The 72089-nt window shown below is 39.0% G+C and overlaps 2 protein-coding genes and 1 long non-coding RNA gene across 3 annotated transcripts; 2 read left to right on the top strand and 1 right to left on the bottom strand.

Annotated features, from left to right (window-relative positions):
* Positions 1-556: 556 nt before the first annotated feature.
* Positions 557-1597, bottom strand: LOC124276504 (galactose-3-O-sulfotransferase 2-like). The gene has a single exon (XM_046712134.1). It carries the CDS (start codon positions 1595-1597, stop codon positions 557-559), a length of 1041 nt encoding a protein of 346 aa, XP_046568090.1.
* Positions 1598-41174: 39577 nt separating this feature from the next.
* On the top strand, positions 41175-59279 carry LOC124276561. The gene is made up of 3 exons (XR_006898569.1): positions 41175-41185; positions 50615-50616; positions 58211-59279. It is a non-coding gene; the product is annotated as an uncharacterized LOC124276561 (long non-coding RNA).
* On the top strand, positions 43142-52793 carry LOC124276560 (carbohydrate sulfotransferase 11-like). Its single transcript, XM_046712203.1, has 3 exons — positions 43142-43455; positions 45770-45837; positions 49687-52793. The coding sequence occupies exons 1-3, from the start codon at positions 43335-43337 to the stop codon at positions 50539-50541; spliced, it is 1044 nt and encodes a 347-aa protein (XP_046568159.1). The 5' UTR covers positions 43142-43334; the 3' UTR covers positions 50542-52793.
* Positions 59280-72089: the final 12810 nt, after the last annotated feature.

The raw sequence follows: 72089 nt of genomic DNA, 5'->3' as shown, positions 1-72089 counted from the left end.
TAAGAGAGCGTCCTAAGAAATAATACACAACAAACTTAATAATACAGTCATAAGATTATTTATGGGGTTTACTTATACCTATTACTTGAAAAATTGGATATGGATTAGTGACTGGTGTGTCACTTGTGTGTCATGGTTGTTTAGAAAGTCTGAATCAGGGATCGGGTGGTGAGAATCTGTGACTTGTCAGATTGTGTGTAATCACAGACGATCCTCTGGACTCCCAAAACAAAATTAGTTATTTATGTCAACCATGATCTTGTGGGACTTACTCTCGCACCAATATATCACTCATTCACTCACTCGGCAAAGCTTTAAAACATGATTACGCACGTAAGTTTATTTTTCCTTTTCCAAACCACTCCACTGGAGTAGCTGGTCGATTTTGGTATCTTAATTTAGTTTTTTCCCAAAAGGAATATCACACCAACCAGAGATCACATGCATCAGATTAAAATAGTACTGCTCGAAGCCTTTCTTGTTTTGCAAATTACAAAGGGTACTGCTGAAGAAATACACCATATTTTATGCACAATAATACATAGAGGGAAAAAACTTATTGGAAGTAACTTATATTAGCTCCATATGTCTTTACGCGTTCAGTTTGTTTATCCCTCACTAAATTCAAAAACGTGATCTCCTTTTTGCTGAGCAGGTCACAGTCCTGTAACGTGATAGTGAAGTCGTCATGCCATTCATTTGCCCTGAATGACAGCAGTTTGTTGGTAGTGTTATTTGCACTACAAAGATCTGAGGCTTTGGAGTTAACATCTTTGAAGTATTGAAGCTCCTTGTGAAAATCAGGCCCTTGTGCATCAATCTGTTCCTTTAGTCTTGTCAGATAGTGGTCATACAGGATACGATCAAGAGCTAGGAAAGGTTCGATGTTCTCCGAGCTAGTATCCGTTGTGAGATTTTTATGTTCATGCACATTTATTGTCAGAAATATCACATCTTCTATTGACCATTTCAACAACCTTCGCAAGAGCACCAGTGATTCGAGGAACATCTCCGAGACCATAACCAAGTGAAAATGTTTGTCGAGCGTTCCGAGGTACGTTTTGAACTTTGAAATGTTTTTGTATTCCTCAGTAGGAAAACCAAAATCCCTTGCCATCTTGTTATTAGTAAATGAATGATCTCCCCACAGGGTTTCCAATGATGTGATATTATTGAGGTAGGTTTTGAACGGGTCCACGCCTCTAACATTTCTCAAGATGGGATAGTGTAGTACGTTCCGGTAGTAGTGAAAAGCTGAATACATTCTTTTGAATGGTTCTCGAACTATGGCAATATATTTGGTGTCAGGTGGTAGGTAACGAGAGAATAGTTGTTTGTTGAATTTAGTCACATGATTGCAGAGGATGTCATACCCGGACATTGCGGGTGGGGGCACAACTGATATCACTCCTTTTTTATGAATCATATCTAAATAGTTACTTTTGATGGGAAGAACAAAGTTAAGTCCCCTTTTATAACCGAACCTATAGAAGATATTCAGCATTGTGGAACTGGCACATTTGTGGACCTTCAAGAATGCAATATGGCGAACTTCTGACGAATATCGACGATCCTTTTGAAGAGCAGCTGATGCCATCGTCTTCGGTTCGACCTGACTGGCGGATGCCTTGTGCGTGATAGTGTTTGTTCCTCTGTCACATATACATCCGTTGTTGTCGAACTTTGATATTAGTATATTCCGTTTAAAAGCTTCTCCAAAATTGCTGTAGCTTATACTGAAGACTAGGATGATGGCAACGACTGAAACCTGGAGGAACAGCCTGAAACATTGACAATGTTGTATCAGGTTTACGTTATGTTATATCATGTCCTTATAATGGGTGAGTGAGATGAAGTTTTACGTGGCATCGGCATTGTTTCAGCCATACAGCGACGAGACAATGTTTCAGTTACAATTACAAAGTAGTTTGTTAAAAAACATATTTCAAACACAGCAAGTGTTTCATAGATATACAACTTACAACTTATGATTGAGTTCACGTGGGAAAACAGATCTTCCAGATTCATAATGGGAATCCCTTGCATATGAAATGTCCACACAGTCAAGCAGAATGTTTGATGTGAACACCTCATCGCAAGAGATACACATAGGAGGTCCATCTCCATCTGTTTTGAGCAGATAGTAAACCGACGTGAGCCAATGGGACATCACGTCTTCACTGACAACGCAAGTAGGTAAAACTGATTTTTGGTTTCAGTTCGTGACATTTATTCCTTCCCACCTGGGTGTTCCACCATTTTGCTCGTTCAGTGTTGTCACAACTCCCAGTGTACAGTACACAACCCAGTGCACGTAAAAGAACCCACGAATCCGTTGTCAAAACACCAGATGGTGGCTACATGATTGCGTGAAAAGACCTAGTTGCGGGTACAGCAACATGCAGTAAAACTTGGACAAAGTACTGTGAATATGTGTCCAAGTTCATCCTCTGAATGAGTACCTCGTAAAGATGGGAAAGCCACATTAAATCGGTGTGCCTTGTGGCTGCTAGAGTTGTATGATCCCCAAGGAGTTGAGATTGATAATACGATGTGCCGTTTGAGTTTGACATCCAACGATCGAGGGAAAATCAAAGCGCCTTTGAGCAGCTGAGCTGGATGGCGCTATACACATATATAAATATATGACCAGTAGTGGTGGTCCGACTAATGGAAATAATCGAAGATTGGTCGCAGTGACTAAACGAGCAAGCGATCGATCATGTTTTCTCATAATCGAACACAAACAATTGTGAAAAACTTTTTGCATTAACAATTTTGGTTGGTTTTGTTACATTGTTACATTTCATATGCACTACAAGCTCGTTCCAAGTCATGATTGAATTTATCTCAAAGACTCCAAGAAATTAATGTTCCTAACATACTAGGCACCCTTTAATGATGTGCAATATGCCCCCCAAAAATATCAAAGAACTACGTTGTTTTTCCTTTTTGTTTTTGCGCAAACAAAAATAACCAGGAAAATTTCATAAATGACGCGAACCAATTATTTTCGATGATTGATCGGTTGTAATGAGCCAATCATCAATTATGGGATTTTAACCAATTCCAAACACTAATGACCGGATATCACGAAGTTCCCGTGGCAACCCATTATCTTCTGTTTTTGACTCAACTATGCCACTGCTTTTCTAATTACTAATTGTACAAATCCTTCTCACTACATCTAAATGTACTCCTTGTAGTATAGTTCGCGTTCTTTCCATACATACATCATTCTTTACTGTACCTATTCTTGTAAGGTTGGTGTACTGCAAACTAGCATAAGTTCTGTTAATCAGACGGCCAATTTTAATTAGGCGACGCTGAAGATAAGTTGTTTTCTCCGAAGTCCGCTCGAGCCTCATTATAAGACCACGGGGTAGGGGTGAACGCATCCCATGGCTGCTAGGCCATGCGTGGTCCACCCGCTACTTTTTTGTCTCCTGATGATCGCCACGATATTTTTCTTTGTAAAGTGGGCTAATTTAGTCGTACTTCCATTTATTTACCACAAATTAATTTCAAAATAAGTTACAATATGTTTTAATATTACATTATTTATTCTCTGAACTAGTGATATTCAGTGTCCCATAATTCTGTAAGTAATTATCAGATTATAAGAGTATTGGTCGTTCTAAATTCCCCTGACTGATTTGCAATACGGCCCTGACAACTAATTGGCAAGGTTTTCAAGGTTCAAGGTTTTTATATTTAAAAACAACCCCACACCAACGGTGGTACGAGAGCATAAATATTCAAACAGCAGTATTACAGGTAACACGATTGACATGACAGTTAACGTCAATTTGGTCTAAGTGTACAATGTATTATTGCAACAAATTTCTTAATACTGACACATTTTTGAAGGCTGGACATTGTCAGGGATAATGACGTTCGTCACCAATAGTAGACGTTGCTTTGTTTGTTTGTTATTTAACGCTGCACGCTGCAATATTCTAGCTATATTCCCGGTGCCACTTTGCTTGTTAACTCCGCCATTTTCCAGCTATACGGTGGCGACCTGTAAATAATCGAGTCTGGACCAGACAATCCAGTGATCAACAACATAAACATCGATCTACGCCAGTGGGATACGATGACATGTGTCAACCAAGTCAGCGAGCCTGACCACCCGATCCCGTTGGTTCCCTCTCACGACAAGCATGGGTTGCTGAAGACCAATTCTAACCCGCAACTTCAAAGAGGCCATGTCCTCTGATCATGTGGTACATTGTACCAACGACCGGTCTGTACAGGAAAATAATGATTTGAGGTTCTAAATGTCAGTAAAGTGTATGCTAGTGAAGATGTACGAAACAGATAAATACAGAAAGATGGCATAGTTTTGAAGACACTATAGTCGTATAGTTTTCAATTTCATTACGCCAGGATTGAATAAATTAATCTTTAAGCATTCTTTCAATCGTAGGAACCAGACAATGTCTATCGTACATTTGGGCTTTGGTTGATCCACTGTTATCTAAACAATTCTATAATAAAAGTGTTTTGAGACAGGTTTCGATCATAATGTAATTCCACGTTGTGTTTGCTCATTTTACACAGCTTAATTAGGTAATCGTTACGTTGTAGTTTATGCAAGTAGCTTATCATTTTCCTGAATATCGTTATCTTGTAGGGGGGGATCGTCCAAGTTCTCCATAACTCATGAACTTTGGCGTTGATGTTCGTATGGCTGATGCGATTCTGAATTGTAATTTTCTTTTCATGAAATCAAAATTTTATATCCCTAAACTTCACAGCCATACAGAAGGATAGGTGTTCGGGAGAGTTCACTCAAACGCATCTCGTTCAGTTAGTGTTTATGGAATTTAAAAGGATTCATGGAAACGCATAGACACTGACTGCACGAGATTTGCCTGCGAGTGAACTAGACACGCTCCCAGATTTCATATGTTAGAATTTGAATTCAATTTCGGTTTTCAACTTCGCTGACACCAGACATTCATTTAGAATTAGGTTGGAAAGTCAGTCAGTTGTTAGATATTCATAAATTAGATTAGACAATCAGTGGGGTTTAGTTAGTAAAGAAAGTTAGAGGTTAGATATTCAGGGTTAGATTAGTTTAGTATTAGTCGGGTTTTGAACATTAATAGAGTTAGAATTTAGATATTAGGGGTTAGTGAAATTAGTTAAATTGTTAGCAATTCTTCAACGCAAAAGTTTGCACATTCAGTTAGTTCTTCACACATTCGTTTTTTTACCCATAAGTGTTATCATATTTAGTTCTTCAGTTCCTCATTAGAAATAATTGTTATCACGTTTAGTTCCTCAGTTTTACATTGTAGACAATAAGTGTTATCACGTTTAGTTCATTAGATTAAATTAGCAAATTTACGTTTCCACAAAAAGCGTCAGAACAATAGGTAATACCTTCACATCAAAAGCTTTCAAAGCAAATCTGAATGGAGATTGTTAATCCGAGCGTACCTGTCTTTTGTAGAGCTGTTTGCTCATGTCTTGATATAAGTTAGCAGTCTTCTATTTCAGTGAAAACTTTGCCGAGATATGTATATGTATCAACGGTTACCAGTTGCCCCCTCAAAATAAAGAAGTTGACATCCATGAATGCTTGCCTTCATGTGTATCACTTTGCTCTAAATCCGACTTGTGCTGGATTAAGTATTTGATTTATTCCATCACGTTGAGAACACCAGTAAAACGTTTACCAAAACAGCTAAGTTATAGGTCTGCAATTGCTTTCTGCACGTTTCGTTCCAGTGATTTATTTTTAAAGTGTTTTAAAAACATCCCTTATACTTTGCATTTCTATTATTTTCCAGTAGTTTCCTGATATAGGTAGTTGTCACCTTGGCACCTGATCAATAGTGGGTCATTCCCGTGCGATTAGGCGAAGTTTCCACATGTTGTGAATTCTTGCCAATTTAGGGTATGGGGACTAAAATGGTGACGGATTCGGGACTGGTCGGAGTAGGTCTCGGATGGAATGGTTTATCGTGGCACAAAGCCACTCCGATAACTAAATTTTCTTTTTGCTTTAGAGGATACCTTTCATAGTTAACAATAACTTCCATGTTATATTTTCTACTTTATTAAGGGGCGGTGGGGTAGCCAAATGGTTAATGGACCGCTCATCACGCTGAAGACCCGGGTTCGATTCCCCATATGTGTGAAGTCGATTTCTGGTGTCCTCCACCGTGATGTTGTTATAATATTGCTAAAAGCGGCGTAAAACTAAACTCACTCAATCACTAAACTGAATGAACAAGCAACATCTGTTTGCCTAGGCGACTAACGGGATTGGGTGGTCAGGATCGCTGACTTGTCATCGTATCCCAATTGCGTAGGTAGATACTCATGCTGTTGATCACTGGATTGTTTGGTCCACAGCGGATTATTTACAGATTGCTGCCATGCAGCTGGAATACTGCTGAGTGCGGCGTTAAACAACAAATACACCCCCACCCCCCACAACAACCCAGGTTAAACTCAACTGGGGGACAGTGATCACGTTGTCTTCTTGTCTTTGTTGACTGATTCAAGGGAGTTCCTCGACCACGGTTTGAGGGGATTGCTAAAACTTAACTCTGCCGTGGATTAGACGTTGTAAAATACTTCCCTTTGCAAAATGCGTTATGAATATTCATGTATGCAATTCTGTGATCGGTCTGGTGAAAGTTGATCTGCGATGACCCGCAATCAGAGAGTGAATGAGTATGGTTTTACGCCGCTTTTAAGCATGAGATTTATGTGGTCATCTGTCAGCGTCAAATATAAACCATGTATTTTTCAATGCTTAGATTATCTGTCTGTCTGTTTAGTGATAAATTTCACGATACGGCAAAATAAATTAACGTAATAATATGAACCTTGTATTGTTTGAAAACTACATCCTTTATGCAAAAAAAATGAATAAGACAGTCCAATTAGACTCCTACCTTAAAAAAGTCATTTTCCGTTTGGCGCAGAACATGCTGTGGTTGGAAGGGTTTACCACACGATCTGAAACTAACAAAAATACATATATCGAGTGAATATGGTTTTACACCGCTTTTAGCAATATTCCAGCAATATCACGAAGGGGAACACCAGAAATGGGCTTCACACGTTGTACCCATGTGGCGAATCGAACCGCGAACGCTTTAACCACTTGACTGACCCAAATAAATAATTATATTGATTGTAGATTAGGACATATATGTTATCTTCCAGTTGCATTTAAATACCTAGCATAAGCGAAGTCAATATGAACTTGAAATAATCCAAGAGGTGGAAGTGGCTCAGTATCATGGTGTAAACATGTCAGTGTGGCGACAGGTATATTGTGAATACATCAACATGTGTAGGCATGTTCGGATATGCTTCAACATAGTATTCGTGATTAGTTACCTTACCACAGCCCAACCATCCCGTAAAGATCCGGGTTAGAATTGATCTTCAGCAACCTGTGCTTGTCGTAAGAGGCGACTAACGGGATCGGGTGGTCAGGCACGCTGACTTGGTTGAAACATATCATCGTATCCAAACTGCGTAGATTGATACTCATGACGTCAATCACTGGATTGTCTGGTTTAGACTCGATTATTTACAGACCGCCGTCATATAGCTGGAATATTGCTGAGTGCAGCGTTAAACAACAACGTCGCTGTGGAGGTGCATTAATCGTCACTCCCATTTCAATAACCTCACTAATCGTGACACACTGGTACGTACGTACGTATGTTCTTTATGCAAAACTGTAGTGTTCCCGTGTTCTCAAACAGAACAGTATTGAGGTGTTTTCTCACAGTCGTACAAAAGGATGGATATGTCTCCGGTATAGTGAGAACTGGTCTTAGGTCTTCGATCTCACGAACAAGATGTATTGCTACTACGTCATCGCCTTTACGTTGAACGAAATGAATAAAAACTCATATAACATATGTAACCAACCTACCTTCCAGCCTGGACCGTGTCTGATTGTCTTGCATCACAATCGTTTCCAGTATAAATACAAAGACAAAGTGTGCTGCTGCAGCGTGACAACCCAGGTGGGGAGTAACTGTGTTTCTTACACACCTGTGGGTGAGAAACCCATGTGAGAAAACTGGTATCACACATATGTGTAAGATCGATTTCTAATCCCGTGATTGGCTACTCCATGGTGATGACCTAGGGTCAGGTTATGACGGACTACTTTCCTGATTAATATTCATTGATAAGTTACTTGGGCTTCGATCGAACAGAAACCTGTGACTCGTGCAAAAAATTACCCCTTTACGCCTACCTGTTATTTTCACGATTGTAACATAAACAGGTATGTATACAATGAAACACAATTAGAATAAATATAACACGAATCTATTTATTTTCTAATTCCTCTTATTAACACTTTAGATTTCCAGTCATGAATTCAAAATGGCTCGAACAATCAGTGATACCTGTGTAAACAATTATGTGAAAATCGCTGTTAGAAATTAAGACAGGGATTCCCTTCGAATATTCAAAATGTACAACATTGGTACTTTTACTGGAGAGATGCGACAAGTGTCATGTATCATCTTGCAGAAATACCTGACACGATAACGTCAGTGCCTGTCCATTGTGAGATCGATTTGCCTCGTTGTTTCTTTGATGCATTGATGAAGATGACATTTTTCACTGATACAGTATGATGAAGACCAACTTCCAACTTCGAGCTACTATGTGATTCAAATTCACTCCTTACAATCAGAACAAAAACACAATGTATCAACATGGAACGTTTTGCTAGGCTTCATGGCGGTGCAAACATGTACAGCAACGGTTGATCTACACATAAGTCATAGCTCAAGATTCCCCCGACGCATGATAATGCAAAGTTTATGTCTTGATAACATACAGGGTGTAATCAACTCACATTTAATACTGACAACTCCGTAAATGTCGTTACATTCCAAGTGGCAGTTTCTGGCTCGGGAAAACGAGAAGGATGTGGCGAAGAAGAGTAGTCCCCCATTGACAGTGAATGTAACCTCAGCAATGTCACATTCAAGCACATTCAAGCACATTGGGTGCACCTAATTACACACACTCCGGTCGATGGGAGAACATTGAACGTAAACTGGTACACAAGTACAGATCCCCAATGTGCAGAGATATCCAAAACAATCTTCCGATGACGACAACCACCAAGCGATAACGATGACGTCACATGCTCAAAGTTGCACATTTGCATGGTAACATCATCGTTTTAGAGGGTTTAATTAACTTTCTGTGATGTTATCTAGTTTTCATTATCACTATTGCCTTGATGATGCGAAGAGGTGGCAGAAACTTTTTTGTGGAGGGTCACCATGGGGATGAGTAGTGATTAGGAAGCCAGGTGACGTCACTCGTTCATAAACGTTGTGTTGTTTATTATTGCGCAGCTACGATGAGAAAATATGAAATTTGAATGTATTCGACCATAAAATGGTGCGATTTTATGGTGTGTAAGAAACAGATTACTGTACTCGTGTCTGTCAGATACCATTTATCTTACAACTCGTTGTAAGATAAATGGTATCTGACAGACACTCGTTTAGTAATCTCTATCTATTTATCCGGGGAAAGTTGTCAGTGGAAGACATATGGTTAACAGGTCTTATGTTCATTGGACTAATCTTCATTCCTCAGCATCTCTGAGCATCATCTCCTTTCCTGTCACACTTTGTTTCTCCAAGAACTACAGCAATCTAACCCACTCAGCCATCGGGGTTTCTACAAACAGGAAGATCTGGTAATCGAGATCTCCCCCCTGGAGCAAATAACCTATGTTATTATAAGGGTAATGCTATTTTTGAGGGCATTATCATTTGCAGAAGCCCCCGAGGTCTTCCATTAACTGCCCGACGAAGGAGGGCAGTTGATAAAGACCGAGGGCTTCTGCAAATGATAATGCCCTTAAAAATAGCATTACCGTTATTATTGCTAAACTACATGGAATTTGTGTTGAAAAGAAAAAGGAAACAATGAAGGAATTTGACTGTAAGTTTACCCAAATCAACTTCTGACGGGGTTGACTGCCCGAATGCAATTACGTCATCGAACAATTCAAGTGACGTCACAACAGAAAGTGACGATATTCGACCTTGGCCTTTGACAAGACCATAGCCTGCAACATGTCAAGCTATGACAGTGTTCGGTTTTGGTCCATCAACAGTCTTAATAGTGCAATTGTTAAGGTTAGCACCAGCAAGAAAGCCAATATTACCGCTATTTAAAGCGGGAATTTGGGTTGCTTTGACTTGTTTGACCCAGAATATCTGCCAGTCGAAAGCTACTAATGTTGAACTATGACGTCACTTGACAACAGAACTGATAGTGGCCCGTCGTTAAGGTTGAGCAGTCCAATATAATTTGCAGCGGACCGCAAATTTCTGATAACGAGAGGGCCGTTTCATGATAATTCCATGTATTTTAGCTATAAGAGATGTTTACGTCTATGCACAATTCTTCACTTTCAATTATCAGAGATCTTTTAAATATCTGTTGGAGTTCTGGTACCATTCAAAGGGCCTGGAAGCATGCCATCATTGTTCCAATGCCAAAACCAGGGAAGGATCCACATATGCCTGCTTCCATAGAGACCAATTGCACTGACTTCCAGGCTATGTAATATTATGGAAATATTAGCCACAAATCGATTGAAATCCCTTTTTTATATAAGAACAGGTTTATGTCAAGATTATATTCAGGCTTCAGAAAGGGTCGTTCATGTACTTAACATCATGTACGTCTCCAGCTTTATGCAGTCAAGAGTGTGTCTTCCTCGCGATCGATATTGAGAAAGCTTAGGATATGATCTAAAGAAAAGGACTGCTTTTCAAATTACATAATCTGGGGATAAATGGCAACATGTTCAGACGGATTTTCTCGTTTCTTCCCAAAAGGACTATTCAAGTTCGCATTGGTCAATACATTTCTGGTTTGGATACGACTGAAAATGGACGCCACAAGGTAATGTTATTAACACCGTGCTTTTATGATAAATGTATTTTTTTACAGATTTACCAGTGCAGCGCAGTTTGCAGATGATGGTTCATTTTGGAGAGATTTTGGAAATTTTTAGTTTGTTATTGAATCGATTTAGAAATGCTTAGACATCATTACAGCATAGTGACACTTTGGCTGACCGTGTACCTTCTAACAGTACTAGGGGCAGAGCACAGGTGGAGCGATCAAAAGCCTGGCCTCCAGTAACACGCGTCAGTACGAATAACGATTAGGCCGGGCTCGAAAAGTGATACTTCTGTTTTGGAACATTGAAGGACTCAATTCGAAGCTTGATGACAGAGACTTCATAGACTACATCTCTAACAATGATTTAGTTGGATTTGTAGAAACATGGGTTGAGGAATTAAACTGTTCATGTTTTCCCCGCCTTCGACACTTATCAAGTTCAAGCGTCGAGATTTAGTAATAGTGGACGTTGTACGGGTGGGGTGACAGTGTTAGGAAAACATTAAGCCATCTTATTACCCAACTGTATACATGCGTTGTAGGTGTACTTGTAAACATTGATAAATCATTGGCTTGTTTATTTTGTTTTGTCATGTCGCATGTTCGACGGATTTCTGTAATGTTCTGAGTGGATAATGATACAGCCTAGCTTTGCTAGAATGCTCGAAAACTGTGTAAGAGCTATATAAAGGCTGGTTGTTGTGTTGTCCGCGGGACTTTATCACATGACTGGAGTTTTACACATCTGTCTGCCGTCATCTGCCTACCGTCGTCAAGTCTGCCTGCCTACATTTCAAGACTGACCCTGCGTGCCTGACTGCTCATCTATATTCAACATATGTCATTGTAAACAACCTTCAATCAGTATATCTGCTCGCACTATAAATGTCAAGACTGTGGTGAGTTAATATTTTAGATCTGTGGCCCAATATTATAGATTTGTGACTCAATTGCTTTGTACTAGATATCTGTATTGTCATTCATTGTACCTTGCTCATTGTTTGCTCAATAATATTATTGAATATTTTAGACTTGTCTGTACTATTTTGCTGGTTCAAAGGGGATTCTCAAACCTTTTGTCACGGGTGTGTCTTGACTGTATATTGTACGCCTGTGTATATATACCTCCTCGGTTTTCGACATTTTGTGACAAACAACCAGACAGAAATGGCATAAATCTTTTGGGAACTTTTATCTAGATTTATTGCCAAACTGTAGGAACAATCATTTATTGTATAAGGGGGGAGACTTGCGCAAACCGGTAATGTTTCTGATTACTCGAGTGATAATATTGCTGGTGAAAATGAAGAAACTTTAGATCTTCCACGTAAATCAAAATATAACGTTGGAAACAGATTTGGCCAAACCCTCATTGACTTATGTATTTCATTAGATACCATATTAGGAATGGCCATTGTGGTGATGACAGTAACATTGGTGAATATACGTTATTTTGTCACAATGGCGCAAGCTTGATAGATTACTGTTTGATATTAATACCCTTTTTCTGTTATACATCATTTCAAATTCACAGCAGAGCCGAATCACACCATCTGCCTCTGTCCATGTCATTACCAGCACAAATCCATGCTACCTGAACAATCAGTTTCCATATGTTATAAACGTTATGTATGGGACGAGTGCTACTACAGTAAGCTAGAAGCCCGGCAATAAAATGTAAGCGGCCAGCTTCTGTTATTTAAGTAGCTTCGTGATAGATATAAGTCAATCTCTAGATGTAAGTTTACTTCTTTTAAAGAAGAACAGTTAATTATCTTAGAGGGGGTCCCTTCATGACAGTTAATTGTTTTGGAAGCCAGTTAAATGAATAATTTGCAATAAACTTTGGCAAATAGATATTAATACAGATGTTTGGTACGACTATTTCAAGAATCTGTTTCAAGTTCCATCTTTGAACAAAGATGAGTTTTACTCACAATTGGTGTTTATTATGCTGGCGATCAAACGAACTTCGTCAAGAGCTAGAGTCAACGATTACAGAACAAGTTATACTGAATGGTATAAAATTAATTAAGGATGGTCCATCCTCGGGTTTAGATATGTTATTACCGGAAATGTTCAAATCATCACGTGAGCTAACTATGCCTTACATGCACGACTTATTTAATCGAATATATTCCACAAGCGAATTTCCATGTACTTGGAGCAAAGGTATAATAGTACCTACCTAAAATAATAGCCCTCGAGATGATCCTAATACCCCATTGTAATACAAACCAATAATAGCGAATTGAAACTATGACCGTTTGTTAAACAACTTTTATCCTAAGTTGAATATAATTCTGAGGTTTTAATGTTCAATTGGCAAGGTAAAGTTATGAGAATTCGCAATCTTAATTTCACTTTATTTGATTAACTCTTTTGTTTCAAGTGAAATTCATCGGTACGTTTTTACTGCAAACAGACTATAACTACGGATTTAAAACATGAGCAGAAAATAATAACAAGGTAACTTGTTCACACGAACGGCTTGTATACAAAAATATTGAAGTAAACGTAGAGGCAGATCGATAATATCTTGCCTTTGTAGACTTAAAAAAACAACGTTTGATTCTATAGATAGAAAAAAACTTATGTATGTTCTCTAAAAATGTGGTTTAACTGTTGAAATGTTGAATATGATTCAGTCTATGTATTCGTCTGTAACAGCATGCGTACGGTGTAACGCTGGTTTTGCTGAGTGTTTCGATTGTCCTTTGGACTAAAACAGGGTTGTGTATTAGGGCCAATTTTGTTTACTCTGTTTATCAATGGGTTGGCTGCCGACATTCTTGCTATCTGTCGAAGGGGAGTACAATCATTCCCTGATTAACATGAACTGTCTTCACTGATGTTTGCTGATGATGTCACTCCCGTCCTGATGTCTCTTCATCGGTTGCCTATTGAAGCTCGCATTGACTATAAGATCCTTACACTTGCTTAACAGTTCATTCATGGTATTGCACCTGTGTATCTTCAAGAATTCTTCTCTCCTTACATGCCAAAAAGAACTCTGCGTTCATCCTCGTCTAATCTGCTCTGTGTACCAAAGTGGAACCTCAAAGCATTTGGATACAAGTTTTATTAATTATATTAGAAATTATTGAGAATTTAAAGATTGTAATTTAAAAAAAAGAATCACTCATTACTCACGTATTAAATGTGAATATTAGCAGAACATAACTCCAGATTCAAAGACAGGTGAACAGTTAGTATTTTGTCAAGTCACCATGGGCAGCAATGCAGGCTTCAATGCGGCGGGGCATACTATTGATCAAAGAAGTTAGAAAGTCGTGGTCCATGCTGTCCCAATATCGGACCACCTCTTCTTTCATTTCAGCAATATTTGTCAGATTTTTCTTATTGACACTTTCCTTCATCAGTCCCCAAACATTTTCTATTGGATTTAGGTCAGGGCTATAGCTTGGCCAATCTAATAATGTCATATTTTGGGTCCGACACCAGGCCTGTGAATGCTTTGAACGATGTTTTGGGTCGTTGTCCTGCTGGAAAATCCAAACATTTCCATAGAACACGTGAGCAGATGGAAGTAAATGCCCCTCGAGAATATCTGTGTATCGCTCACTGTTCATATTCCCTTCAAATACACAGAGGGGAGTTGCCCCTAACACAGATATACCACCCCACACGTTATTCAATTTCGGACTGTACTTTGGGCGCTGATATAGAGGTTTTTCAGCTTGTTTGGTCCAGAATTTCAGTGTATTAGGAAACAGCCACATAGAACTTTCATCTGAGAAAATCACATTGTCCCAGTTAAAATTTCTATGCTGTAAGCACCAGTTCAACCTTTGCTCCTTTTGTTCAGGTTTCATGATCGGTGATGGAATTCCTCCACTTTTCTGCCAACCCATTGCATGCAGCTCAGGTCTAATTGTCTCCTTACAGACAGCCACAGTTCCTCTATCAAAATCATATCCAGCCTTAAGTTTTCTAAACTCCTTCGTTTGTTTTTAGAAACAAGAATACCAAGCCGCCTCCTGTCACCGACAGTCAATTTTCTGGGCCTACCTGCGCCTCCCTGGTGCTCAATGCCATATCCATTTACAATATTTTTCAAAACACGATAAACAGTGGACAAAAAGGTGCCTGTTTTACTTGAAATCACTTTAGCTGATCTCATGTCCTTGTTATAATACTCTAAAATCAACTTCCTCTTCTCCAAATCATCGATACTGAGGATCACTGAAAATGTCGTCTGCTAGCAAGTAAACAAAGGGGGATAACTCTTCACAAACTAATGAAAAAGGATTAACAGAGTTGTCTCTCTTGAATGAAACCAAGCACTTGATAGCTGGTCATGGTTGTTTATACTAGAAATCCAATTTAACATATTCCTAAAATTCTCAATAATTTCTGGTGATACTATAAATGGACACATTATTTTCATGTATGATTGAGTAAGTAGGCTACAAGAACAACTGGATATTCGAGGTGACTTCTGTTCCATGTAGCAAATACATTAGCACCTAGCACTAGATATGAATGCAAAACATGTATGCAAGTTTTAACATAAGCCTTGAAGCAATAGATAAATATGTAATAGATTCGACCTTGTCTACATTTGCAACCGACTTTGTCCGTGCTCAAGTTGGATGTGCAAGGCTATAGTTTGGCATGAAATGCATGTGGACCCGGTTTTTTTTTGTAAATATCTCTTCATCCAATGACCCAATCGGTCTCAAACTGTGCAAGTGGGTGTTTTGTCAGACAACCTAATCACATTGTAAATCACCGATTTTATGCATTTGTATTAAAGAATCTGTCTATGTAACTGTCAACAAAATAAACAGCAGAACGCAGACGGCTTGCAGAGGGAGGGAGCCAATGACCTGTAACAGCGGCAGTGTTGGGTCATAAAGGTCAACGTTCGTCCATGTAGGTCAGCTATGCTGATGACCCTGATGTCAAAAGAATCTAACTTTGGATGCCTGCCATTTTGTACAAGGTTTTGTTTATTGGTTGTTGGTTTATTTTTCACAATTTTTAGCACGATGTTCTTTTTCATGCCAAGAGCAAAAGTTGTACGTTTCATGTAATCCGACACCTTATAAATCGGTTTGCTACGTTTGCTCTCTTTTTTAAAAAAATTCAACACATTTCTAATTAAACGTTTAGCATCATCTGAATAAGCTTTCATGATGACAGCTAGAAGTAGTCAATGTGAATGATCCAAACGGTCTATCACTGTGCAGTGCACAGGTAACTATCATGAACTGCACGTGCATTTACCTTTATGACCCAACACTGCCGCTGTTACAGGTCATTGGCTCCCTCCCTCTGCAACTTGTCTGCGTTCTGCTGTTTATTTTGTTGACAGTTACATAGACAGATTCTTTAATACAAATGCATAAAATCGGTGATTTACAATGTGATTAGGTTGTCTGACAAAACATCCACTTGCACAGTTTGAGATCGATTGGGTCATTGGATGAAGAGATATTTACAAAAAAACGGGTCCACATGCATTTCATGCCAAACTATAAATATTGATATCGGGAGACATCATAAAATTGCAAAATCTGAAAGAGTATGCACATATTCTAACTTAAACAATATCGGAGATCTGTACCATTTCGCCCTTATATGTCCATCCAATCGTATGCAAATTATACCTGTCAAATATATATACTGAGGGAAACAAATATAGGAACATCACTTCATGGCAGTGTTCCTTTATTTATCCTCAGATTTCTTCCCACAGTGCTATTCAAAGCTGGTGATGTAAACTGGAAAATATTAAAGGATCACTTTCCTGTGTTTCTTTATATGTTTCTCTCATTATATATTTAATTCGACCTTCAGTACAATAATTTATTCGCCTTATGCCGAAAAATGTCGTCGCTCCATTTTTATTCTCATTCAGTCAAAGACTTTGCGAATATTCACGGGTGCCTTTGTTAGTACCACAGTTTCAGCTCTCCAGGTTGAATGTTTAGAAATACCTCTAGGTCATCGTCGTGAATGTATGTCTCTCAAATATTATCTCGAACTGAAATCAAACAACCAACTATAATTCAGCTAATGATAAGGTAAGTAACTGTTTTGAGTATGTGACACGGTCGCATGGTAAGGTCCTGTAGTTTTATTTGGGCAACACAGGACTCAAGCGGACTTCATCGTTTATTTCCAGCCTACCAATACTGTCATCCAGTTGATTCCTCTGCACCTCCAGATACTGCACCTCGGCTTCTTCTAAGAAACCCAGATCTTCGTTATGATGCAAAAACAATTAGTCCAAATTTTATTGAAGCTGTGTCTCAGGATTTTATGCATGAACATTAATATACCAACTTCCCACATATATTTACTGATGCCTCAGAGGATTTGGTCTTGTTTCTAACTACTGGGGCATGTTGGATTCCAGATAGTACATCTCAGATGTGATGAGACTAAATGACCATCTCGCAGTATTTGCTGCTGAAGGTATTCTTCAAGCCCAATAGTGGTTAAATGAATATGATCACAAGGCAGTTACATCAGATGACTCCATGGCAGCTATTAAGGCAATCCAATCTGGTATCAATAGTTCAAGAAGTGACGTGTTTATGAACTCAGTATGTTATTTGTGATATTGACCCGTGAAGGTCCGGGTTAGAATTGATCTTCAGTAACCCATGCTTGTCGTGAGAGGCGACTAACGGGATCGGGTGGTCAGGCTCGCTGACTTGGTTGACACATCTCATCGGTTCCCATTTGCGCAGATCGATGCTCATGCTGTTGATCACTGCATTGTCTCGTCCTGACTCGATTATTTACAGACCGCCGCCATATAGTAGCTGGAATATTGCTGAGTGCGGCGTAAAACTAAACTCACTCACAACTACTTGTGATATTGTATAGATTCCAGCTTATGTTGGTCTGAACGGAAATCACATAGCAGACCAACTTGCGAAATCTAGCTTTCGAAATTCCGAAGTAACGATATCCCAACCAAGATCCCAACCAAGCAATTTTGACTGCATATTATTAAAATGTTTCACATGAAGCTGGCAACAGCTGTGGGCTGCTGGGACTACTGGTGGGCACGTGTACTCAGTTTGTTCCTATGGAAAATTAAATTCGGCACGTTCGACTTAATTACGATACTTTGGACACTGTGGATTAAATGCTTACCGCAGCGTCGCTGATAAAGGTGTTTTACCCGTATGTGAGTGAGTGAGTTTTGTTTTACGCCGCACTCAGCAATGTTCCAGCTATATGGCGGTGGTCTGTAAATAAACGAGTCTGGACCAGACAATCCAGTGATCAACAGCATGAGCATCGACCTGCGCAATTGGGACCGATGACATGTGTTAACCAAGCCAGCGAGCCTGACCACCCGATCCCGTTAATCGCCTCTTACGACAAGAATGGGCTACTGTAGATCAATATTCTAACCCGGATCTTCACGGGTATTTACCCGTATGTACTCTCCAGACATTGAAACATTATTTAATTAAATAACCAGACCAAAATCATATCAGATAAATTAGAGAAGTGCAGTGCGTGAAGGAAGGTTCCTTTTCACCAGAGTTTTCGTATAATGCACTTGAGTGTATCCTAAGTATTCATAGACGGGAGGGGCGGTGGGGTAGCCTAGTGGTTAAAGCGTTCGCTCGTCACACTGAAGACCCGGGTTCGATTCCCCACATGGGCACAATGTGTGAAGCCCATTTGTGGTGTCTCCCGCCGTGATATTGCTGGAATATTGCTAAAAGCGGCGTAAAACCATACTCACTCACTCACTCACTCATAGACGGGATCTGTGATGTATATCCGGGGTATTGGTAAACTGTACTCGGTGGTTTACTATGTTGTACCCCTATATCCAGAATGTTCGTAAACGGCGCTGTGATGTATCCAAAGTACATGTAATCGGGATCTGAGGCTGGTGGGTGACAATGTGTTCCATCAAAGCGTATTGCCATTCATTGTTGACAACAATAGTGTAGAAAGTGAGATGGGTTTAACCATGCCTTATACCGCATTACAGTCATACCACGATGTATGTAGGCATGGGAAGACCTTTACCACCTATTAGCATGTCGCTGCAAATATTTCTGATAGAATTCTTTGAGCTATTGTATTACCTGTCGCCCTTTGTTTGTTGCTTAATGTCTTTCATGACCTTAATGGTGTGTGATTTTATTCGACTGCAAAGTGAGGGTTGAAGAGGAAGGACAAATATGTCCCTCCGGCATCCAGGGGTTTAACGCTGCACTCAGCAATTTTCCAGCTATATGACGGTGGTCTGTAAATAACCAAGTCTGGACAAGAGAAAAAAATAATCAACAGCATGAGCATCGATCTACACAATTGGGATACGATGACATGTGACATGCGAGCCTAGCCACCCGATCTCACTAGTCGTCTTTTACGACAAACACGGGTTGCTGAAGACCAGCTCTAACCCGGATCTTCAGGGGTCACTGCATCGTGTATTCTCGAGATAAGGCTATCATGGTCAAAAACAAGCCGCACACTATCTGACACGTGAAGATCCAGGATAAAATTGATCTTCATGTCATCGTATCCCAATTAAGTAGATCGATGCATATGCTGTTGATCACTGCATTGTCTGGGCCAGACTCAATTATTAACAGACCGCCGGTATTAGGCTAAAATATTGCTGAGTGCGGCTTAAAACTAAACTCACTCACTCACCGCACACTATCTAACCTGAACCAATATACTTTGATTTGAAAACTGCTAGAAAATCAGTCAACACAAAAACAGAAACAAATGATACTGATCAAACACACATTAATGGGTATACAACATATATGTGGGATTGTCTAATATTTGTGTATTTGCATTATATATAGATCGGAGCCTGTAAATGATAGGGTAAATATATTGACGATATTGTGCACATATTGCACGTGCTTGCTCCAGCTGTTTTGCTCGATACATTGTGTGCTTAGTTGCTACTTGGACGTATATGACCGTGATATATTTGTGATTAGCAAACGCCATTCTCTCAGGTAAATTGAATATTCTCAACAAAATTAGAAACATGACACTGGTAAAACTCGACCCCACTGACACACCTTTTTAAACATAGATGATTTCACCCTAAATTTCGCTGAAGACATCATTTACTCAGAAAAAGACACACACAATATTGTTCCTTAGAGCATTTTTAATCGATGAAGAGGGTAAATGTATAGTGACTGTCAGGAAAGGAAATCACACTGGTAATAAGGTAATCAAAGTAATGTCAGTATCGTGTGTGACCCCGTCAGACGCTAGTACCGCTGCACAACGTCTCCTCATTGACCTCAAGACTTGAACAAAGAATCTCACCGGAAGTCGACGCCATTGGTTCACCAAATCACGTCCCAGATCCTGCAACGTCTGTGGTTGAATCCTTTGCATGTGTAATCGCCTCCCCAGTTCATCCCAGATGCATTGTGTTCGACTGGGTTGAGGTCAGGTGAGCGAGATGGCCACTCCATGACGTCAACACCAGCATTTTGCAGAAAGTTTCTGGCTAAACACGCAGTATGAGGTGTAGCGTTATCATGCTGAAACGTAAGACTTGGGCCACGCTGCATATAGCAAGGAAGAAGAACGGGAATGAGAATCTAATCTCTGTATTCTCTGGCAATTTTAAAGTTGCCTTGAACAGCCATGAGTTGAGTACGTCCATTTGCCATGAAGGCACCCCACACCATGATGCTTTCACCGCTTAACCTGTCAACTTCCCTGACGCAACACTGAGCATGTCGTTCCCCTCTCCGACGGCCGACGCCATACCCTCACTCTTCCGTCGGAAAAACGCAATGTGAAACGTGATTCATCACTAAAGATTACTCTGTTCCATTGTCTTTGGGTAAATTGCAGGTGACGTCGCGGGGTTCTAATACCTGCACGTCGTAAACGATTGCGTATTGTCTGTGGTGTCACTCTACCATTGAACATTTCTCTACTAGTGGAAGTAGCGGTCACAAATCGATTACGAAGATGACGGAGCCGTATTGCAACGTCATCTCGTTGTGACGTCACACGGGGCGCCCCTGGCCGCTGGCGATCAGCTATTGATCCTGTTTGAAGCAGGCGTGTCCTGGGGTTATGAATTGCCTGTCTACTTCATCCAGAAACGCATACAACATCCGTGACAGACTGCCCAGCGTTCAGCCTACCAATGGCGCGCCCCTGGGCCCGGGCCTTATCTGACAGTCTTGGCATTTCAACAATTTTCAAATTATTCCAATTTTGAAGTGTTTTCCTGTATGAAACAATCACCTTCCGCCGTACAGACAAACAGTTTCCTGATTGATTGCAAATTTGTCGGGGTAACACCAAGTTTTGTGTTTGTCCATGTTTCTTTCACTTGGCAGGTGCAATAAAGGCATTTAATGAAACGGTTTGGCTGTGTTGCAGCGAATGTTTATTGATAATGTTCACTGACTGTACAATATTTAGAAATTTGCATTCGATGTTTTTCCTCCTCAGAAAATACATGTGTCAAGTTTCTATTTTCGTTCAGTATATTTTCCCATGAGGGAACATGTGTCTTCTTTTGTGGCCCTGGCAACGTGGAAAGATGCAGATTGTCCTCACGGCTTACTGTGTTGTATGACAGGGTGATACAGTGATAAACAATGCTATGATTCTATTACAATATTTTTAAGATACAGTAGAAGTTGGAAACATTGTGTTTGAGTGAGTGAGTGAGTGAGTGAAAATGTTTAGTCACATCGGCAGTATTCCAGCCATGTCGTGACTAAAATAAGCTATACACTCATGACAGATAAACTCAGACTGTCGACGGACTGTAAAAACAACTAGAATATCACAAGTGTATATGTAAAACTAGCATGTAAATCTAAAACTATTGACAATACAAAATATCGCCAACAACAGAAAGTAGGTCACCTATACTGATACTAAGGAACATAGGTCCCTACAGTACTTTTGCTTCCTGCATGGACCCTAGCTGAATTTACACCATCACTTTGTGTAGTTATCTACTTACAAAACATATTCATCAAAACTTTTCAACCGATTCAATTTCTTTTAAATTGTCAATGATTAAATAACAACTTTACCTTTCCTCACTCATAAATTTCGTTTTCTGATTGGTTGAGCGCTCTTCCATTGTTTTCAATGTACCCCTTACAAGCGAGTAACATTTTCTATGTTACCCGCTGGGAATGCCGAACTGTGGAAATTCATTTGGTACTTCGTGTTAGTAATTCTTTATCTCGAATAACTGAGTAACGTGTGATGTACGGAAAAATCGAAGGAAGGGAAATAATATTGCTTTACTTGTCTGTCGTCGATACATCCGTCACCACTCGCCCCTTTCTGTAACCTCCAAGACTCGTCCCAGTTTCGATGCTTGTTATGTGCGAAAATACGACAAACCGGTCAGAACGAGCGTAATGATTGCGGTGCTTTGATAAATATAATCCCGAGTACTTAAATCCTTTATGGCATTATGTCATTGTTTAAAAAATATACATCGTCATATTGAAAGTACAAAAAACGTAGCTAACAGTATTTGTGCTTACTAATGTGAAGTTTTTGATAAGAAAAAATGCGATGTGAGAGATTCAAATACACGCACGTGCGTTTGTTTACATAAACGTGACAACGGCTCTTATGGGTAATTTCTGACGATTTTGCTTGTTTTGGAGATTGTATGTGCGCTTCTTTAGGAAATATAATTATAAATCGATACGAGTTTCAAAACAATAATATTATATCAATATATAACTAATCAATATATAACTAATCAACTTTAATCTTTAACATTGGGCTTATATTTCACATCTCTGGTTATATTTTAGTCTGCTTATTTGGAGGTCACATATTTTTCAGCGTATTCATTTTAAAACTCCACCAGGGTTATGACAGCCACAGGGCTTGTCACGCTTAGAAACAGCATTAGAAAGACATATAGGTACATAGACCCTACCCTAGTACTATATAAAAGGATCCTTTTATATAGTACTAGGGTAGGGTCTATGTACCTATATGTCTTTCTAACGCTGTTTCTAAGCGTGACACGCCCCTGTGATGACAGCAAGGTTCCACGAATGTTCAATTTCAGAAATATTTTAAAGTCAGCTTTGGGATTCAATGTAGCTGAAAAAAAAGATTATTTTATTTGCATATTCAGTAAAACAAATCCCATTTGTGATTCTTACACCCTATTTAGAAATATACATTTGGATATATAAGGTGAACAGCTGGTTATCATTAAGTTCTTCTTTTGGTTGTATCAAAGAGGGTTACTTCATTAAAAGAGGCACCCATGAAGGGCCACCTCCTCGTGGTGGGTGCTGGGTCACGCTAAGCGCTCTTCAACCCCCCGTTGTGGACCCGGGGGGATATTAGGTCCACCAACCCGTTTGCCGTGGGTTGCGCCCCTGTGTCGGTGGAGGACGGGAGGCTGGTGGTTGAGGGCACTGGTTCCAGGAACAGTGTTCCTTTGCCCAACACACCACTTCGGCCCTGACTTCACCTAGACGGGTGGTAGAACTGGCCCGGTTCTATCAATCGGCTGGTCACGCCAAGCCCTGTGTATGTATATTTTGATACACACGTTTTAGACACTTTCGAAAATGTTTTCGGAAATGACTTGGCTTCATGTTTATGTTTTTGAATTTGTAAATATTTCACTTTTGTAATTTGCCTAGAGTACTATACCCAGAAGGCGGTGGCTCATGGGCCAATCTGGTGGAAAAATTAATCTTTTAGTTTTTCTGCTTGAGTATATCATCCGAGTATCCTTGGTGCTACAAGTTGGAGATCCACTTGTGTTTAGCATTGTCCTTGTGATACTCCGTGGTGGGTGGGGAGCTCGGATGATGAACCATTAAAAACTAACCATGGCTTATCAAACTCCAAACAAAAAAACCAAACGTCCTCTTGACAATGACCCCGTTGACAACGAACTTAGACTAACCAAACCAACTGATTACTGGCCACGTTTTGTTGTAATTCAGACCAAAGATGATACACCATTAAAATTAAATCCTTTTGCTGTGTCTAAAGGTATCCAAGGCATTGCTGGCGATGTGAAGAATGTTAAAAGATTACGTTCTGGTGCGTTGTTAATTGAGTGTGGCAAGAGGCACCAATCAAACAACCTACTGAACACTGAAACTTTTGTCGGCATTCCCGTCACCGTTACGGCTCACAAGACCCTTAACACGAGCAAGGGAATCGTAAGAGATCGTGAGCGATTGCTGGCTGACATGTCGGAACTAGATATCGTTTCCGAAATGAAGGATCAGGGTGTACTCTATGTTAAACATTTTTCTACACGTAAAAACGATACAACCATCAAAACCAATACTCATCTGTTTTCTTTTTCTTTACCCATTGCTCCAAAATCTCTCAAGGCAGGTTATTGTAACCTCAATGTGGAGACTTACATTCCAAACCCTCTCAGGTGCTTTAAATGTCAGAAGTTTGGCCACGGCGTAAATACTTGTACATTGTCTGTTGTGTGTGCTCACTGTGGTGAAAAGACACACACAACAGAAGATTGTAACAGTACTGTCAAAAAGTGCATAAACTGTGCAGGGAACCACCCAGCTTACTCTAAGGACTGTCCCGTATGGAAACAGCAAATGGCAATCAATCAAATAACATTCACGCAAAACATTAGTTTTGCAGATGCCAAGAAACTAGTCCACGGCTCAGAACAGACAGACAGTTATGCTTCCATTGCCAGAACAACGGCTGAGGCAACATCTAGAGTAACTAAAGTATCTGCTAGTTGTCAGACAGACTTAACCTGGGTCAAAACAGAATCTCCTAAACCTATCTCGCCTGCTACATCTACACAAACTGTAAACTCACTTCCCGGTACATCTCGAATCCAATCAGAGACATCCCCTGATCATGAACCATCTTCTCAGTTGTCCACAAAGTCTCAGCAAGGTCTCGTTAAAACCAAAACTAAAAAGCCAGATGTTTCAAAAAAGCTCAGTGGCAGAGCCCCAAAGGGGTCAGAAAATCAAATTCAATTATTCAACAAATATGGATCTCTTGAGGATATGGACGTGTCTGAAAACGTCCGTAGTAGGGCACATAGCTTGTCGCCCACCAAACAAGTGCGGGGAAGATCCCCAATAAATCCCCCTAAAAGATAGGTTATCAGAATAATATCCTACAGTGGAATTGCAGAGGACTAAGGACTAATTTCAATAAATTGCAGCTTTTAGTCCAGGATTTCACACCATCAGCGTTCTGTCTGCAGGAGACCTATTTAAAACAGACAGATGATTTTGTCCTGCGTTCTTTCAATGCATACCATTGTTTTTCGCCTCCGGGTGACAGGGCCACGGGCGGATCTTCAATCTTAGTCAAACAGAATGTTATCCATAGCCCAGTTTCACTAACTACTCATCTGCAGGCTGTTGCAGTGCGAATTACTTTACATGTTGCGTTTACATTGTGTTCTGTATATATCTCTCTCCGTCTTCAACGTTTCACAAAACTGATCTTCAAGCTCTATATGACCAACTCCCGAAGCCCTGTATTATTATGGGAGATTTAAATGGGCACAACCCACTTTGGGGTAGTGTAAATACAAACGCTAAAGGTAAACTACTGGAGGAGTTTGTTCAGACAACGATTTATGTATTTATAATGATGGTTCCAACACATATTTACACCCTGGTACAGGAACCTATTCTGCTCTCGACTTATCAATCACGAATTCAGAATTACTAAATGAATTTGAATGGTCAGTCCATGATGACCTCTGTGGAAGTGACCATTTTCCTACTATACTAAAACATGTAAACCCAACTGATATTACTCCATATTCGAGATGGAACTTTAAAAAAGCTAACTGGCCTTTGTATCAAGCTCTGTGTTGTAGCAGACTTAAACCCGAACTCTTTATAGAATGTACTGATCCCATAAAGGATTTCTCTGATGAACTAATTAATATTGCTGATGAGTGTATCCCCAAATCCTCTGCAATTCCACACATACGAAAACCATGGTTCAACCATGAGTGCAAACAGGCTAGGAAGGCACGGAAGAAAGCTGAGAAGTATTTCCGTCGCCATCCTATGGTCCATAATTTGAACACATTTAAAATTTTAAATGCTAAGGCACGGCGTGCTTTCAAGCAAAATAAACGTCAATCCTGGCGAAATTACGTATCAAAAATAAATTCACGAACGCCGATATCAAAAGTATGGAATATGATCCAGAAAATAAAAGGTAAGGGTTCTAAATCTAGCATTAAGCATCTTAAAGATGGAGACGAATTATTAACTAGTAAATCTGATATTGCAAATAAACTTGGAGAAACTTTGGCCAAACACTCTTCCTCATCGAATTATTTACCTCAATTCCAAAATTATAAAAAGCAACAGGAAAAGAAAACTATTAATTTCATTTCAGATAATGGGGAAGATTACAATGAACTATTTTCTATTCATGAGCTTCATACTGCTCTTGATCAAGCTCATGATACGGCTACAGGTGCTGATAACATACATTATCAGCTCCTGAAACACTTACCGGATTCATGCTTAGAAACCCTTTTAAACATTTTTGATGATATTTGGACTTCTGGACAATTTCCTTCTTCATGGCGCGATGCTATTATTGTACCCATCCCTAAACCTGGACGTGATCATACTGATCCTTCGAATTATCGACCAATCTCATTAACTAGCAGACATTCAATGTGGTTTCCGTAAAAACAGAAGTACTATCGATCATTTAGTGCGTTTAGAATCCTTTATTAAAAATGCCATTATTAAAAAACAACATGCAGTGTCCATCTTTTTCGATTTAGAAAAAGCATATGACACCACATGGAAACATGGTATTTTAAGAGATTTACACGATTTTGGATTGAGAGGCCGTTTGCCTCTTTTTATATCACAGTTTTTAGCTGACAGGCAATTTCAAGTTCGCGTGGGTTCTACCCTGTCTGATCATTACAATCAGGATCAGGGTGTCCCACAAGGCAGTATTTTATCTGTCACACTCTTTAGTATTAAAACCTTTGACAGACTATTTATTTTAAGTGATTCAATCGATGGATCTCTTTTCGTGGATGATTTTAATATTTCTTGCCGTGGTAAAAACATGCGAACTATTGAGAGACAATTACAAATTTGTCTCAACAAAATTCATAAATGGTGTCTTGAAAACGGGTTTAAATTTTCGAAATCCAAAACCAATTGTCTACATTTTTGTAGGAAATACAAACCCCATAAAGATCCTGAATTATCATTAAATGGCACACCCATCAAAGTTGTCAAGGAAGCTAAATTCCTTGGTCTCATCTTTCACTCGCATCTAACTTTTCTTCCCCATATCAAGTCCCTAAAAACTAAATGCTTGAAGGCACTTGACTTGTTGAAAGTCGTTTCCAGTTCAAAGTGGGGAGGGGACCAAACCACCCTCCTTCATTTGTATAGATCACTGGTCCGATCGAAACTTGATTACGGCTCTATCGTGTATGGTGGGGCCTGTAAAAGCAACCTCAAACTACTTGATTCTATCCATCACCAGGGTCGAAGACTTTGTCTTGGGTCTTTCAGAACCTCTCCCGTTGACAGTCTCTACGTTGAGGCCGATGAGCCATCTTTAAAACTTCGCCGTATCAAATTGTCCCTACAATATATCACAAAGTTATATTCTAATGAATCCAATCCTGCTCACCCTTGCGTTTTTAATCCTCTTTATGAGGACTTGTATAATAAAAAAACTTCACTTGTTCCACCTCTTGGGATAAGAATCCAACAATATATTTCTGCTGCTGGCATTGAGTTGGAGAATATATCTCCTTCCCGTCTTCTTTCTTCTCCTCCTTGGCAATTAGTGAGGCCACAAGTTGACCTAACACTGACAAAGTTTAAAAAATCAGAAACTAACGAATTACAGTATAAACAAGAATATAATCAATTAAAGATTAACTATAATACATATAAATCCGTATTTACAGATGGGTACAAGGATGGTGGCGCAGTGGCATGTGCCACTGTCATTGGATCCAGAACAATATCTTCTAGAATACCCGATAACAGCTCTATATTTACAGCAGAAGCAAACGCCATCTTAACAGCTCTTAAATATATTCAAAGACATCCCAAACATAAACAATATATAATATTTTCTGACTCTCTATCTTGCCTTCAGGCGATTAAAAATCTCTCTTCCAAACATCCACTTTTAATTGAAATAATCGAATTATATAATGATCTTGCTACTGGCCAATGCGACATCGTCTTTTGTTGGTTACCCAGCCACGTTGGCATTTCTGGGAACACAATGGCTGATCTTGCTGCGAAGGCAGCCCTCAACAAATCTGTGACACCACTTCTTATTCAATATTCTGATTATAAAGCTAGCATTAGAACTTACATCCGTGATCTGATGCAGAAGAAGTGGGACACCCAGGTGGGTATCAATAAATTACATGAAATAAAACCCTATATTGGTTATACCTACTTGGGTTGTCAGTCCAGATTTGAAGAGGTCATCATGCGACGATGTCGTATTGGCCACACTAGATACACGCATGCGTACCTATTGAAAGGTGAGGATCCTCCGTTTTGTATCCCTTGTGATGAGAGAACCACAGTCAAGCATGTCCTGCTTGACTGTGTTGAATTCTCCATCATAAGGGATAAATACTTCAATGTGAAAACAGTTAAGGATCTTTTTACTACGGCACCCATGAAAGGCCACCTCCTCGTGGTGGGTGCTGGGTCACGCTAAGCGCCTTTCAACCCCCCGTTGTGGACCCGGGGGGGATATTTTGGTCCACCAACCCGTTTGCCGTGGGTTGCGCCCCTGTGTCGGTGGAGGACGGGAGGCTGGTGGTTGAGGGCACTGGTTCCAGGAACAGTGTTCCTTTGCCCAACACACCACTTCGCCCCTTACTTCACCTAGACGGGTGGTTGAATGGGCCCGGTTCAACCAATCGGCTGGTCATGTCGAGCCCTGTGCATTCTTTGTATTTGCACAAAAAATCTATTTTGAACTGTATTACTTGACTTTAGGTCTCGGCTCTTTCTGTCTATACCTTACTTGATTTTGACATATGACCTATTTCATTTGCCTAGAGTCTTATGCCCAGAAGGCGGTGGCTCATGGGCCAATCTGGTGGGATTTATCTTTTCTAGATATTTTCTGCTTGAGTATACCCTCCTAGTATCCTTGGTGCCGTCTGCTGGAGACCCACAGACATAAGGCATCGTCCTTGTTGACACTCCATGGTGGGTGGGGAGCTAGGAGGGTGAATCATATATATATCTACCATGGCACCCCACTTAAAACGATCACACGAATCTGAAGATTCGTTTTCTTCTGAGGATGAGGCTCCTGCAGTCCTCACAAACCCCGGATAACTGGCCTCGTTTCCTAGTTATGTCAGCACCGGATGGTGGAACTCTTGTTGAATCCTTTCGCAGTAGCAAAAGGTATCGAGGGTTTAGCAGGTGATGTCAAGGAAATTAAAAACTAAGATCTGGTTCACTGCTCATCGAGTGCCGGAAACTGATCCAATCTCAGATTCTACAATCATCTAAATTTTTATGGCGAATGTTCCTGTGGAGGTGTCCCTCACAGGACATTGAATAACAGCAAAGGTATCGTCCGTGATGTTGGACGTTGTCTTGCAGACATGAATGAACATGAGATTGTGACAGAGTTGCATGCTCAAGGCGTCACTGATGTCAAACGCTTCACTGCAAGAAAGAACAACGAGACCTTCAAAACAAACACCTATTTGTTCACGTTTTGTCTGCCTAAACACCCACACTCACTAAAAGCGGGATACTGCAATTTGAGGGTCGACACATTTATACCAAATCCCTTGAGGTGCTATACCTGCCAAAAATATGGTCACGGGTCAAAGTCTTGCCACAATCCGGCTGCATGTCACAGATGTGCCGGAAAGTGTGAAGACGGTAATCTTTGTGACAAAACTCCTGCCTGTGTCAACTGTTCTGGCAACCATCCATCTTCTTCCAAGGATTGTCCTACTTGGAAGCTTCAATCCAAGATTTCACACCTTAAGCATCAGCAGAACATAACGTTTTCAGAGGCAAAGAAAATTGTTCTTTCACAAGAACAATCAGGTCCAACTTATTCAAACGCTGTTACTGCATCTCTTCAGACATCCAAGCCAAAACATATTCCTTGTAATTCTGTAGGTTGCCAGACAGACTACACATGGACAAGGACTTCTGCTCCAACGTTGCTGTCTGCTGAAGTCCAGTCATGGCCTTCACAAGTGACCTGCAGTTCACAAACCTCAGACTCACCCATAAGTATACTTCAATCGACGACATCACCTGAGATAGATACATCTCAGAAACAGTCAACTAACCCTGAACCAACTGTTAAACCAGCTGCGAAACACAAGTCAAAACAGAACCGTGAAACATTCAAACAGAATCAAAGTGGAAGACCCCCAAAAGGGGCGCATAACCATATCCAGATTTTTAATAAATTTGGATCCCTTGATGACATGGATGTGTCCGAGCAAAGCCATGGTAGGACTCATAGCTTGTCGCCATCTAGGAAGGTGAGGGGTAGATCTCCTGTTTTTATTCTCCAAAGAAATAATGTCCTCACCTATCATACAATTGAATTGTAGAGGACTTCGGAATAATTTAAATGATTTACAATTATTAATCCAGGATGTTAGACCGTCAGCTCTCTCCATACAAGAAACATATCTGAAACAAACTGATAATTTTGAGTTACGTCAGTTCAATGCCTATCACTGTTTTTCTCCCTCGGGAGACAGAGCTATTGGTGGATCATCAATCCTGGTGAGGCAGAGTGTTGTCCATAGCCCAGTTACGCTCACAACCAATCTCCAGGCCGTTGCAGTGCGACTTACGTTGCACGTTGCATTCACTTTGTGCTCTTTATACCTCCCGCCTTCATCAACTGTTCAACTAACCGATCTGCAAGCTCTTTATGATCAGCTACCTAAACCTTGTATAATCATGGGTGATTTAAATGGCCACAACCCACTCTGGGGTGGCACTAATACAAACACCAAAGGTAAATTACTGGAGGATTTTATTTCAAACAACGATTTATGCATTTATAATGACGGTTCAAATACGTATCTTCATCCTGCCACAGGAACATACACTGCTCTCTTGATTTGTCAGTTACTGACTCCAACCTATTGTGTCAATTTGAATGGTCAGTCCACGACGACCTCTGTGGAAGTGACCATTTCCCAACATTGCTAAATCCTGTGAATCCATCTGACGTTCCTCCATCATCAAGATGGAATTTTAAAAGGCTAACTGGCCTTTATATGAAACTCTCTGTCGTGACAAACTTAGGCCTGAACTTTTAATGATATTCCTGATGCCATAAAATGTTTTTCGGATGAATTAAATAATATAGCTGACGAGTGTATCCCAAAGTCCTCTGCAATTCCTCATGTACGAAAACCATGGTTTACCAATGATTGCAAACAGGCTAGGAAGGCACGGAAGAAAGCCGAGCACTATTTCCGTCGCCATCCTATGGTCCACAATTTGGACAAATATAAAATGTTAAACGCCAAAGCACGACGTACTTTCAAGCAAAGTAAACGCTTATCTTGGCGAAACTATATATCAAAAATTAATTCTCGCACGCCTATATCCAAGGTGTGGAATATGATCCAGAAAATCAAGGGTAAGGGCTCTAAGTCTAGCATACACCATCTCAAAGATGGGAACGAGTTACTTACTAATAAATCTGATATTGCTAATAAACTTGGTGAGACGTTGGCCAAACATTCTTCCTCGACAAATTATGTACCTGAATTCCAAAAATATCAAAAAACAGCAGGAAAAGAAAGCTATTAATTTTAATTCAGATAATGGGGAAGACTACAATGAAACCTTTTCGATACATGAGCTTCATACTGCTCTTGATCAGGCCACGATACTGCTTCTGGAGCTGATAACATACATTATCAACTCCTGAAGCACTTGCCAGAGTCATGTTTGGAGACACTGTTACATATTTTTGATGATATTTGGACAACCGGAAATTTCCCTTCGTCGTGGCGTGATGCTATCATTGTGCCCATCCCTAAACCTGGACGTGATCATACAGATCCCTCTAATTATAGACCAATTTCACTGACAAGCTGCGTTTGCAAAACCATGGAACGTATGATCAACAACAGACTTGTTTGGTACTTGGAAACCAATAACCTTATAACTAATATACAATGTGGTTTCCGTAAAAACCGTAGTACAATCGATCATTTAGTACGTTTAGAGTCTTTTGTAAAAAATGCCATAATTAATAAACAACATGCAGTGTTGATCTTTTTCGACTTAAAAAAAGCATATGACACTACATGGAAACATGGTATTTTAAGAGATTTACACGATTTTGGATTGAGAGGCCGTTTGCCTCAATTTATATCCAAGTTTTTAGCTGACAGGCAATTTCAAGTCCGCGTGGGTTCTACCCTGTCTGACCATTATAATCAGTATCAGGGTGTCCCACAAGGCAGTATTTTGTCTGTCACACTTTTTAGCATCAAAATTAACAGTTTATCCAAGGTTTTAAATGATTCAATAGATGGATCACTTTTTGTGGATGATTTTAATATTTCGTGTCGTGGTAAGAATATGCATACGATTGAACGGCAACTGCAGCTGTGTTTAAATAAAATACATAAATGGTGTCTTGAAAACGGTTTTAAATTTTCCAAGTCCAAAACTAATTGTCTACACTTTTGTAGAAAATATAAGCCGCATAAAGACCCGAACTATCTCTAAATGGCACTCCTATCAAAGTTGTGAAGGAGGCCAAGTTCTTGGTATTATTTTGACTCACACTTAACGTTTCTACCACATATTAGAGCACTTAAAACTAAATGCCTGAAGGCTCTCGATTTGTTAAAAGTTGTTTCCAACTCAAAGTGGGAGGGATCAAACTACCCTCCTTCACTTATACCGATCATTGGTACGATCTAAACTTGATTATGGTTCGATCGTATATGGCGGAGCCTGCAAAAGCAACCTTAAATTACTTGATTCTGTTCACCACCAAGGTCTAAGACTTTGTCTTGGATCATTTAGAACCTCTCCAGTTGATAGTCTCTATGTTGAGGCAGATGAGCCTTCGCTTTCCCAACGCCGTATTAAATTATCCTTACAATATATTACTAAACTATATTCAAACGAATCTAATTCTGCATTTAATTGTGTCTTCAATCCTCTTTATGAGGATTTGTATAACAAAAAGCCTTCTCTTGTTCCGCCTCTTGGGCACAGAATTAAACCATTCCTTTCTGCTGCTGGCATTGAGCTGGAGAATATATCTCCTTCTCGTCTTCTTTCTTCTCCTCCTTGGCAATTGGTGAGGCCAGAAGTTGACTTAACATTAACCACATTTAAAAATCCGAAACTAATGATTTACAATATAAACAAGAATTTAGTCAATTAAGAAACAAATATAATACCTATAAATCCTTATATACAGATGGATCCAAGGATGGTGGCGCGGTTGCTTGTGCCACTGTCATTGGGTCCAAAACAATATCTTCCAGACTACCCAATGACAGTTCAATTTTCACAGCAGAAGCAAACGCCATCTTAACAGCTCTTAAATATATTAATAAACACCGTAAATATAAACAATATATAATATTTTCTGACTCTCTTTCTTGCCTTCAGGCAATTAAAAATCTCTCTTGCAAACATCCACTTTTTATTGAAATAATCGAATTATATAATGATCTTGCTACTGGCCAATGCGACATCGTCTTTTGTTGGTTACCCAGCCACGTTGGCATTTCTGGGAACACAATGGCTGATCTTGCTGCCAAGGCAGCACTCAACAAATCTGTGACACCACTTCTTATTCCATACTCTGATTACAAAGCTGCTATAAGATCTTATATTCGTGATCTGATGCAAACGAAGTGGGACACCCAAGTAGGTATCAATAAATTACATGCAATAAAACCCTATATCGGTTACACTTACTTGGGTTGTCAGTCCAGATTTGAAGAGGTCATTATGCGACGATGTCGTATTGGCCACACTAGATATACCCATGAGTACCTATTAAAAGGTGAGGATCCTCCGTTTTGTATCCCTTGTGATGAACGAATCACGGTCAAGCATGTCTTGCTTGACTGTGTTGAGTACTCCATCACAAGGGATATCTATTTCAAATCACGAACGATGAAGGATCTTTTTACTAATATACGTCCTCATTTAATCATTGCTTTTTTAAAAGAATTAAATTTGTTAACAGATTTGTAAATAGCTAAATATTTTATGATTGAAAGTTTGAATTAGTAACACAGATTGTTAGTGGCTGTATCCTCGAGGGGGGTTAAAGTACTGTAAAATTATTGTCCTCCTGAGAGGGTACGTAAGTCCCAAAACATTCAAAGTAAATTTCAACTTTCTTTTTTTTTTTAATCGTAGAATATGTGTAATTTTAATGTTTGGCTAGATATATCTCAATTGCTAACAGCTGAGGGGATGATGTAAATCCAGCTAGGGCCCATGCAGGAAGCAAATGTACTGTAAGTCCCCATGGTCCCTAGTATGGTGATCTACCTTCAGTTGTTAGCGATCCATAGCCTATTTTTATATTGTGTTGTCCACTATAGTTAAAATGTTTTAGACTCTATTACTAGTTTTACATATATATCTGCGATATTCTAGTTGTTTTACTGCCCTTCGTTGGCAGGTTTTTTATAATATACATATATTACATTTCAATATCGAGTGTTCTCGTCACGATATGGCTGAAATATTGCCGATGTGACGTTAAATATTAACTCACTCACTCACTCTTTTTACTACTGTTAATTCTCATTTAATTATTGTTTTTTTAAAAGAAATTGACTTAATGAATGAATTTTGACTAATATGCTGTGTACATATTTGTATTTTAATTATTGGTAGACTTGATTAATAACTTAGATTGTTAGTGGCTGTACCCTCAAAGGGGGTTGAAGTATTGTAAAATTATTGTCCTCCTGAGAGGGTACGTAAGTCCCAAAACATTTCAAGTAAATGTAAGTATACCAGGTGTTTTAATCGTAGTATTTTTGTCATTTTAATGTATGGCTACTTCTCGGTATAAACGCCAACAGCTGAAGGGATGGTGTAAATCCAGCTAGGGTCCATGCAGGTAGCAAAAGTAATGTAAGTCCCCATGGCTCCTAGTATGGTGATCTACCTTCAGTTGTTGGCGATCTATAGCCCATTTTTCTAGTGTGTTGTCCCCTATAGTTAAAATGTTTTAGATTCAATTACTAGTTTTACATATATATCTGTGATACTCTAGTTGCTTTACTGTCCTTCGTCGGCAGGTGTTTTATAATATACATATATTTTATTTCAATATCAAATGTTCTCGTCACGATATGGCTGAAATATTGCCGATGTGACGTTAAATATTAACTCACTCACTCACTTCATTAAAAGAAATGAATAAATAAAAAACACCAGCAGTACGATCATATACAAGTGCTTCGGTGATATGAATCATAGAGTTATCGTTCTTGCTTGAAGTAGTTCCGATGTTCATACGCCAATATAAAAAAATCCTTAAAGAGGGGCACGAGTCGCTATTCGGGTTGTCCCGGAATAACACGAGTTGGTCACGAATGTCGTCGGTATTGGCTAATTGCCGAACTGTGGTACTCCCTATTTGTGATCCGATACCCGTGCTTCAAACAGTTCAAAATTAACATTGAGGTGTTCGGTAAGATAAATACGTTGTTCACGGGTCCCACGGGGCCCATGGGTTGATGTAGCCTCTATGTAGGGTACCAGTGAACAACTTATACTATTATAAAAAGATCCTTGACTGCTTTCACAGAGAATATGTATCTCTTGTGATCAACACAGTCAAACATTGCGTTTGATCAGGGATACTCTACAACACATATGGCACAAACACCACTTCCAAGCGTTCTAACAAACCACAACTTAATTAAACCACTCATTAAATATCTCATTCATACAAAATTATACCAAACAATCTAGCAAAAAACACCAATAATACAATAATTCCAATTAATGATTCGATAAAACAGAGGACACATATGCCGGGGCATGCCCGTATAACAAAGTGGCCACAATAAAGAATGTACTGTATAACGTATTTGGTTTTCCTTAATGCCCGGAGCGTCGAACGCCAAAGTGTTAACGCCTAATTACCTCCTTACGTAATACCCGAAACATCGACAGTCCGGGTGGACACCCCGAAGGGGGTCCTTCCATTAATCTACATCACTGAAAAGAGTATTAAACCACGACCAACAGAGTTAAGTGGTACCACATGAATTTGACACGATATTAATAGATTTCGAAATATGCATATATGTAACACAGGGGCGAAAGAAACGTCACCAAAATGATTAATTTTTTTCATCGTAAACTAAGTGATTATTCATATCTGTAGTTCACACTTTCATCATTCAGAATGTTGTAAATCCATTAATCTTCCACATATGATTGTTAAATTTCCAAAATCTGACTTTCTTGTGACATGTTAAAAAAGCGAGGTGACGTTAAAAATTCTTTCGCCCGTGAGTTTACATATACTTATTGGTATTGGTACAATACTAATTTCACACGATATTAATACATTTCGATAGCTACCAACTATCCATAACATATGAGACAACAATTGCGAAATGTTTTATCTTTGTAGAACAGTAATGCAATATTGTCGTAAAAATGTGTAGTAATATATGACCCCTTGTGACTCGGCAGTTATATAGGAGAAATAAACATGATGATAGTTATTGTAAAAACAAAATATTTCTATAACATATGAACACGGAGTATTTATCGTGGAATATCATCTCTTAAAATGTTAACCATTATATAGTCTCAATTGCTCGATGTGTGTAGAATTGGCCTTCAGCAACCCATGTTTGTCGTAAGAAGCGAATAACGGGAAACTTTATAATTACACATTACTGTGAATATCTGGATTAGAATTTGTCTTCAGCAACCCATGCATGTCGTAAGAGGCGACAAACGGGATCGGGTGGTCAGGTTCGCTGATTTGGTTGACACATGTCATCGTATCCCAATTACGTAGATCGATGCTCATGCTGTTGATCACTGGATTGCCTTGTCCTGATTCGATTAATTTCAGACCGCTGACATATAGCTGGGATACTGCTGAGTGCGATGTTGAACCAAACAAAACAACCCAATATAGCTTCTAATATCTAGATTTCGATCCCCGACCGCGTCATACCAAAAGACGTTAAAATATGGTACTTGTTGGTCCCTGCCTGGCGCTCGACATTAATGGGTACAACAAGGACTGGTCGGCTCGGAGTCAGTATAATGTGTCTGAGTGGGGTTTTCATGCTTCACTGCGGCATGGTATCTCAGTGGGCTAGCACTATAAAACCAGCTTCAGTCTGGGCTAGTACAAGCAGCCGCACATACACATACACACGCATGCACGTCGTCATATGAGCGAATTATTCTCAAGCACGACGTTAAACCCAATTTCACCTCACCTCACCTCACCTCTAATATCTAGATTAAAATATTGCTGAAAATTTAGTGTGATGTTTTAGTTGTATACTGTATATATTTATGTTAAGAAACAGGGGCACTAACAGTTATGTGTCTGTGAGTATGAATACGGCGTTAAGCAACAAGCCCCTTTAACCGTCGAGGAATGTTGGTGTGGAGATTTGTTGGCGAACGATTCAAGTATAATAATTTTGCCTAGCTGTGAACCCTAGCTGTAGTAAAACTTTAGGGAATAAAATTTGAAGAAGAAACGTAAAACCTGCACTCGAAGTGAAAAGTTCATTTAATATTTCTTCACCTGAAAGGTGAGTGCTCAACTGTCAAATGCTTGGTGCAGCCTGGTTCCCGGGGTCTGCTGCGCTAACGCTTCGACATTGACCTCGACAATGACTACCGAATGGCGGCCTTCACTACTGGGCGACACGCCAAAAATCCGAGGGCGGGCGGTTAGAATTTATTTTTCACAGCAGCATTTAATCAAAATAGTTAACTGATATCTGGCTGAACAATAAATTATTGCTGACAGCAAATTATGATTATTGACATGTGTCAAATCTATTCTAATATCACCAGGGTTATCATTCACAAAATTATCAATACATAGCAAATGTATACTCTGATACTGGCTTCAAGCCTTTATATTAAACTACAGTGCTCAGAACAGGATTCATTGGTAAAAATCACCCTTAGTTCAACAGTTCACAAATAGTGGAATGTACATCTGTCTAAAATGTTCTTCTTCAAAATATATATACTTCTATGGTAATGTATGTATTTTCATCGTAAAGTATTAACAGATTGATCATACTGTGTACTTTTGTATATTCAGTTTAGTCAAGTAATGTGCTAAGTTCATTATATTAATTGAGCAGTATACATGTATATATTTGCGTATATTTTTGTATATAGATAATGTGATTCACCGTGTTCAAAATAATTATCAACATTTCTGAATAATAATGGTATGATAACTTTTTCATGTTGTTTTGCCAACAGATTCAGATACTTTATTTGACAACATACTATGTAAAAAGTAAATACATGAATCCGTTTTGAAAATTACAAATGATATGTGCCTAAATAACTCAAGATGATGGATATATTTTTCTGTATTATTCCACCGAGAGTCGACAATTCTTTTTCAAGCATACCCTCAGTTTAGAATAAATGGATTGAACTTCATCAATAATGTCCTCATTATGCATTAGAAAACATAATAAATGGCTTTTCATATTAACAAAAATCCAGAGGCTAAATATTAGAATGATAAACCCTGTCATTAACATCATTCATATGGATCTAAAATATATATCCGCTGAACCTACGATGTAAGATACGGGAGATGACCAGCAATATTTTCGTCATTAACTATATTTATTCAATGTGGTCGTTCAGATCCATGCTTTATGTTTATGATTTCGTGACAACAGCTGACACGAAATATCAACGCACATGTCGGTGTTGAAAATGGGAATGTGTTATTGTTTACATCAGAGACCATATAATATATACCATAAATCTATTATATGGTCTCTGTTTACATGTCGCCCATGTAACGACGATTTTCGTGTCTCAAAACTGCTTAAATAACGTTTTCGTGCACTAAAAGTAACGATGGGCGTTGTTCTGGTTACGTGTACTTTGCCAAAGTATCGATGAAAATGCTATGAAAAAATTCTAACCAACCGTTCTCGGAATTTTCTACAGTAAATACATATATGGCGTGTCGCCCAGTAGTGAAGGCCGCCATTCGACAGTCATTGCTGGGGTCAGGGTCGAAGCGTTAGCGCAGCAGATCCTTGGAACCAGGCTGATGCTTGGTATTGCTTCACAATGTTAAACGTTTATAAGCCTAAACATCAGCTAATTAACTATTCTAACGACTCACCATCATTTACGATTGTGTGTGTTCTGCCCCAAAATGATCCCACCGAGAGGTCGCATCAGCTGAAGAACATGTAGTTCTATGTTGATGGGTTTGCGGTGGGGTAGTCTAATGGCTAAAATGTTCGCTCGTCACGCCGAAGACCCGGGTTCGTTTCCCCACATGGGTACAATGTTTGAAGCCCATTTCTGGTGTCCTCCGCCCTGATATTGCTGGAATATTGCTAAAAGCGGCGTTAAACCATACTCACTCACTCACTCTATGTTGATGGGTGTGTAACTGTTCAACATGTACGCATTGGCTTTACACATAATGTGGGAACATGGGCCTAGATTGTCGAAGCTCTCTTAGCGCTAAGATAGTCTTAAGTGCCATACATTAACATTAACTTACGACTATCTTAGCGCTAAGAGAGCTTCGACAATCTGGGCCCTGGGTCCTTATCCAAAAAGCGTTCGTAGCGCTACGACATTCGTAAGCCTACGGTAAACTGTAGAGTTACGACAGGTCGTAACGTTACGAATGATTTTTTTTTTATCGTTTGTGCCCCTGAAGATCCTTGTTTTGACTGTCCTTCATCAACATGTCGTGAGATGCGACAAACAGGATTTCAGTTTTGTTTGTTTCTTGTTTAACGCTGCACCAAACACTATTAGAACTGTATGGCGCCGGTCTGTAAGTAAGCGAGCCTGGACCAGACAATCCAGTGACCATGGGCATCGGTCTACACAACTGGGATACAATGTGACATGTGTTAACCAAGTCAGCGAGCCTGACCACCCGATCCCGTTAGTCACCTCTTATAACAAACACGGGTTGCTGAAGATCAGTTCTAACCCGGATCTTCACGAGTCAGTCACGAAAGTGACCGCATCTCTAAATAACGAATTAGTTTTAATTTATCGACACATGCTTACCTGATAAATAGTATGGCACCTACACAAAGTCAGCGACCCGACCAGACCAGGCCACTCAACAGCTTCGATCCATAAAAATGAAAGTCTGACAGCTAGCATTATGTACCCCTTTTAAAATAACACTACCAGAGGGGTTCTAGAACTTCATTCCGTAAATTATTATTTGAACCACAATATTATGTTACATGAATGTAGTCAGGCTTAAAAATGCAAACAAACAAATGCATACACCAAGGAAATTGTGTGGTTTGATAAATCAAAGCGGAATCAGTTACTTTTCGTAAACATTAACATGTACGCTTTCAGCCATTTTGCCTCGCGTGCAATGTTTAACCTTTAGACTGCGGAATTAATGTCAGCATAAGTCGCTGTAAACAGAGGGGGATGAATTCAAACAGTTGGGGCGTCATTAAATAAGGACCAACTAAACCAGTATTTGGTACATTAATACAAGATAGAAAAATGAACATCATTAGCCAAATATATCCTGATATTTGCAAACACAGAGATACCAGAAGGTAAGAGAGAGTGTTGGTAGGGGAAGAAGTGCCTTCATGACATCTCTGTCGCTGAACAGAACCCATACCAGAAGGTAAGAGAGAGTGTTGGTAGGGGAAGAAGTGCCTTCATGACATCTCTGTCGCTGAACAGTGTTGGTAGGGGAAGAAGTGCCTTCATGACATCTCTGTCGCTGAACAGAACCCATGCCAGAAGGTAAGATCAATAAAATTGCCACAAGTCATTTGCAGCCCTATTTCTGATATATCTCCTGTGAGTGAGTGAGTGAGTGTAGTTTAACGCCGCACTCAGCAATATTCCAGCTATATGGCGGCGGTCTGTAAATAATCGAGTGTGGGCCAGACAATCCAGTGATCAACAGCATGAGCATCGATCTGCGCAATTGGGAACCGATGATATGTGTCAACCAAGTTAGCGAACCTGACCACCGTGAAAAACATAAGGATTGATGTTTCACATTATTTTTGCGTATTTTGATTTCATACCTTATCATGCTAAAATATACCTAAAATAGAAATGTGATGAACCATTTTTCCAAACAATAGATCTTTGTTTTGTGAATTATTTTCAATTACAAATACCTGGGCTCAGTTATGCTGCTGAAGTAACAATATATTTATCAGAAAAAGTTTTGATGAAAGTCAACAGAGTTTCGATTTTTTCTGTTAAATTAAATGGAAATTATCTCACATTAGTATCGTTTTCTTGGTTTCTGAGCAATGACATAATATGTAATTAGTCTACATAACTTTCCATGATAGTTGCTGATGTGTCAGAGTGTCTGAGAGTGATATGTTCCTATTAAGTATGAGAAGTAGAATTGCCTCGGCCAGCATTAAACAAGGAATGTCAAGAACGGTCTTCTTTGAATTTTAACATGTCAAACATTGAGCACTGTTTCGTGTGTTTGACATTGCCGGTGCCACAAATAAGAAATCAAATTATAGTCTTAATAAATTACCCTCAAACAAGATAGCAAGAAAAGATTTATCGATTGAGGGAAACGAAACATATTTGCCCATGGTGCTAACGTAATGATCACCTTGATGCCCCAGACAATAACAGGTTGCACCTCCTGCTCAGTATATAATTATCTACAACATCAATTAAGAACATCAATACAACAATATTAATCTGGGTCTGGTATTATTATTTTATGTTACTTCATATACAATTTCATGACGTGAACAGTAATGATCACTCTTTCACTCACTGTCCGAGTAGTGATCACAGTCACTGCTCCAAGCCTATAAATAATCATTTTCCCCATCTGATGCCTGAGTTTTTTAAACAGCAAAATATGAACATTCACTAGGTGCAATTCAAGTAAGTATTAATCGAGTATCAAATATGAGCATTTTTCTAAAGTTATTTAATCGGACCATGTAATTAATTCCAGCAAAAGTTGTTAGAGATTATTATCAAAAAGATTGCGATAGTTTTTTTGGTTTCACGATGCCTGTGAAGTTGCCCTTGCCATGATCGTGATGTAACATTGAGATGGTTTTTGCTTTTAACTAATTAAACCGAAGTGCTGTTTTTAGAAACAAGGGAACTTCAGTGTTTTCTCTTCACCAAAGACCAAAACTATTGATCAAATTATAAACAATATATGATTACACTATGAAGAAAATATCAGACCACTCGACATGAATTCATGAAGTCAACAATGCTGTTCGTGGCTGTGTGTCGAGAAAATTGACCGATACATTTTCAATTCGCGGGCTTTTCGTTTTAAGGTACATACTAGCTTATTTTGAAAGCTGAGCATTCATGCATTCCATTCGCCCGAGAAGATCCGGCTTAGAATGAACCTTCAGTAACCCATACTTGTCGTAAGAGGCGACTAACGGGATAGAGTGGTCAGGCTCGCTGACTTGGTTGACACATATGTCATCGGTTCCCAATTGCGGAGATCGATTTATTTACAGACCGCCGCCATATAGCTGGAATATTGCTGTGTGCGGCGTAAAACTAAAACTCACTCACTATTTACAGAACGCCGTCATAAAGCTGGACAATTGCTGAGTGCGGCGTTAAACAACAACCAAACCATAGGTAATTCAAATGACACGTAAATCCTACTCGGTAAATAGTATTGTAAATATATTGTAGTTTATTTAGAAATGTCATTATGCCCCTCTCCTGTCGAATGTGTTCGACTGCAGCATTGAGAGGATTTATCAATGGAGCTAAAATATTTAATATCAGTTGCTGTCACAAGCTGTCCGCCAACCACTTATCATACACTCTATCATTATCGGACCCATCCACTCATGTGCCACGTAAGCTGGACTGAGCACATATCGTGAGTGTTCCACATCCGAACGCTATCAGTTGGGGAAGGAGCAAGTGAGGGCCACATGTAACGGAGTCACGTGACATCTGGGAAGTAAACACCTCTAACAATGGCGGTTCCAAACGCGCTTGTGTGGCAATTTACATTTTGGTGAGACCATCGCGGCTCGGGGTTAGCGGGGTAAAAAGTGACGTGGAAAGTTCACATGGGGTTTTGATTGTCGCCACAAGTCGGCTTTGACCCTGAACTTTCCAAGCAGAATGAAAATGTGGTTGCGACTGTTTACCGTTGTGGCAGCTCTCGGGGTATTTTTGCCAATGTTGGTGCTTGTCTATATGAACGCTTGGAGCATCTCTGACGGTCCGGAACGGCCGATTGGAGGTGAGTAGATTTCATTAAATTGATTTCTTGTGTTTACAGCCGATAAACGCATGTAATCTGTTGAGAGCTCCGAACTATGGGAGCTATGCAGAAACAAGTTGAAAAGTGATGTCAAAAGTTTGTTCACAGTTCTCTGTAAACTAGCCCTGTTAGGTTTGTGAGTCAAAACGCATTTCGTTATAAGGCTACTTTAGTGAAAAAGACTTACGGTTGCTATGAAAATGATACTGTTATTCTCCTGCTCTAAACCATGTCATTAGACCGTTCAAGTGATATACCACCAAGTGGTTTACTTATATATCTAAGGATTCATCCGCGTTATAAAGAGTCATGTGGGTATTGTGTGATTTGGAGGCCAGCGATGTTAAATCGCGAGCATCGTGGTGCCAGGTTAATGACGAGCAGTAGTCGGGGTCAGAGAGATAGACTACTGGTCAAATTTAAATTTTGGATAACATCTAAATATTAGTTTTACACACAGACACAAAAAAATGACATCCTTCTGACATGTTGGATGATAATTTCTATATATAGATATATGATAAGCTTCCTTTTTATAACATGTTTTTTTCTTCCTTTTTTTGTTTAACATGTTGCGTAGCTACAACTTGTCTATAATATAGACTGTCTCTGTAGTTAAAAATAAAATATTATCACAAGAATGTGTTGTAATATATGACAAACATTCTCTTTGCTGTAAAGGAGAGGAAAAATACATGATAGTATTTATTATAACTCCCCCCCCCCAAAAAAAAATATGAAGTATTTAATTCACAGAATATCATCTATTAAATTCTAAACCATCATGTAGTCTCAATTGCTTAGTTGAATTGGTCTTCAGAAACTCATGCTTGTGGAAAAAAATGAATAACAGGATTGGGTGGCAGGCTTGTTGACTTATATGTCATTGTATCCCAAATGCATAGGTCGATGCTGATGCTGTTAATCACAGGATTGTATGGTCCAGACATGATTATTTACACACGGCCGCCATGCAGCTGGGATATTGTTGAGTTAACGAGCAAACTGGCACCGGGAATGAATAATATTTGATTGCTAGATTCATGACTATAGTACAATAACTACTGATTTCCAAGTTATAGGACACTTTTCTATGAAAAGCGAAATTTACATGATAGTTCTGTAACTATCACAGAACGGCAAAGAATTGCATCAGGAGAACAGTCTGTGAAGTTGTAGTTGGGAAGGGACAGCTGCACTATGACTAGTATGAGGGTTGGAGGATAAGTCTTGAGCATCAAATATACTAGCCACAAGAAGAAACTGTCCATTGTTAATATTCTTTCTAAATTTGAGTGACTGAGTGTGAGTTTAGTTTTGTGCCACTTTTAGCAATATTCTAGCAATATCATGCAGGGGACACCAGAAATGGGCTTCACATATTGTACCCATGTGGGGAATCGAACCCAGTCTTCGGCGTGACGGGCGAATGCTTTAGCCACTAGGCTACCCAATCACTTCTCTAAATTTGAAAGTACAGCAATGTGTTTCCGTGTATACATAAAAGGTGAGTTTTGAGATTATAAGGTGTCAGCAGTAGTGGATTCGTCGCAGTGACCAAACGACCAGGCAATTGATTGCATTTTCTCATAATAGAACACAAACCATTTTGGAACTACTGTTTTAGTGTTTGAAACACTTAATGATGGAACATATCTTAGAAGTTGTCAGGGCCTGAAAATGTGTTAAATTCATAGGAAACTCATGATATGTTCATGACATAATGATCTTACTCATCACTTCAAGTAGAAAGTTGGATCATTTTACATTGGATGTGAAATTTGCAAACCCAATCTGCAAAGCTTCTCAATAAAACAGTGAACAACAGAGAACCATATGATTTGTCTTTAGACTTATCTGCAATAACAACTTGAATAGCAAAATCTGGAAAATGAAGCTAACCAATTTTTTTCGATGATTGTTCATTGGTAATGAACCAATCATCAATCGTGAGATTTCCACCAATTCCCAACACTGGTCAGCAGAACATTATAAGTAGCGATATGCGAGGCAGGGGTCAACATGGTCAACAATGTCTCAAATTCAATTACCAAAGGCTTGTGGATTTTTTTGCCGACTGTATCGAAAGACTTCTTTGGCAAAAGTGTATCAATGTAGATGGGGAGCATAAAAAATAATTAATCAGTATATTCAAGTCATTCTATGTGAGGCTCAGAACATAGTGTGTAAGTCACTCAAAATATTTGTTTCAAATGAGACGTCTGGAGAAATGATTTATGCAGAGACAATTAGAATCGTAGGTTAGTGATTACAAATCCTTTCTGTTTTGTAGAGGCAGTTAGTCGCAAAGTCCACTACAAGAGCAGAGATAGGCTGAACTCGGCTGGACGAAATCCAAAGGTAATTGATTGACATCAACATGACAACTGTCAGCTTCGTTTCACAACTCTTGAATCAGTACACTGACTCTGTTCTAGACCAAACAAAACCTGTGAAGATCCGGGTTAGAATTGGTCTTCAGCAAGAATAGAAAAAGGACTGGTCAACCCCAGAGTCAGTGCTGTGTCTGACTCAGGTATCCTTGTTGAAGGGGTGCTGACCCAGTGCAATTCTTTGTGACTGTTTGTTTGTTGTTTAATGCGGCACTCAACTATATTCCAGCCATATGGCGGCGGTCTGTAAAGAATCGTGTCTGGACCAGAAAATTCAGTGATCGACCTACACAAATGGGATACAATGACATATGTCAACCAAGTCAACGAGCCTGACCACCCGATCCTTTTAGCTGTCTCCTATGACAATCTTTTGTTGCTGAAGATAGAGGTGGCATATGGTCCTGTGCATAGAGCTCAGGTCACAAATCAGGTGAAGCAACGTTGAACACGGAGAGTCCTTGGATGGGTGACCCTGTTTGGCAGCTTGACTACTGAGAGTTCCTAGGACTTCAGTCCTGACCCACAATGAAGCACATGTGATACATGTGGTCTCACCTTAGGCAAGTGAATTTGTTCAAAATTGCCTCTGTTCACCCAGCAGAAAATGGGTACCGGTGGGATAAAGTCATGTGACTATATGACCCTCTAGCACTTAACAGGCTGCTTTGGTTATCAGGGGTACGGTAATAATATCAGATTGTTTGGGCGCTTAGAGCATGCATTGTCCATGGAGCAATGCACATGTTAAATGGAGTATTATTGTTATTATTTATTATCATTGATAGAGAATCTCACCTAAGTGTCTTCTGATATCAATTATATCTACACAAGTTGAAAAAGTTACAAATTTGTACTTTTATCAATGAGGGTTGATATATTTGATATCAGAAAACACAAGGGTAAGATTTTTTTTATCATCAAAAATCACTCTTAATTAGTTTTCAATGACAAATGTACATCTCTGAACACAGTACTGCAATTAGACTTGCAGTGCAGCGATTTCATAGCATTGTCATGTCATCAAGTTCATGACATCATAGCATTGTCAGGGCATTGTACAAAATCTATTGTCAAAACGATATCTCCTAGGAGATATTGTGTGATCTCACACAAGCAATATCTACAATGGAACACAGTTCTGAGACCAATTCTAACCCGGATCTTCATGAGTCTCTTCGGAACTGGTTGTTGTTTGATCTCACACAAGCAATATCTACAATGGAACACAGTTCTGAGACCAATTCTAACCCGGATCTTCATGGGTCTGTTCGGGACTGGTTGTTGTTTGTTTCTTGTCGTGGGTACCCTGGTGTCATCCCTTATTTCTTGACTGGCACCATTGATAGTGTAAGGCCTGTCCTCATATTGATCAATAAAGGTGAAATATTTTTGTCTTGTCATTAATTGGAATATGTACTCATCTGACCCTTTAATATTTCAGTTATTATACAAACTGGTTTCAAAATAGGTGCATCTAGATTATTGCACAAATAACATTTTACAACACTTTGAAGTTCAATTTCATCTCACAGTGACTAAAAATATTTTGATTAAAATAAAATAAAGGAATAGAATTTTATTTTTTTAGCATCATTTATTAGTAATACAATTCCACGATTTTACATCCCCTGTACAGTGTCATGTGGATGGACATACCAGGGTGTTGGGGTTAAAAAAAGATTAGTCACAAGTTAGATATACGCTTGTCATAAGTGTTAACACTATGACTATAAAGATTTCACTTTCTCACTTACATTTTCTGTTATGTTTCAGTATTTTATAATGTAATTTTAGTTCTTTTATGAAAGTGTCAAAATTACAATCACTTCCAGTGACTTTGCAGCGATACACTATAAATTTAGCAAACTTCGTCTTTACATTTTTGTCGTAAATATTAGCATATTTAATCTATGTGTATGTTCTTAAGCACAATGACTATTTCTTGAAGATTCAAGGAAATTTATGTTCATGACATATTAGTCATCACTTTAAAGTAGCAGGTTGCATCATTTTACATTGGATGTGAAATTTGCAAATGCAATTTTTGCAGTTTCTAAATAAACCAAAAACAACACTTATCTGCAATAACAACCTGAATAGGAAAATCTGAAAAATGAAGCTAGCCAAATGTTTCTCGATGATTGCTCGTTGGTAATGAACCAATCATCAATTGTGAGATTTCAACCAATTCAAACACTATCGATGACCATGACAACTCACACAGGCAAACAAATGTATCAGATTTACTGCTTGACAATGAGAATCCCTTTGAAATTGCAAAGTCCCCATATTTTATCTGCACATGGATATGCTGATTGAATCTGTTGGATCAATGCTGAAGTCTGTATCTGGTAGTTTGAATTTATTTATTTCAGATTTACAGATTTCAGTGCTCGATGTTTGTATTCTGGTAAACTGGTCAACTAAAGGTTTCGACACATTCAGTTTGTTCATAATTCTCTGAAGTGAATACACAGCATTTGCGAAACTTAAAAATCATGATTTTTATCTTTATACCATGGCATTGTGGCTGCAAGAAGTTATCAGTAATATTCAGTTGCAGTCTCATGCCATGTATCCCCCAACACATGTGACACCCTCGTATCTCTCAACTACAGATCACATCATCATGCTGAGCACAATGGCATAGGCGGATCCAGGTGTGTGTGTGTGTGTGTGGGGGTCCTTGCTCACAAAGAGTTTCAATCACCCTTATTTTAATGTTATATGGGGGCCGGTGGGGTAGCGTAGTGGTTAAAGCGTCGGCTCGTCACGCCGAAGACCCGGGTTCGAATCCCCACATGGGTACAATGTGTGAAGCCCATTTCTGGTGTCCCCAGCCGTGATGTTGCTGGAATATTGCAAAAAGCAGCGTAAAACCAAACTCAGTCAGTCAGTTAATGTTATATGGGCACTTATAAACTTGCATGACACACAAGACGTACACTTTTGACCTATATTGTACAGGGATCTCTCAGACAAAACGGGAAGTGTTTCAATAGCAGATAAGCAGTTGGATATGAAAGCGAGATGGTGGATTTGACAAACTGTGAATCTTGATAGATAATGTTTCTAGCTCTTTCTCATTGTGAAACGATGTTATTTATCCTTTAATTTCCTCTCTGATTCTACAGTCTTTATCTATTTTTTAAGAACTTCATGCAAGTGCCAATAGGTTGAAATTAGCTTTCTATACTCTTGCATTTACAATATTCACTACTTTACAGGGATCGAAATAGTGCTTAATTTGTTACGGCATGTTAAATATTGAAATGGCACAGATGAAATATTTACAGTGTGCTCTGGTGGCACGACTAAAATTATGAAAATACTACTCACAATGTTTGTTTAATAGGAAATGCAGTAAATTTTACCATCTCAAATGATTCAAAACCATTTTATACACCCAGTCAAACTGTTTAATGGCAGCCCTCTCAGTCTCACAGCCAAACATGTGTTAAACAGTTTGAATGCTACTGGGCATAAGAGGAAATCACGTTCTTTTTAGATGATGACATTGTTTGTGGGTAATTTTTGGTCCAGGACAAATGAAGCTGAATTTCTTGAAGTAATGATAAGGTTTAGGAAATCCAGCTCTCAAGTTTACATGTTTACATGATGTGTACTGATTTATTGAACAATAAATGATGGTGTTAACTGTGTTAGGATCTACACCGAAACGTCCAAATGCCACTGAAAGAAGACTTTTTCAATATGTTTAGAATTACTTTTTTGTGGACTGAAGAAATTAATGAAGATAAGATCAGCGATATATTTCTTCTTTGCAGTTACTGTTTTTTGTGGTGTTTTGTAGGGCCTCAGCTGGCGTGATCACATTGAAGATATGTGCGAGGAGATGGATATCAAACGTTACCAGAAAATGAATCATCGTTCTTTCAACCATATCATCGTCGACAAGAGATACAAGGTCCTCTACTGCCAGGTCCCCAAAGTTGCTTGTACAAACTGGAGACGTATGCTTTTGATTCTTTCAGGCAAGGTCGACGTTTCTGACCCAATGTTGCTCAAGGCTAATGACGTTCACCAGAAATATGACAAGCATCTCACATACTTATCTGACCTCACATCGGATGAAGTTGATTATGCATTGAGGAATTATTTCAAATTTTTTATAGTGCGTGAACCTTTTGAAAGACTTCTTTCTGCATATCGGAACAAGTTTCAAGGTCAGACAAACTCCAGTAAATTCTTTCATACACGATACGGAAAGAACATTATCAGGAAGTACAGAAAAAATGCAACGGCAAAATCACTTGCTCATGGGAATGACGTAACCTTTTTAGAGTTTGTGCAATATGTTGTGGACAAGAATAAGAAAGAAACTTTAAATGAGCATTGGTGCCAGTTCTTTGAACTCTGTCTCCCGTGTCTGATTAAGTATGACTTTATTGGAAAATATCATCAGTTGGAGACTGATTCGAAGCATATTTTGGATTCCATTGGCGCGTCATCAGTTGTCAAGTTCCCATCAAGGGCAGCTTCCTACCACCATCAGAAAACTTCTGACCTCCTGCAAAATTATTATCAACAAATCCCTGCTCATTACCTTGAACGTTTGTGGGAAACATATTACCCAGACTTTCAGCTGTTCAACTACTCAATACCGAGCAGTATCCGAAATCTCACCTCCCTGTGGAATGGAAGCTGAATGTGTTGGTCAGTACTAAGACACAGTGTTCATTTTGATGCCAAAACAAAGCAACTGTTTGTACAAACTACAGATGTACCTGTCCTGCCTGAAGAGTGGAAGAGCTTATGTCATGGCCTGTAAGTTTTGTTGTGCGAATCAATGCTTTGTGAAAATTTATTTCTCGAAAGCCGAACTTGACACATGTTCAAACCTATGATGAAGCCTCGTAATATCCCTGAATTCTTTCGACCGTTCAGAATTTGGTGGCTACGTGAAAAACATTAAAAAAAAAATGGTGCCCTATAATGCTGAACAATCTGAAAATATTGCAATATTTACACTGACCTTTTGACCTTTTGTATTAACGGTTAGGTGAGCTACAGTGCTGGTGCTATTTTTGAACAATAGATCAAGAGAAGAAAGTTTATTTTAGATGTGTACATTGTTTTAGGAAATGCCTGTGCCAAAACGCAGTAATTGCTTTTTAAACCAATTTGTCTTTTGAACAATAGATTGAGTTCAAGTTATGTGATAAGGGACAATTTGTTGAGTGTGTGTTCCTGTACTATAAGGCAAATGTTATGGCCAAAACAGTATTGCTGTTGGGGTAGCCCAGTAGTGAAAGTGTCTGCACAATGTGTAAAGTCCATTTCTGGTGTTCCCAGCCGTGATATTGCTGGAATATTGCTAAAAGCGGCGTAAAACCAAAACTCACTCAGCATAACGAGCAAACACTTTAACCTCAAGGCTACCCCACTGCCCTTCATAAGCTGCAATGAGAAGTTTAGCATGCCTTGTATGAAGTTGTATACATCGGTTGGATGAACTACAATGTATTTTATCCTGGTATATGTGATGTGATTGTTATATTCTGTCTGTCCATAGCATAATACTTAACCTTTCAGTATTTGTTCAAGAAAGATTGCTCATATACCTCATGCTGAAATTTTCCTTTTATCACTGGATTGTCTTGTCCAGATTTGATGATTTACAGACCGCTATCACATAGCTGGAATATTGCTGAGAGACAAACAAATAAATAAAGTCAGATACTAATGACAAACTTAAACAAAGATAGCATTCAGACGTTGGACCAACATTGGCAATGGTTTTGCCAACATTGCCAACGTTGGACCAACGTTTGAATGCTATCTGGGAAGTTCCTCATTTTCACAAAGACTTGGTACTTTCAACTGTGAGATTAGTTCCAAGTCAGAACTACAGGAATTCATTTTATGTTCATATGACTTCCATGGACGTCAACATGAACCAAGACATGGTTTGTTTTAAATGTTTTTTACTCCTGCCACCATATCTGAAAATGCCAATTATCTTTAAAAACGAAATCCAAAATTTCTTTGAAAAGAGACCGAAAAATATCAGTGACCTTTGACAGTTGTTTTTTTTTGGCAGACTGTTTAAAATACAAACAACTTTCTTATCGCTGTTAGTTAAATTCCAGGGACTAACAGACAAAAAGCCCAATCAACTAGATTTCGATATCGTGCCATATCCATCCTACCATAATGGAAGGAGAGTCAAAATTGTATTTTGTTCATCAGTAGCAGCACTGATCTAGTCAACATTTGAACAAAATATAATGCCCCTACATGGAATTTTCTGGCCATTTTTATGTAAAAACATATAGAAAAAATGACTTAGGATGGAAAGAGACTACTTTGTATTGCCACAGATTTACCTCACAGGTGTTGAAGCTTGCTGAAGGTTTTTGTAGAATTTAGTGGTGGTACGATTAATTGAAATAATCGAAGATTGGTCGCAGTGACTAAAGGACCAACCAATCGATCATGTTTCCTCATAATCGAAGACATGAGATATTAACCGATTCAAACACTAGTAAAATTCAGTTTGAGTGTTGATCTATGCTGAAACAAATCATCAGCTGGAGACAGCTTGCAATGCTTTAGTTACCAATGTCATTTAATTAAATTTGTATCATCGCAGACAAATTCATAACCAATTATTGCTTTGTTGGTATAACAAGCCTGAATGAAGAAACTTGTCAACTTTAGTGACCTTTTGTGTATTGGCTTTTTCTATTTGCTGACTTGCAGTTAAAATCAAGTTTCGGGGGATTTTTTAAACTCATTGCTGTCATGTTTGCTTTTAAACATGAAAAATAACATGAGTAATGTTTTCAGGGCTTGCATGTTGTCATTCTCTTTGGGTAATACTTAGGGCTGGCTATTGTTATCATGGTTATAGATCAATAATCATTAATTTAATATTGATCGATTATTGATAAATATCAGAGACATAACTTTGAGCAAAAATGCCAAAAATATCTGAGAGAAATTAATAGATTTCACATCACTGGTGACCGGTGACATGTTTTTGCATGGATTATTAACAAAATAGGATCCTGAAGCAGACCATGGATAAATTCCTAAATTTGTATATTGTGTGCGAAAATTCAAACTTTTTTCTATCACAAAAGTAAATGATATCGATAACACAATTGTCATATCGATAATCATTGATAATCTTTCCTATCAACAATATTTCTGATTATTAGTAATTTTAGCCAGTCTTTGTATAAGTGTTGTTTCTTTGGGCATTTTTTGTGCAGGATGTATTTGAAGCAACTCAAGCCTAATTGGGTTGTGGTGATGTTTTGTGGTTTTACAAAAATGCACATCTTCTGAGTCAAAGCAGTTCAAACTGACTTTCAAAGTCTTGTTTTAACCCTTGCTGAACTAGGCTAGAATTTTGTGGCTAACCAGTGACAATGAGTTATGTCCCTTCTATGTCCTCCAATTGACCAATCAAATTTCACCTTTCATGTCAGTTGCCCTCACTTTCAAATCAGTGGCAGAGCCTAGTCAAGATAATCAGATCAATAAAAATCAAGATCTATATCAAATATAGCAGGTCGGTCTCACTGCCTGAAGTAATTCAATTTACTCATTTTGATTAAAAACATGAACAGATTTTGAAAGTGTCTGTCAAGGCCCAGTTCAAGTTTCACATGCGTTACGAATCATGGAATCAACCAAAGAGTTGTTTTTGAACCGGGTGTCAATTTCATTCTGTGACTTTGATTGGACTGTACATACTTTTGTTAGTCCAGCCAAAATATACTCTTAGAATAAAGTAGGGGAGCATCATTTTTAATTTTTTAATTTACGATTGAAACAATTAGGAGATATATTGGAGTCAATTAATGTTGATACGATAATAATAAATGTTTTGTCTGTCTTTGAAAAGTTTGTTAACACTTATACTTCCTATCCAAATTGAAAGTTTAGCTTCCCTTACTTTTTTAAAGAGTATATATATATAAAACAATCCAGCCTGAAGCTGGGTGTTGAAACAAAATTGGTTTGTATTCTATCCAGATGTTATTACTAATACATATATCTAAATACTAGATAAAATACTGGTCATGAACATTGAATTATGATAGTTTCTGTAAGCAAAATTCCATTGCCTCCTGCTGTGATATTGCTAAAATATTGCCAAAAGTGGCTGAGACATTACTCACTCACTTGGAGCTCATTTGGAGTTAACCCACGAAGGTCCGGGTTAGACTGAACCTTCAGTAACCCATGCTTGTCGTAAGAGGCGACTAACGGGATCGGGTGGTTAGGCTCGCTGACTTGGTTGACACATGTCATCGGTTCCCAATTAAGCAGATCGATGATCATGCTGTTGATCACTTGATTGTCTGGTCCAGACTCGATTATTTACAGACTGCTGCCATATAGCTTGAATATTGCTGAGTGTGGCGTAAAACTAAACTCACTCACTCATTTGGAGTTGTGATGTTTTTAAAGCATTTTGGTCACATTTCTGCTGAAAGTGATGAGCTAGTTGGAATGCTTGTGCCAATATTTTAGATTTTCTTTGGCTGAAGTGAAAATTCTTTGTATCTAACATAAGTTTTTATCACTACGGTATATGTGATCTTGGTTTGATTTTATTTGGTAATTTTTTAAAATATGGGATTAGGATCTTCCATGAAGATTCCCTGTCATATCTGATTTGGGATTTGGGGATGTAGTAGATGGATGATTTGAAGAAGGTGAGTTCAAACTGTATAAATGTTGAATTCCAAAAAGAGAAAGACAATAACTTTTGGTAGTTGATGTTCTGACTGTTCCACAGAGGTGAATGGTAAAATACAAACACAGTTTTTTTATCTGCTGTTTGGAAATCATTATATTTATTTTGACAAGCTAGATGAGATGTTGAGGCTAACATTTTGTGTAACCAACAATTAAAAAGTCAGGGTTGAATATAACCAATTCCTTGTACATATATTGAAGTACATCACTATTGAGTAATTGGGTTATTCAGGAATGAATATTCAATCCTATTTTATGATACAAACTTCATTAATGTCACATATGGTCAATAGTACACCTTTATTAGACAATTTTGTGATCAGTAGCATCAGCCTTGACATTTTGACATGTTATTCAGTAAGGATATTGGTGGCAGCTGTCGATTGTAAATTACATATACTGAGAGAAACAAATAAAGGAACATAGGAAAATTTAAGTGTTCCTTTGATATTTTCCAGTTTTCATCACCAGCTTTGAATAGCGCGCTGTGGGGGGAAATCTGAGGATAAATAAAGGAATACTGCCGTGAAGTGCTGTTCCCTTATTTGTTTCCCTCAGTATATTATAGATTTTAATCACAATTGTCAGTATAAAAAGGAAAGAGACAAAGGTTTGTTGATCTAATACATTTTTAAAAGAATCCCTAAATCTCTTCTTTAGTATGATTGTGATGAGAACTGTTGAACTTTCAACACAAATTTTGGACATGGTGCAGATGGTTGTAAAATGATCATGTTTTGCCATTAGTTCATGCTAAACAGACAGTATTTTTTTATGTCATTTTGTTGATAGTATTTTCATGTTTTGTCCCAGTATTGTTTGTAAATCAGTCAGAGTTAATGTTTATATAACATAGTATTTTTATTCAGTTTTATGCTCTATGTCTATTAATGTACATATGTGTATTTACATCATTACATTTATTTGTCTAGTCATTGTGTACCTGTCTTTAGGTATAAGAATGATAATAATAATGTTTTGTTGAAAAGAGACCACTGATTCCTATTTAGGTTATATAGTTTGTTTTGAGTCTAGAAGATTTCAATGCAGATTTGGAGTCAGCACAGTTTTCAGATTTAAAAGCTTATCAGCCTGCTTCCCTGCATTGTACCAGGATGTGCTGATTCATTATTTGAACAGTGCTGTTATTTTTGGTTTGTCAGACCTTGGTTTTGGTTGGTTTGTTATTTAACACCAAACTCAGCAATGTTCCAACTATATGGCAGCGGTCTGTAAATAATCGAATCTGGACCAGACAATCCAGTGATTAACAGATCATGAGCATCGATCTACACAATTGGGATACGATGACATGTGAGGACCCTGGTTCGATTCCCCACATGGGTACAATGTGTGAAGCCCATTTCTGGTGTCCCCCAGTACTTTAGGGGCAGTGGGGGAGCCTAGTGGTTAAAGCATTTACAAGTCACGTCAATGACCAGGGTTCCATTCCCCACATGGGTACAAAGTGAAGCCCATTTCTGGTGTCCCCAACGGTGATATTGCTGGAATATTGCTGAAAGCGGCATAAAACTCAACTCGCTCACGCATTCACTAGTATTATATGTCTGACGGATGTGTTTGTCCCAACTTCTGTTATCTCCTGTATCTGTGGTGCATAAATAGTCACAGTCTTTCTTGATATTATGGGATAATATTATGACATTTTGGAGCCATATGTACAAACCAATCCGTAGTCAGCGATCAAACATCGACTCTTGTTTGAAAATCCTTTTTCAAATATTTATTTGCTTAGATTTATGTTCTTTTGTTGATGTCTCTAGATTCTGGACCAGGAACAAGAATTTCAGAATATTTTTGGATTATCCAAATGGTAATGGGCCCATAATCAAGCCTTTAATAATCACACCAATAATCCGGGTTCGATTCCCCACAGGCATACAATGCGTGAAATCTCAGTTCTGGTGTTTTCTGGAAAGCTAGAAACTGTTTTCTAGTGACATCATAAAACTTACTAACTCACTCACAAACTCCATGTGATACTCATGTTATTCCATGACTGGGCCCAGTTCCAAAGCAAGTTGTTATCATATCATATACCTCTGTGCTAAAGCATAGGGGACGTTTTGCAGCCTAGTGGTTTAAACATTCTTAGTCATGACAAAATTCCAGGTTTTATTCCCTACATGGTTACAGTGTGTGGAACCCTTGCTGGAAGTTCCTCATTGTAAATGGGGGCGGTGGGGTAGCCTAGTGGTCAAAGCGTTGGCTCGTCATGCCGAAGACCCGGGTTCGAATCCCCACAAGGGTACAATGTGTGAAGCCCATTTCTGGTGTTCCCCGCCGTGATGTTGCTGGAATATTGCTAAAAGCGGCTTAAAACCAAACTCAGTCAGTCAGTCATTGTAAATGTATGTGATTAGTCAAGTTGTTTATGATGTTGATTATAGCCGTCTGTTTGTTCCACAGGCAACAATAATTTGGTTGCTAAGTTGTTACGTCAGTGTCCAGTCAACCATTTCGTTTCAATATAAATGTGTTGTCCTGAGTAAATTTAAGATGCCAAATTTGTTCAAATCAATAATGTTAGATCAGCATTTTAGAAGTTGGTGAGTCAATTATAAAACAGACAACTTCATGGGAAGCAACTTCTTGTTTCTGCAGAGAGCAACGTTTCGGTGTAGATTCCTACATTGTTTCCAAGCTTGAAAATGGTGTAAGAATCTAGACTGAAAAGTGTCGCAATGCAATAAACAAGAAGTTGTCAACCACAAAGTTATGTGCCTTATTATCAGTAATGTTAGTCAATGTTCAAAGGGATTTTTAAAGAGTGATTGATGAGGATAAAGTCTTGTTTGTTTGAAATCCATCGAGCCGTTTTGACATGACATGTTTACTTCAGAGATATTTTTATCATATTTGCGTGTCATATTGCATGTTACTAAATTGTATGCAAGTACTTGCATAGTATAAATATGCTTCTTATTAATTGCTCAATCATATTCTCATGATATGAGATGATGATTTGAAGAAGGAATATGTTCCATGAACATCTGACCACACCCAGTCCAAGTCATGCTCATTTTTTATAGTTAGATTTTCTGTAATTAACCTTAATCATGTACTGTAAGATTAAAACATCATAAAATTAGTGTTAGAGGCAAGGACCATGTTTCTGTCCTCTTCAATGGCTTACAAACAAAAATTATTATTTTAAAACTATGTTAAATCAATGTAATTTTTTATATTTGAATTTGACCCAGATTCAACCAGAGTGCATTGCTTGCCATTGTCAATCAATTTGCAAGGGTGTTGAGTTCATTTGTTCTAGTTAGATGGCCCATGATGTAATTATGTAAATAGCTCTAGTTTCTGGCATTTGAACTCAAAGGCTTGGTCAAAGCATGCCTGTTTAATTACTGCACTTACCCAGGCAACCATCTGTTTGTGTCTTGTAAATGGGCATCATTTGGTGGTAACAATAAAGCATATTTCAGGTACGTTTTGTTTGTTGCCGCAATCAGCAATATTCCAGCTATATGGCGGTAGTCTGTAAATAATCGAGTCTGGACCAGACAATCCAGTGATCAACAGCATGAGCATCGATCTATGTATCTGGGTTACGATGACGTGTCAAGCAGCAAGCCTGTCTACCCGATTACATCAGTCGACTCGTACGACAAGCATGGGTTGCTGATCTTCATCTTATTTCAGGTAAGATTGCTTTAGTTGGAATCCCAAAACCTTGCCTCTACAGATTTTGAAACTTCACTTTCCGATTTTGGGGCTGATTTCAGGTTCAGGGTTCCACTATATGATCTTATAGTTGTAAACAATCTTGCAGTTATTTAGCGTTATTGGGTCTGAGTGATTGCATAGAACAACACATGAATAGTGACATGGGTTGTTTTCAGCACATCGACATGACATGACATGACATCAGCAACACATATATGAGCTCAAAGCTCTGTTCCACAAGGGTGGTGGGTTAAAGCTTTGTTCGTAACGTGGTAGACTCAGGTTCAATTCCCCACATGGATACAATGTGTGAAGCCCACTTCTGGTGTCTCCTTCAGTGATAATGCTGGCTTATTGCTAAAAGTGGTGTAAAACTGAAATCACTCACTCACTGTTCCCAAATCATGTCTTGGCAGGAGTTACAGTCATCCTAGCATGGAAATCTCTTTGTTGATTGGTCCCTGATGTCAAACTATGGCCAAGTTGACTGAAGTATTACTCAGTGTTGACTTTCACAAATGGCAAACCCGATACAGTCAGTATTTTTATTTACCAGTTTGTGTTTCATTTGCCTTCTCTTTTATACAGATTCTTTTATATACATGTCCATCCATCTACCATTCAGTATTCTTTGTGCTTTACATGATCATGTGACCAATTGAACCATCTTTATTCAGTCTTGCTTTGACTCTCCGGGTCATTTTCTTAGATTACTCAGCCTGTGGCCCGTGATGACCAGGGGCACCTTTCACGAAACACTAAGGTGATCGTAAGTCACTAAGGTAACCTCAGTGCAATGTTAAAGAATGGGAGTTAAGGTTAACCTTAGTAAAGGTTGCTTCGTGAAAGGAGCCCCTGATCATGACCATAAGCATAAGTTAGTTTTTGTCGTATGTTTTACAGATTTATCATTGTGTTTTGATGACTTGATGATTGCTGGCGAGATCAATAAAGTACATTTCCGGTTGATTCTGATGGCTTTGTTTTTCATGATATTAGAATTTTCTGGTTTAGGTTATTGGGTTAAGCTTTCATAAAGAAAAAGGGGCGGTGGGATAGCCTAGCGGTTGAAGCGTTCCCTCGTCACGCGTTCCCTAGGTTCGACTCCCCACATGGGTACAATATGTGAAGCCCATTTCATCAGGATTGTTTAGGATCATTTAGCGGTATAGGGTCTGGGTGATTGCATAGAACAACACATGAATAGTGACACAGGTTTTTAGCACATCGATGTGAATGACACATGACATCAGCAACACAATATGAGCTCAGAGCCCTGTTCCACAAGGGCGGTGGGGTAGCCTAGTACTTAAATGTGTAGAGCCCATTTTAGGTGTCCATTTCATTGTATATGATTTTGCAAGAGGCTGTCGTGAATTTTATACTTTGGCTATTCAAAATGGTTCAACAATTGTTCCAATGATGGCAAATGGTAATCTGTTACCACCTGTTGCTGGTAAAACAATCAATCCCCGAGGAGTCAGAACAAAATCCTGCTCGCTCAATCAAAAATGGAAAATTACCTAGCTTTCACAGTTCAGTATCGGCCGGGCAAACATTTGCATAGCACATGCAGTCTGTCATACTTCCGTGCGCACCGGAACTCAGACAACGATCTCGCCCAGTCGGATAACTACGAAAGGTGGAGCTCTCCCCTTTTACAGATTATTTTTTGTACATCAGAGTATTGATGTAATACTCTGTTAACGTGGATAGTGACCACCCTATTAAGAGAAGTTAACTACGGCCCTGATTACAATTCCAGTTGGATGATAAACTACGTCACTTGTCAAACCTAAATTATTTGCGGGCAGGAAAGTTTGGGTCAGGGCTGGCACGTTTTACATCTAACCAGCCCTGTGTTCTGGCTGAAATATTTGGGAGTTTCATACCCTGGTATTGCGTATTGTACTATTGTCATTTGTCTTGTATCACGGGCTATTATGGTTGGCATATTGTCCAAATACAGAAGTCCAGAAGGCCATCGCCCACACCACTTTATTCGGCGTCTAAATATGCAATTACATGATGGTGAAACAACGGCCAGGCAGCATCCGGGAGGCGATTGTCAGTTCCCCTCCCTAGCCGTTGTTCAAGGGTCTAGTTCCCCTTACAAGTATTCAATGTATATACTACCAGGGATACTCTACAACAGGGATAGGTCACTCGCTTGCTTTCTTTACCATTTGTACTAATTAACGTGTGCCTCGTCATGCTCCAACGCACACAGTGACTTGGACTTATAGAGTCTCCCTGATACTACTGACTGTCAGGCAGCATTACGATACATGTATGGTCAGCCTGTAGTATCTAGCACCTCATCCACAATGTTGAACTTCTGTTAAACTGGTCATACTCTAAGGTTAATTACACGATGCTGGCCTGTACATGGCTGTGCTGATGGCAATGATAATAAGCTGCTGTTATTTAAGAAATACCGTTCTCTCTACCACCATGTATAGTGTAATAAAGCACACTTTCGCCCTGAACTATTATAACGTTAAAGCACTCGGACTATAATAGTTCAGGGCGAAAGTGTGCTTTATTACACTATACATGGTGGTAGAGCGAACAGTATTTCTTTTCTAAGATGCCAAATTTAATACTTTCTGAGGATAATTACGATTAATCTAATGCAGAAAACAAAGGACGGTGTCGGTGACCTAAATTAAGAATCCTTGCGCGCTGTTCTATAGATGTGCCTCCCCCATACGTTAAGACGAACGTTACCAGAAAAAAGTGATAAACAGTTTGATGACGGTTTACGTTCGGATTAAATATCTTCTCTAAAATATTTTAATTGTATCTGTAAACCGTATGGGGCAATATGAACGTCGCATTTCTACTACCAACGTAAGTTTAGATCAGTACATCCAGATGAAGCTGAGTAGTCAAGCGACATTCCACGATTACATTGTGGGAATGTAAACATTGCGAACGTTACCGTGTCGCTGAAAACTTGTGAGTCGAATTGAGACATTTTAACCGTCGGAAAACACGTAATGTTTCCACCGTGATGTTAGTTGCGTGAAGCAACTGCAAACCAAGAAACGGAATGCAACGGACTAGTTTATTGTAGGAGGCTGTACGAGGCGATGACAACTGACATGCATCGTGACGTCGCTCACATTGTGACGTAGGCAAGTGTACACGAAAATAAACCTTTTGTCTTGCACTTTTTCATCATGAAAAATGTTTGTCAAGTAGTTTTATATCCAAACCCGTACACATATCAGAAGTAACTAATTTATTTTTTGCGTTATATCAATTCATATGTTCAACATTTACCGAGAGTTCTGTGTCCACAATAAACACACCATGGCTTATGTCCCTTGGAAATGACGTCATTGGTGCCCAAATGATAAACGAATGACGTCGTTAGACCTTATTAGACCCATTTCACGTGGTGCAGGTATAGGTGCGGTTCTTGTGTCTCGATGCGCAGGCTACTGTTTTAATCCACCTGTTGCCTGGCCGTCAGCTGGCTATGTCATCAGTTCTACACTGTAATGACGTTGCAGTTTGAAAAAACGTATACATTGTACTAAATGTGTTACCACGTAACCAAATTGTATAACATTCAACCTGTGTCGGTCGCCTTTTCAACGGTATCTTTTTCACAAAAACTAAAATGTGCACTACATCTAGCTTGCCATCGGCGAATGTGCCGGCATTCTACGTTTGTTACTAAAATTCCTACTTAAATCGTACAATATGTCCCTCCTCTTCCACCTTCACTTTGATATCGATACCATATCCATGTACATCACGAAAATAAATGCAATTTGCACTTTTGAACTCTGTTTGAAATTAGTTTTCTATATCATCCGCTCATTGTAGATCAAATATACTGAAAATTACATGCATCGTAAATCTCGCCAGTTTTGACACATTACTACATCACCATTCACTGCGTTTTGCGTGTCTTAATTCAAATGTCAAATTTTACTGGGAGAATTGAATTTAAAAGAAAAAGACCTATCATTGTGATCAGCGGTAGTTTTGTTGTTGTATGATCAAATCACTAATGCTCGTTCTGAAACATTGTCGATGAACCGAGAATCGCTGAGAATGTTTTGGAAAATACGCTTGCAAACACAATTAACGTCAAAGTGAATTTTCAGCCATTTTACAGAGTGTTTATAAAATCACGTCACATGTATGTCGGCTATATTTCGCCCATAAAATCAATTGTATATAGTTCAACACCATCTTCCTGACACGAATCCCTGAATTTCTCATACAGTTCAAAATAAACTGACAAATGGACTCTGTCACCAATTCGAAGTGTTTCACTGAAATCGAACGAAATATATCAGATGCCGCCCTGGGAAAGGACCACTTGTTTGAAATGTAAACAAAGCCAATCCCAGATTTTACACTGTGTATCCGCTCGCCTACTTGTTGCATACACTTGCTCATTAGTTTTAGAACATGCATGGGAAAGGTATCGTAGCAAGCGATAGTTAAATAAAATAGGTGTATTCGATTGATTTTCTAGATTCATCACAACATATCATGGTTTCTGAAAGCGTGACGCCATGACTGACGCAAACTCACGCACAACGATGACGGTACCTCTCTTAATTTCTGACTATTTCCCTTGGTCACAATGAAAACAAGAAGAAAATAACAACCAGCAGACTGACAGAATTTTCGGACTACTTACATGTCACATTTATGCATATACGTTGCTTGAAACAACGAAAATTTCTTCGACAACTCCGGCGTACTCGTGTCAGTTAACACGCCATTTTGAAAAAGTCGCTTCCCGATAGTGATGTCATACGGACGTCAACATTGTTATACATATTTGGTATTTTCATTGAGGTGAGGTTATGAATGAAAACACACACGATCAATCTGCCCTGCTGCTTACATTTTCTGTTCTTATGCTTCTTTCGAACTTTTTTCACGTGATTAATTTCAGTATTATTATCTTTTGTTTTGGGACTAGACAGTAGACCAGTTTAAAATCAAGTGGCACCAATTACGTCATAATCAAAGGGCGGTAACTCTGGCCTGTTTAGCTCGGCAAACAAAGGCTTCATATTGGCATAACATTTCAGCACTTATTTTGAGGGTTATACTTACATTGTAAGAAAAATGAGTGTATATTTTCAAACATTGGTATTAACTAATTAAAACAGTTCACTTTGATTCACAGAAGAATAAATGTGATTTATTCGTGTACACTTCCCCTTTAAATACTAAGTTGAATTAGAATGTGACGTAATGCAAAAAGTGCACATTATCGTCTGGTAAAGTACTGTCGGCGCCTTTGATCTTTCACCGAAGCATCTTAGAATTCATTTATATTGACTGCACTGCTAAGATATAGAAGTTGAACTTATTTCAGATACAAACATGTCTATACTCCCTGTTAAAACCTTTATCCCGATAAGTGCCTACGATACTTGTTGCGTATATTCAGCATACTTCAAGTACATACACTCACGTTTTGGTTGATGTTGAACAATTTATTCATATTCAAGGGTTAGTGACCAAACGTTTGGGTCAGATTGCATCTATCCCTACTACTTCTACGAGAAGGTTACAGGTCGCGCTGTCACAAGGGACGTTGTACATAATTCGCGGACCAATACAAGCGTTGTTCGCGTTGTATATGCGTGAAAAGGAAATGAACTTCGATCTAAAGAGATCTGACGATAGTGCGTCACATGGTGATACGACATACTTGCAAACACATCGATGTTCAGTGAGATACGGTGATGCACAGTGAAGTACAGTTACGTGACTTGAAAGTCAGTGAAGATAATTCAATGGTATTATTGTACAGATACGAATATACGTTCCTGATGAAGACGGTTCTGATCAAAATGTATTACTGTTGTTGGATGTTGTTTATTGGCACAGTTACTCATGTAAGGTTACCATTACCTACATGTGACTCGAACACCTTAAAAAGACACCTCAACACCACAGGCTCTCGTGTCTTTACGAGGATTAAAGATTTAAAAAAATATTGTTTTTGAGATGACCCCCGACTCGAAATGCTTCACAGTATAATACATTATGACATTATATATTATACAGTGAAGCATTTCGAGTCGGGGGTCATCTCAAATTTTTGTGTATATTTGCGAAAATCTTTAATCCTCGCAAAGACACGAGGGCCTGTGGTCAATACTACCAAAGGGGTGCGGGTTTCAAAGTCAGCACGTTCACATCGCGATCGTTGCAGTTCCACATTTGGTAAATAGCCTGCCCTGTCCTATCCAGTCCGAGCCACCTGTAATGAAGAGCGGGATTGAGTTAACCTCTATGAGTATAGAACTTGGTGTTGAGTTATTCATTGTATGAATGTGTGCCAGTGTGCCGTGATATTGCTGGAATATTGCTAAAAGCGGCGTTAAACCATACTCACTCACTCACTTTAAAAAATAGGGGAAACTGAACTTTCAATCTGGATAGGAACTATAAGCGACGCTGCTTAACAAACTTCTCAAAGAAAGACATCTTATGAACGCACCCCATTTCTCTTTATCACCACCCCTAAACACAACGCATGGGATGCATGTCCACAACTCAGTAGCCTCTTACACGTGTTTGGGGTGTCATTCTTGATTTTGACGGTTTTCAAGAAGGTCAATAAATCACTGTAGACCATTAATTTTGACAATCTATCATCTTGCATCACACATTTGTTAGTGTTTGTTTCTAGCCGTTATTTTTGGTTTGAAAATGAAAACACATGCAAATTTCACGCCATACATGTACACCAATCATCTTTCAAGAGCGAGTAGTGATGCACTCTCAAAACATTCATTATTATCATATCAACATTGATTGACTCCGATATATCTCCCAATTTTTTAAATTAAAAATGAAGTTCCCCAAGTTTTTTTAAGAGTATATAATGCAGCTTAGTGTAGCTGACAATCATGAATGACACACGTCACTGTTGGGTACGCAGAATATATAACGGGAGAAACAAAATGAAAGATCACGTATAATCACGTCCGCTCGTCTAATTACATCACTTATATGATACCTTGGGAATGAATGAATGAATGAATGAATGAATGAATGGATGGGTGAATGAGTGAGTTAGTGGATGGATGAATAGTGCTTTACGCCACATCATCAATGTATATGATACCTTGGGAATCAAGGCAGTCGATATATTGCAAGAGATTGTATTCAAACCGTCACATCGACCGATGCATTTTAATACCGAGCAACATCAATAGAAGAGTCACGAATGACACCAGATTGTCATGTGAAGTGAAACTAGAGAACAAGAATTGATTCCTCTCCATATGATGTCGAGATGTACTGAACTAGGTATACACCAGATACCTCTTGTTGTTTGTTCGGAAACCGAAAAAGGAGGACTTCTTCATTCTGTATATACGTAATAGATTTTGTTTGTCTCGATTTTATTCACCCGTGACGATCCAGGCTAGAATTGGTCTTCAGCAACCCATGCTTGTCGTAAGATGCCACAAACGGGATCGGGTGGTCAGGCTCGCTGACTTGGTTGACACATGTCATTGCGTAGATGGATGCTCATGCTGTCGATCACTGGATTGTTTGGTACAGACTCGATTATTTACAGACCGCCGCCATATAGCTGGAATATTGCTGAGTGATGCGTTAAACAATAAACAAACAAATCAAATTAGAACTTTTTTATAATGTGTTATAAATAATTCATAAGTTTGTCTTCTTATGTACCGATTTTCGTTAAAGGTTATCTCTCATCTTTCAAGTTAAACTGAAAGATTTGGCAGGGATACAGAGGTTTTGAATCAACATCTTCTCCGTGACACTTTACGGTAGAGTGAGTGAGTGACTGAGTTTAGATGTACGCCGCTTTAAAAAATATTCCAGCTATATATCACCGCGGGGGACACCAGAAATGGGCTTCACACACTGTACCCATGTGGAGAATCTAACCCGGGTCTTAGGCGTGACGACGGAACGCATTGACCACTAGCCCCCCTAACCAACCGCCCCTATTATGGTACGGCTGGTAGAACTGTTCTATCACTTTTCATCATAATATGTGATACTGTGTTGATTTTAGATATTTATAAACAAACTGTAAGAATTTCATATCCATGTTGAATATAGTGAGTTTGAGTGAATCAGTGAGTCTGTGAGTGAGTGAATTTTGTTCAATATTGTTAATCGTGACGCCGTAAGATTATTTTTCTCAGTAACACAACCGTGTTTAATCTGTTCCCAGCTTTATGTCCACAGGCTTGTATATATATGTAGAGATTATTACACTTCAGTTTTCATATCTTGCCCGATATTATCCCGAGACACTCATATCTGACCGAGGCCGTCAGGCCGGGTTAGATATCGGTTGAGGAATGATATCGGGCAAGATATGAAAAATGAAGTGTAATAATCTTTTTATCAATTAATACCTGCCTAAATTAAGATTTTTTTAGTTACATGTTGTTTTTTGTATCTCTTTGTCAAAATACACGTTGTTTATTAAAAAATAACCGATACAAACAGCAAAGACAAATATTCCGTTCAATGAATTTAATAAATCAGAAAACATAGAAACACACTTTCAACATACTGCTTCGTTTCGATTTCCATATTTCCTTCCTCCTCCCTCTCCACTAAATCTTCCAGTTGAAGCAATCGTCGTGATAAAGACGCTAGCGTCCTTTCCCCTGCCATGATCAAAGGATGATCTAACATGACGTCATCTCCATGACGTCATTCTTGATGTGACGTCATTCGATTCATTAACGTTCCGTGACGTCGTGTACAAAATTGACGGGCGAGATATCAATATCTTCCCTCCTCTCAGCGGGCAAGATATCGATATATTCATTAACGTTCCGTGACGTCGTGTACAAAATTGGGGGCCAGATATGACCATACCGATCCTTCCCATATCGGGGTGGCAAAAAAAGTCCATATCAGGGAAAATATCACTGTATTAAGTGATAAATATAAAGAATACATTATTACTCGCCCCTGGAAGAAAATGATATAGACGTATGATATATTCATTAATACCTCGTTCCGTCGACTGAGAGTCGTTTCTTATTTTGTAATAAACAGAATACTAAACTCGCTTTCGCTCGTTTGATACCAAATCTTTAACTCGTTTAATAAAATTGGTATTACACGGAAGGTCGTTTAGTATCCTCTATTTTCACATCACTACACACTCACAAATCTCCATTTACACAATGGATACATATCTTTGCATATATTCTGAATACTGTCATAACTGGCGTTTGGGTGTTAGTAAACCCTACCACAGTTACCTATTGATTATGGTCGTTCCACATTGTCAGGGGAGATGTAAGCTCCAGATCGGCACTCGCTTGGTCCATGGGGAATGCTCAGTCAAGGAGTGAGGGGTCGGGCGACCAAGACTCCTAACTAACTACATTACTTCCATGTACTGGCATACGTACATTCAAGGATAAACGCAACACCAAGTTCTATACTCACACAGGTTTACTGTCTCTCAGTCCATCTCTCTCTAAGTACAACTTCAACACAAGACAGAGCAGGCTCGTATCCCACGGGGAACTTAGTAAAGTGGATTGGCTTCCGCAATGTTGAGTACTCTCCGCACTCTCTCTCTCTGGGCTCTCAGCGCCCAAACATGTCTTTTTAAATATAACGAGCCTGACCTTATCTTGATCACATATTTCAACGTATTGTTTTGATTCGTTAATAACTGTATCTGATCTTTCACTCATGTGTATTATAATTAGAGTGGTCTCGGACAGCACCGTTCAGTGACTCCCCTTTTCAGTGATTTGTTACTTCCGTCTCCGTCCTTTAACTCCTGGATTTCGTAACATTCCTCTGACGACCTCTGACGAAGTTTTAGCCAAGTTCATATCTCAATGTTTATCTTTCGCTTATTCCCGTCTTTCTTTCTCCATTCTGTGTTTAACCGTTCTTAGTCATGAGCCCAAAGGTTATCAGTTCTGAGTCATACTGGTAATCGAAATACGGAATCTGCTGTAATTCTTTAAATGCTTTAGGGATGCATTTTCACCTTATAACAATACCGTATCTACATGTATGTACATGTATATCCAATGGTGATAATAGCGATTCTACCATGACTTCAGTAAATACTGGAATGTGATTGGTTAATTAAAGTCATTCAGAGGTATATAATTACGTGATCTACATCTGATTTTCCAACACAGTATGTATTTTTAAAACTCTTAGTAACGCTCTTTATAAGCTTAAACACGCGATTATGGTAGACTGAAGATAAAGATACTAAGTGTTGGAAATAAGAGGTATATAACGAAATTATAAAATAAAAGGAAATCATTGTTTATCTCCTAATAAAATAAACTGCACAATATGTTTATCTGACATAATGTCTTCAGTAAATAGCTTATGGAGAGATGACCAACTCGCTGTTGCTGCATGTAGAGTAAGCATTATGTTTTGTTATTTCACAGTATTTTGATATATCCGTTACTGCATGCTTAAAAATTGGAACCTGTTCTTTTATCTTCTGTGTATGTATTACTTGTTTCACACCAAGGCATATTGCATTTATAGTATTAGTTTTATTGATGACCGTGTTTAATGATCATCGAAAATAACAGGTAAGCGTGCTAAGAAGGCTATATTAGACGTGGTGATCAATCTACATTCGTATCCTCCACGAAATATTATGTTCCCGTTCAAGCTCCTGAGATTATGACCCGTGAAGATCTGGGTTAGAATTGGTCTTCAGTAACCAATGTTTGTCGACACATGCTATTGTATCCCAATTGCGCAGATCGATGCTCATGCTGTTGATCCCTGGATTGCCTGGTCCAGACGCGATTATTTACAGAACGCCGCCATATAGCTGGAATATTGCTCAGTGCGGCGTAAAACTCAACTCACTGACTTACTCCCGAGATTATGAGACTGCGTAGAAAATCTCCCCAAAAGAACACGACAATCAAGTCATGTACCCTGTACAGAAATGCTACAATTTCAAGGCAGAAATTGTTACAAGAAAGTTGTAAGGTAAAGGTCAGGTGCTCTTGTCAACGATCACCAGTAAATCCTTTGAAAATATCAAAAACATCGTCCCCCAAACACGTATTCCCCCAAGTTCTCTGCATGTTTCCCATACCTACATGGATGTGCTTTACTAAACACACACACCGTCCAGAGCAATTATCATCGGACGCATTCTTGTTGTTGACTTTGTGATGAAAGGCCATTTTCACACAACCTACAGCGGGTGAGATTGCTGGGAGCAAGAACATCATTGCAAGCACAAGGCAATTTTCTTCGTTCACAACAGCACCTGGAGTACTCTCTTACAGGTGTGTACTTTTCACCATGTCAAGCTGAAATTCTTCTCTTTATCAACACATAATGCATAGTTAGTTCTTCTTCACATCTTTTAACCCATGAATATCTTCAGCAACCCACGCTTGTCGATAGAGGCGACTAACGGCATCGGGTGGTCAGGCTCGCTGACTTGGTTGATACATGTCATCGTATCCCATCGTATGCTCATGCTGTTGATCACTGGAATGCCTGGTCCAGATTCTATTATTTACAGACCGCCGCCATACAGCTGGAATATTGCTGAGTGCGGCGTTAAACAACAACCAAACCAAAACAAACATCTTTTGTGAAGTTTCGCACATAATTGAACACAGTAGCAAGACGTCATTTTGATAAACGTTTCCAGGTCTGAAAAAGAATCCGGAACTATTCCGGAAAACGGAAACCTGCAGCTAACATTTCTCGCTGTGAACAAAACTGCTATTATATGACATACTGATGTTTAATAATATATTATGTCAAAAAGAAATATGATTGATATTTTTTTTTGCGTACAAGTACCTATAGTTGGAATATTGCTGAGTGCGGCGTTAAACAACAAACAAACAAAACAGGCAACAGTTACAAATCCGGTTTTCATTCAATTTACTAACAGTAACGCTACTTGGCTTGGTTGATTAACTGGTGAAGCGTTGGTTTCTCATTTCACATGTGCACTGTGGACCTTCCGATAACAGCCTCACTCGTGGGAAGCCCTAGGCTCCTTTCATTGGTTCAAATGTCGCACACGTTGACATATCTGTACGGAACATATAGCGTTTGCAGCTGACGCAAGATCATCGACACATGAAATCATGATCTGGCGTCATATGTTTGATATTGGCGCCTGTAAATATAATAACAACATCTGGGTTCAGTCGTACGAGTGAGAAATGATAATTTCTCGAGTGTTGATGTCAGGAAGGGGAACAGGATAGGTTTTCTATGGTGGCTGATTAGGGCCATCGCGTTCTCGCCTTAAAATTCGGAGGCGAGAAAGCGATATCACGAGACGAGAAAGCGATAACACGAGACGAGAAAGCGATAGCACGAGACGAGAAAGCGATAGCACGAGATATAATCAGCCACCATAGTTTTCGGATGTCACCTTTGCAAAAACATTCCCTTCATTTTCTCACAATACAGATTACTTTGTTGTTTAACGCCGCAATCAGCAATATTCCAGCTATATGGCGGCGGTCTGTAAATAACAGAGTCTGGACAATCTAGTGATTGACGCTATGGGAACCGATCTACGCAACTGGGATACGATGACGTTTTAACCAAGTCACCCGACCCTGTTAGTCGCCTCTTACGAAGGTCGTGGGTTGCTGAAGATCAGTTCCTAACCCGGATCTTCACGGGTTAACTAGAGGCATATGTAACATATGCTATGTTTGGGATTACACTTTCTCAGTAAAGTACAGATTCTAGTACTTTATTACATTTAGACCAAAACAGGATTCGAACCATCTCTCTCAGACTCATGCACCTAATCGCCAGCACACAAAGTCGAGAGCGATCTAACCCGATCAGCCTCCGCGGCTTCAACCAAATAGTCTAGATCACGTACATTGTGTACCCCTGCAATGCCATTTCTAAATGGTCCAATGTGACATAGGTCATATTCTCTCCCCCAAAAGAAACGCATAGGTGATATTGAGATGTGAAATTTCAAATATCTTTTACAAAAATTAATGTTTGATAGCTGTAATTTCGCCATTATAATGCTGGTTTATATACATGGAATGAATGCACAGCTCAAAAAACGCATCATCAGATTTTAATGCGTTTTTTACGCTCGAAAGTGTAAAATTGCATAAAAAATGTCATGGAGAAAAAGTAGTTTGCAATATGCACGTGTAATTCTGAGGAACCGTGAGAAGGGACATTGCCTATATAAAGCCGTTTCGCTCATTGCTATTGTTTAACTAAATGAAAGAATACCGTTATGCCGCGACTCACTGCTGTACATCGAAACGTCGCCATTGGACGTCTTGAGGCTGGTGAGTCTCAATCTGCCGTTGCACGTCACCTCAGTGTTCACCAGAGTACCATCGGACGTTTGTGGGACCGATATCAACAAACCAATTCCACGCAATATCGGCCTCGAAGTGGCTGACCTCGGATTACCACTGCAGCGAAGGGTAGGTACATCCGGGGTCTTCATTTGCGGAATCGATCTGTCACAGCAACTGCAACAGAAAACCCTATTTTGCCCCTGTGCTGCGTCGACTACATCGACATCGACGGGTCCAGTGGTGCAATGACGTTCGATTCTGGAATCTACAGAACTGGCGACGTGTATGGTTCAGTGACGAATCAAACTTTCTGCTTCAGTGCCGTGACGGAAGAGTACGTGTCTATCGAAAAATGAACCTTTTGCCCAAAACTGTGTTGACCGATATGACGGTGGGAGTGTCATGAGTCATATCCTACACCCAGAAATCTGACTTTGTGCGCCTTCAG

Source organism: Haliotis rubra, unplaced genomic scaffold, assembly GCF_003918875.1.
Source record: "Haliotis rubra isolate DU_JTF1 unplaced genomic scaffold, ASM391887v1 Scf21, whole genome shotgun sequence".
NCBI classification, from domain to species: Eukaryota; Metazoa; Mollusca; class Gastropoda; order Lepetellida; family Haliotidae; genus Haliotis; species Haliotis rubra.
This window is presented reverse-complemented; position numbering and strand designations above follow the sequence as displayed.

Excerpts from the sequence above, each read along its gene's own strand:
- LOC124276504 (XM_046712134.1), bottom strand. The coding sequence starts at position 1,597 with ATGGCATCAGCTGCTCTTCAAAAGGATCGTCGATATTCGTCAGAAGTT.
- LOC124276560 (XM_046712203.1), top strand. The coding sequence starts at position 43,335 with ATGAAAATGTGGTTGCGACTGTTTACCGTTGTGGCAGCTCTCGGGGTA. Across the intron at positions 43,456-45,769 it reads TCCGGAACGGCCGATTGGAG|AGGCAGTTAGTCGCAAAGTC; the intron begins GTGAGTAGATTT and ends TCTGTTTTGTAG. Across the intron at positions 45,838-49,686 it reads CGGCTGGACGAAATCCAAAG|GGCCTCAGCTGGCGTGATCA; the intron begins GTAATTGATTGA and ends GGTGTTTTGTAG.